Source organism: Schistocerca nitens, chromosome 6 (genome assembly GCF_023898315.1).
Source record: "Schistocerca nitens isolate TAMUIC-IGC-003100 chromosome 6, iqSchNite1.1, whole genome shotgun sequence".
Classification (NCBI taxonomy): domain Eukaryota; kingdom Metazoa; phylum Arthropoda; class Insecta; order Orthoptera; family Acrididae; genus Schistocerca; species Schistocerca nitens.
In genome coordinates, this window is record NC_064619.1 from 307,844,222 (window position 1) to 307,909,904 (window position 65,683).

At 41.5% G+C, this 65,683-nt stretch overlaps 1 long non-coding RNA gene across 1 annotated transcript; it reads right to left on the bottom strand.

The window, feature by feature from the left end:
• Positions 1–11,914: 11,914 nt before the first annotated feature.
• LOC126263660 (uncharacterized) lies at positions 11,915–25,474 on the bottom strand. The gene is made up of 3 exons (XR_007546878.1): positions 25,432–25,474; positions 15,989–16,153; positions 11,915–12,038 (listed from the first exon to the last, which is right to left on the bottom strand). It is a non-coding gene; the product is annotated as an uncharacterized LOC126263660 (long non-coding RNA).
• Between the last annotated feature and the right edge of the window lie 40,209 nt (positions 25,475–65,683).

Consider the following 65,683-nt stretch of genomic DNA (forward strand, 5'->3'; position numbering starts at 1 on the left):
ATTTCTTGGACAAATAGGGCGAGCTGAGTTTCACATGATCTCTGTTTGCGGAATCCATGTTGGTTATGATGAAGGAGATTTGTATTATCTAAGAACGTCATAATACGAGAACATAAAACATGTTCCATTATTCTACAACAGATTGACGTAAGCGAAATAGGCCTATAATTATTCGCATCTGATTTATGACCCTTCTTGAAAATGGGAACGACCTGCGCTTTCTTCCAGTCGCTAGGTACTTTACGTTCTTCCAGAGATCTACGATAAATTGCTGATAGAAAGGGGGCAAGTTCTTTAGCATAATCACTGTAGAATCTTACGGGTATCTCGTCTGGTCCGGATGCTTTTCCGCTACTAAGTGATAGCAGTTGTTTTTCAATTCCGATATCGTTTATTTCAATATTTTCCATTTTGGCGTCCGTGCGACGGCTGAAGTCAGGGACCGTGTTACGATTTTCCGCAGTGAAACAGTTTCGGAACACTGAATTCAGTATTTCTGCCTTTCTTCGGTCGTCCTCTGTTTCGGTGCCATCGTGGTCAACGAGTGACTGAATAGGGGATTTAGATCCGCTTACCGATTTTACATATGACCAAAACTTTTTAGGGTTCTTGTTTAGATTGTTTGCCAATGTTTTATGTTCGAATTCGTTGAATGCTTCTCTCATTGCTCTCTTTACGCTCTTTTTCGCTTCGTTCAGCTTTTCCTTATCAGCTATGATTCGACTACTCTTAAACCTATGATGAAGCTTTCTTTGTTTCCGTAGTACCTTTCGTACATGATTGTTATACCACGGTGGATCTTTCCCCTCGCTTTGGACCTTAGTCGGTACGAACTTATCTAAGGCGTACTGGACGATGTTTCTGAATTTTTTCCATTTTTGTTCCACATCCTCTTCCTCAGAAATGAACGTTTGATGGTGGTCACTCAGATATTCTGCGATTTGTGCCCTATCACTCTTGTTAAGCAAATATATTTTCCTTCCTTTCTTGGCATTTCTTATTACACTTGTAGTCATTGATGCAACCACTGACTTATGATCACTGATACCCTCTTCTACATTCACGGAGTCGAAAAGTTCCGGTCTATTTGTTGCTATGAGGTCTAAAACGTTAGCTTCACGAGTTGGTTCTCTAACTATCTGCTCGAAGTAATTCTCGGACAAGGCAGTCAGGATAATGTCACAAGAGTCTCTGTCCCTGGCTCCAGTTCTGATTGTGTGACTATCCCATTCTATACCTGGTAGATTGAAGTCTCCCCCTATTACAATAGTATGATCACGAAACTTCTTCACGACGTTCTGCAGGTTCTCTCTGAGGCGCTCAACTACTACGGTTGCTGATGCAGGTGGTCTATAGAAGCATCCGACTATCATATCTGACCCACCTTTGATACTTAACTTAACCCAGATTATTTCACATTCGCATTCGCTAATAACTTCACTGGATATTATTGAATTCTTTACTGCTATAAATACTCCTCCACCATTGGCGTTTATCCTATCCTTGCGGTATATATTCCATTCTGTGTCTAGGATTTCGTTACTGTTCACTTCCGGTTTTAACCAACTTTCCGTTCCTAATACTATATGCGCACTATTTCCTTCAATAAGAGATACTAATTCAGGAACCTTGCCCTGGATACTCCTGCAGTTTACCAATATTACGTTGACTTTTCCTGTTTTTGGTCTCTGAGGACGGACGTTCTTTATCAACGATGATGATGTCCTCTCTGGTAAGCCGTCAGGCATTTTATCGTTTCGCCCAAGGGGGGGTCCCTCTAACCTAAAAAACCCCCGTGTGCACGCCACACGTACTCTGCTACCCTAGTAGCTGCTTCCGGTGTGTAGTGCACGCCTGACCTGTCTAGGGGGGCCCTACAGTTCTCCACCCAATAACGGAGGTCGATGAATTTGCAACCATTATAGTCGCAGAGTCGTCTGAGCCTCTGGTTTAGACCCTCCACACGGCTCCAAACCAGAGGACCGCGATCGACTCTGGGCACTATGCTGCAGATATTAAGCTCAGCTTGCACTCCGCGTGCGATGCTGGTTGTCTTCACCAAATCAGCCAGTCGCCGAAAGGAACCAAGGATGGCCTCAGAACCCAAGCGGCAGGCGTCATTCGTTCCGACATGTGCTACTATCTGCAGCCGGTCACACCCAGTGCGTTCAATAGCTGCCGGAAGGGCCTCCTCCACATTACGGACGAGACCCCCCGGCAAGCACACCGAGTGCACACTGGCATTCTTCCCCGACCTACCCGCTATTTTCCTAAGGGGCTCCATAACCCGCCTAACGTTGGAGCTCCCTATAACTAATAGGCCCGCCCTCTGTGACTGTCGGGACCTTGCCGGAGAATCGGCCACTGGCCCAACAGGCGAGGCATCCTGTGGTGGCTCGGAAACGATGTCATCACCACTAGGAAGTACCCCGTACCTGTTGGAAAGGGGTAAGGCAGCTGCCACGCGGCCAGATCCCACCTTCGCCTTTCGGCCAGTGACGAGAACATTGATTATAAGCAATTTGCATTTATAAGAAAATCTAAGGAATTTAATAATGACAGAACACAAGTACACGCTTTGAGCTGTATACGACAATTTATTTTTGTACTTTCACCGCTGTTACCTGTATTTCAGAAACTAGCTTTGAACTCGATACGACAATTTGCCATTGTATTTTCATCAGCATTGCGTATAATGCAGAAATTGGCATTAGTATGGATACAGCAATTTATTTCTGAATTTTTACCGCCATTGCCTATAACACGAAAGCTGAAAATTATTTGCAGTGCGTAATTGACCTCAGGGGATTCATTACGCTTTAATGAATATGTGCCGTAGCGTACATAGGGCCCCGAGCTGTAGTAGTGCTGTTTCATCTTTAGTTTTCTGCACTGCTGCCTTCTCTTCTACTATCCTTTATATCTATCAAAACAGCTCTTTAACTTTTGCTCTACCTAGAATCAAGTAAAATGTAATGAATACCCGATGTGACAAATTTTTTTTACTGAAAGTGACAATTTTCATTAGGCAATCCAAAACTACCACGAGAATATTAATAACAGGTAAAAATCGTAAATATCAGTATGTGTAAAATTAACAGCAAACGCATTTTTTGGTAACAATAGACGTTTTTCACCACAACAGCATGAAAGTCAGCCGCTTAGCATACATAACCAACAATGCAGTCTACAAGGTCAACCAAGCTTTAATGTTTCGCCGCGTGCACGTATAGTCTCAGCTCCAACAAATAGTAACGCACGGCAGCAAAGAAATAACTACGTACAGACAACACACTATTTCAACTCGTATCGCAATGCGCCGTATAGAAATTACTATCATGACAGACGTAAAAATGACGAGCACAATTTTCAGCGTACATTTAATAACAGTCGATTTTTTCAGCAGCAAGAACATCAGCAACAACATATTATCATGAATGAAGCAGACAATAGGTGTCATTCATAGCGTAATACGTCAGGAAGTACAGTTCAAATTGTTGAAATGCCACAGAATCCTGCTGAAAATAATAACACGCACGATAGAATTTAAACAGATATAGCACAGATTGCATATTCCAGTAACATAAGCAATAATTTTGACACGAAGAATCTTGTTCACGAGAATGTTACTTGAAACATGCTTTGTTGAATGCACCACTTTTATCGCAACCAGATCTTACCAGAAATTTTTCCATCGCCACCGACAGTTCTAACACCGCTTTAGGCGTACATATTTTTCAGGAAATTGAAGAAGATGGTTGTACAGTAATTAAAAACATAGCATTTGCAAGTCGCATTCTATCACCTGCTGAACGAAATTATTCCGTTACAGAACTGGAAACGTTATGTGTTGTATGGGGTTTTACGAGATTTAGGCACTTTCTTTATGGCAGACATACCACCGTTTACACATATCACAGAGCGATACAATTTTTACTTTCGGCTAAATTCACACACGACAGATTAAGCAGATGGAAACTTTATTTACAGGAATTTAATTTTACAATAGTTCACATTCCCGGCACACAAAATGTTATATAGCAGACGCACTATCTCGTCCTCTCAGCAACAATCAGCATGACATCGCAACCAACTTCTGCAAAGCAAATTTCAGCGTTATGTACATTCAGAAAGTTGCATTTGAAAATTTTATTTCGTCGTCATTACAGGACATAGCAAAAGAGCAAAATAAAGACAACGTGTGGAAAGAAATTAAACACCTTTGGCAAGATAAGAATAATGTTACGATTAGAAACCATTACACTGTACGCAATGACATTCTATTTCGCCGCTCTCATCCTGACAGCAACAATTGGCTATTATGCATTCCTGACGAACTGGTTAACAAATTAATATGATATACTCATTTAAGTTATGCACATTACGGAGCCAGAAAATGTTTTCTTATACTGAGACAGAACTGTTATTTTGCCAACATGGAGAAACGTATACGACGAGTTTTAACGTCATGTAAAATTTGCCAGAAAGCTAAGTCAGACACCACTTCACATATTCCTCCATTATATCCCATTATACCTGTTAAATTAAGACATATGGCCGCAGTAGATATTTTTGGTCCAATTCCGAGAACTAACAGAGGTTTTTGCTACATCTTTGTCGCTGTTGAACTCACTTCAAAATTTGTTACTTTCACTCCGTTACGCAAAGCTACTGCTAAAACTGTTTCAAGAGCATTTGTAAAACATTTTCTATTTCATGTAGGGCATGTGTTGAAAGTAATTTCCGATAATGGATCACAATTTCGATCTGCTATATGGACACGCATGTTACGAGCTAGAAACATTTCTCCGATCTATATATCCAGGTACCACGCTTCTTCGAACCCTTGTGAACGACTAATGAAAGAAATTGGTAAACTGTGTAGAATATACTGCCACAAAAGACATATTGACTGGGACACACACATTTTCTCATTCCAAGAAAAAATGGTTCAAATGGCTCTGAGCACTATGGGACTCAACTGCTAAGATCATAAGTCCCCTAGAACTTAGAACTACTTAAACTTAACTAACCTAAGGACAACATACACATCCATGCCCGAGGCAGGATTCGAACCTGCGACCGTAGCGGTCGCGCGGGTCCAGACTGTAGCGCCAGAACCGCTCGGCCACCACCGGCCGGCTCTCATTCCAAGATGTAATTAATTCCATACCAAATGAATCCATTATGCTATCCCCGTCTGTTATACTGAATAATGCTGAACCACCTAACAAAATTAAAGAATTAGTAAACTTTCCTACATCTCGTCGATTACGACACCACGAAATAATTAACATTGCGCTGAACAACATCAAACGTGCCGCAGAGCGCCGGAGAAGACAGCAAAAACAGGTTTGTACACGCCGTGACTTTCACATTGGACAGACTGTGAAATAGTTAAGGTATAACACACAATTTATCCAGCAGAATAAAAGGTAAGTGCAGTAAATTTGAACTTCTATACGCAGGTCCATATCGGATTCCCAGCATTCCTCACCCCAATGTTGTACACGTCGAATCTTTGAGAACCAGGAAAAGTAAGGGCAACCACCATGTGTCGAACATTAAACCCTTTATTGAATGAAACCACTTTATGATTTAACATGCTATGATGCCATTTACTAATTTTTATGACCACTTATGCAATTATATTCACATAATTAATTATTGATGACTATCGTATTTTTTCTTGGCAAGTGCCCGGCAAGGTAAGGTTAGCAGGTCGCTTTTCTTGTCGTTACACATCAGACCGTGCATATTTTTCCAGACAAACTTACGTATTTTATGAATAATTATGCAATTCTATGTAGTGACGTATTAATTTTATCAAATTCTCTCTCCATTAAAGTCTTTAATTCTCGCCTCTATTAACTACACTACATACAAACTGAACACAACGAACGTCACATTTTGTCTTTCTTATGTATGTACGATTGTTTTCATGTTTTGTTTGTATGCACTGTGAAATAGTTAAGGTATAACACACACCAGTTGACTTTGACATTTTTTGCCCTATGATATCTCAACATCGTGACTGTTTTACATTTTTTTTTTTTTTTGCTGCTGCATTGTGATATTCTCTGTACATTTTTGCCTTTGAACACTGTCTATGCTTTTGACATATTACGTTTTCTGTCATGTTATGCTGTATGCTTAATTATGTTACCATAAACCAGTCATTATTTAGTAAGTATATGATGTAAATGCAAGACATTAATCTTTGTTCATCATTTTCAGAAAGAAATAACGTGTAAAGGAAATAAATTAAACAGAAATGGGAATTTTACCTACGGAATAGACGAAAGAAGATACAAAAACCTTATGAGGAAGACTAAATGGATCAGAATTAACAAGCATTAACAAGAATATACTATACATCGTAGAATAGCAGTCTTAACTAATTTTTTCTTTCAGAATACAAGGCGATTGATGCAGGCTGTCAGACAGAACTACACATCTTAGTTTTAGTGATGAAATATGCTAGAGATAAGGAATAGTTGTGTAATGAGTAATGGGGTGATTTTTTTTGCAGATGATAATGAATGCTGATGAATAATGATGAAGAATATGCTACTATGAATAATGAAGTTTTTCTTTACAGGTGATGATAATAATGAAGTTACGATAATTTGGATAATGAAGTGATGGATAATGAAGTTTTTTCTTTACAGATGAGGATGATGTTGAAGTTTCTGTATTTATGCTATGTAGTTATTTAAGTATTTGTTGCAGTTCGTTTTGACAGTATGTTTTATATCGTATGGTATGATGACTGAAGGTTTTGGAAAGGACAGCTATGGAACACATTTTTTTATACACATTTCACTACCTGTTAATTCGAAGTTCACTACTTTTCAGCACAAAATGCGTTTCTTCTTTCAGCTCAATAATCCATTTTGTATTTTTTTCCAGGAGAAGCTTTTCATGATACTTAGTAAACCTGTTACTTATTAAACCTGTACTAGTACTTGCATTTTTTTTACCCAGTTGTGTCTATCATTTATAAATGTGATCACATATACTTCCTTGTTTCATAACCTTGCTACAGCTGACTCATGACGAATGACGTTACACATTTTTCATTTACAGGAACAACCCAGAAGCAATTTTTTTTTCTTTTTCTCTTCTTGCTTTCCCTTATAATTACCCAAAGCAATGCATTGCTAACAAAAAAAAAATGTATCACCAGTTCCAAATAATGCTACCCATTTAAGAGAGTTCTGAATAATACTGAATGATGAACAATGTTTTGTACTATTCCATACTTGCTGGTCAATGAGTGCCAATAATTAGTAAAACTAAATGAATTATGTTAATACTATGCCATTCATTAGCTCCTGTTTTCAATGATGACTTTTGATGTTTTGTAACTGGCCAATGAGTGTTAATAATTAGTATAACTAAATGAATTATGTTAATACTATGCCATTCATTAGCTCCTGTTTTCAATGATGACTTTTGATGTTTTGTAACTGGCCACTGAGTGCCAATAATTAGTATAACTAAATGAATTATGTTAATACTATGCCATTCATTAGCTCCTGTTGTCAATGATGACTTTTGATGTTTTGTAACTGGCCACTGAGTGCCAATAATTAGTGTAACTAAATGAATTATGTTAATACTATGCCATTCATTAGCTCCTGTTTTCAATGATGACTTTTGATGTTTTGTAACTGGCCAATGAGTGCCAATAATTAGTTTAACTAAATGAATTATGTTAATACTATGCCATTCACTAGCTCCTGTTTTCAATGATGACTTTTGATGTTTTGTAGCTGGCCAATGAGTGCCAATAATTAGTATAACTCAATGCATTATGTTAATGCTATGCCAATAATTGACTCTCCTTTTCAATGATGACTTCTGATGGTTTATAATTGACCAATAAGTGCCAATGTTCACTATAATCAGTTAATTTTATGAACATTATTCTGTCATACTAAATATGTTTTGTAACTGGCCAAGGAATACCAATGTTTATTGTAATACGATTGCCCAGGATGCCCATAATTGCTATATTCAGTTAATTTTATGAACATTATTCTGTAATACTTCATACATGGTACAGAAATGTTCAAGTAACTGGGCGATGAGTGCCACCAATTACTTAAATCAGCTGTTAGATTAATGTAATTCTCAATGAAGACTAGTATGTGACTTAATGTCCTTCACCTTCTGGCCTAACTACCCTGAATTACTGCAATATCCATTTGTCCTGTCTATCCTCATGATCATGGAGCATTATATTTGGTTTTTGCACTAATTCCACGTTGGTGTGCCTTGTAAGAGCGTGGTGTTGACACGACATGCTCTCCACCACCGTGAGCGATGGAGACATTATTATGGTCCCACTGTTTGGTGTACCTGATGTACTGCCAAAATGATAACATGGAATATTACTACGACATTTCAGTGTCTTGGCTACGCTGATAAACACTTCTAGGAAAAGAACTTCCGTTTGTCTCACTTGATGTTGTACTTCTGTGGAAAGATATAGACTTTCAGTGCAGCTGCGTGCAACGTAAGTGCTACAACCATGACGCAATCCTTCCTATTCCTTTCCTAATCCTTGTAAAATGAAAAAGTCATATACAGTGCGTGTGCACTTCCTTTCATTTGTTAATAAGATCAGTTGTCCTGAAATTACTAAAGACTTCTATAGTGCATGTGCACCTTATTACACTGCTTGATTTGTTTGTTTGTTGTAGAAAAATACTAGAGAGTATAACAGTGCATGTGCACTCTATGCCATTTGTTAATATGATTTGTACTCATTAGGTTTATTTGTCGTAAAAATATTAGAGAGTTTTACAGTGCTTGTGCACGTTATGCCATTTGTACTCATTACGTATACATTTTGTGGTTTTCTGATATGTTCTGTACTACAGTGCGTGTGCACTTTTGTCATTTATTGTTACATTTTGTAATTTGATGATATATTCTGAACTACAGTGCATGTCCATTTTTGTCATTTTGTTAACATGATTCCTACTCATTGTATATATATTTTGTCATTCCCTGATATGTTCTGTACTACTGTGCTTGTGCACTTTTGCCAATTGTGAATATGTTTTGTATATATTTTGTCTTTGCCTGGTATGTTCTGTACTCGGTGCATGTGCACCACATTTAATTCATGTTCTAATTAATTAATTAAGAAAAAATTTGTTGCTCATGGCAAGTCCAAATGACTCACCATCGCTGCCAAATTTTTGCCCCCACAGTGGAGGGTTATGAAACGCGTATGTATTCAGTACAGCGATGGCGAGGCATGACAGAATCTCTGACCAGAGAGTTATTTATCGTTGCTAGTCTGCGCTTGACCGCGCGAGAGTTCAGTGCAGTCGCGGTCGAGTTGCGAGAGAGTTCAGTTGCATGTAGGGAGTCAGTAGTTGTAGTTGCTAGTTGCACTCAGTCAGTGCTAGCAGCGCGCGAGAGACAGTCGCAGTCGTGTGTGTGAGGAGTCGGCGGGCATCGACATGGGCCTCTGGTCAAGATTCGGGACAAAGTATATTTTTAAATAAGGTAATGAAGCAGCATTGCGCACATTAGATAATGTAATGTATATTTATTGTAATTAATTTGTCCAAGAAACGCCCCAATAATAATTTTGTTTTCAAACCGAGTATTTTTAACAAAAGAATCATCTTATTGAAAGAGTTTCCCATGCATTTCCTTAAAGAAAAGTTTCACTTAAATTCAAAGAATATTTGCGATGCATTTCCTCCAAGCTATGGCGAAAAATAAGAGCAGATGCAGTTTTACTGAGGTAAGAATTTGAGTTTAATTAGTGAACAGGGCCTAAGATCGACATTTCGGTCTATTTGCGTTTACATTGTCACTGAGATTTCGTTCTCTATTGAATTGACTTTCATTTTTGTGGGGAGCTTACACATGGCTCAGATTGCTAGTTCAGAGATTTATTGTCATTGACTAACATTTTTTGGTGGGAGGTTACACTAGGTTATATTCCTATTCACATTTGAATAAATTGTCATAAGAAATTTTGCTGGGAGGTTACAAGACAGTTAGTAGAATATGGAATCAGTGGGTTCAGGAGGGTAATACGGAACGCCGTGCTGGATCCCAATGGCCTCGTATCACTTGCAGTCGAGATGACTGGCATCTTATCCGCATGGCTGTAACGGATCGTGCAGCCACGTCTCGACCCCTGAGTCACAGGTGGGGACGTTTGCGAGACAACAACCACCTGCACGAACAGTTCGACGACGTTTGCAGCAGCATGGACTATCAGCTCGGAGACCATGGCTGCGGTTACCCTTGACGCTGCATCACAGACAGGAGAGCCCGCGATGGTGCACTCAGCGATGAACCTGGGTGCACGAATGGCAAAACGTCATTTTTTCGGACGCATCCAGGGTCTGTTTACAGCATCATGATGGTCGCATCCGTGTTTGACGACATCGCGGTGAACGCAAATTGGAAGCGTGTATTCGTCATCGCCATAGTGGCGTATCACCCGGCGTGATGGTATGGTGAGCCATTGATTACATACACGTCTCGGTCACCTCGTGTTCGCATTGACGGCACTTTGAACAGTGGACGTTACATTTCAGATGTGTTACGACCCGTGGCTCCACTCTTAATTCGATCCCTGTGAAACCCTACATTTCAGCAGGATAATGGCTGGTTCAAATAGCTCTGAGCACTATGGGACTTAACGTCTGAGGTAATCAATCCCCTAGAACTTAGAACTACTTAGACCTAACTAACCTAAGGGCATCACACACATCTATGCCCGAGGCAGGAGCCGAACCTGTGACCGGTAGCGGTCGCGCGGTTCCGGACTGTAGCGCCTAGAACCGATCGGCCACGCTGGCCGTCCCAGCAGGATAATGCACGACCGCATGTTGCAGGTCCTGTACAGGCCTTTCTGGATACAGAGAATGTTCGACTGCTGCCTTGGCCAGCACATTCTCCAGATCGCTCACCAATTGAAAACGTCTGGTCAATGGTGGCTGAACAACTGGCTCGTCGCAATACGCCAGTCACTACTCTTGGTGAACTGTGGTATCGTGTTGAAGCTGCATGGGCAGCTGTACCTGTACACGCCATCCAAGCTCTGTTTGACTAAATGCCAAAGCGTATCAAGGCCGTTATTACGGCCAGAGGTGGTTGTTGTGGGTACTGATTTCTCAGGATCTATACACCCAAATTGCATGAAAATGTAATCACATGTCAGTTCTAGTATAATATATTTGTCCAATGAATATCCGTTTATCATCTGCATTTCTTCTTGGTGTAGCAACTTTAATGGCCAGTAATGTATTATTCACAAAGAAACAAACTTATTGAAATCTGGCATAATTGTACATATTTGTAAGCTTTAAAATATTGCTGATAGACATTTCAACTTACTAGGTGATGAGTCTAATTTTGACCATTTCTTCCCCTTATCTACGTTATTACTTACTCCATACACTACGAATGCTTGCACAAAAATATGACCGAGTTTACGTGTTGACTTAGCACTTTCTCTGTAGAATTAATATTTTTGCTAACATTTTATTTGATTTTTCCGAAATTTAAAGGATGTAATTATCATCGTACACAGTCATGTGTTATTCCGGATTACTATGCAAACTTTATTCGGACATGCACTCATGTCCGAAGGAACAGGCATTGCGGCGACTACAGCCGCTATGAAATACATGAAATGTATTCGCAATTGCGAACTTGAACAACCATCAGCTGTATAATAGAATGACGACAATGAAAATTTGTTCCGAACTGGGACTCGAATCCAGATTCTCGGCGTCACCTTACCTGTTGGCTACCCAAGCTCGATCTACAGCCAGCTCCAAACTTCCACGAGAATTTCTGCTAGTAAAGGCAAAGCGGCAACGCACTCGACAGGTAACCAATATGAATACGTTTTCATTTAATATATCACACATTTATTTACAATTTGGAGCACAGTATATACACAAAAGAAAGTAATGAAAATGGAATATACAGGAGAGGCGATGGCGAATGTAGTCTACGAATGTGTTGAAACGAAGCTGATGGCGAATCTGGAACAAAAAAAGAATTGCATTAATTTTCTCTCAACGAAGACGTACGTGTAAATCTTACACTACTTTCTTGGAAAGGGGGCAGTACATAGAAAGTTATTTTACGTAATAAGAGGAACAGCTTCTTTCGATGTCAAATTTCTGTACTCTATTCGCCTTTAAGGAGAAGTTGTCACGAGGTTTCTATGCGTTTAATAGTGTAAAATGCAATACAGTAGAGTCTCGATAGTTCGAGTTTCCAGTAATCGGAGCCTCTTTTTTTTTTTTTTTAAAAAAAGAAGGATTGCAACGATCTATTTTCTTTTTTTACTGACATGATAAATGATGAAAACATCATTGCAAAAGACAAAAGATAGATAGGGAGAGTACAGCTCAGTGACAAAGCAGACAACAATGCAATCAACACCGACGATTAGCTCGCTGCCCTGTTGCAAGAACATTTCAAAATTTATCGTCGAGTTTAAAAAAATCATAACTGACGAAAATTTGTCTAATGAATAAGTATATAACTGTGAGGAAACTGGGCTAAAGTTTAAAATGTTACCAGCGAGAACACTTGCTTCTTGTAAAGAAAAAAGTGCTCCCGGGCACAAAAAAAGCAAAGAGCGGCTCACAGTTATGGGAGCTTCAAATGCAACTGGAACCCACAAACTAGTTGTGATTGGGAAGTCTGCCAAGCCAAGAGCATTCAAGAATCTATCCATCTCAGCTCTTCCGGTTGTCTATACACATCAGAATAATGCCTGGATGAAGCAGGAAATCTTCAAGAACTGGTTTCTTAACTTATTTGTACCTGACTGCAAGAATTTTTTAAAAGAAAGGCGACTGCCATGCAAAGCAGTTTTGCTCATGGATAATGCATCCTCACATCCAAGTGCAGAAGAACTGCAGTGCGACAGTATCCGCGCCTTGTTTTTCCCACCAAACGTTCCCTGTCCCATTCAGCCCATGGATCAGCGCGTTCTGGAAAGTCTAAAGAAAAGTATCGATGGCAATTGCTCAGTCAATCCTGCATTCCGAAGACAACGAAAGTATTGTAGTAGCTTTGATGAAAGTGACTTTGAAGGACGTTGTGTTGGGATAGCGAATCTTGGAGCGAAAAAAGTCAGACACGATTTCTAAGTCATGGAGGAAAATTCTGCAGGGAAGTATGCCAGACATAGAAACTGAAGATTTAGCAGATGAGGACGATCAACCATTGCGTAATTTAATCAGAAGATTGCCAAGGTGTGAAGAGGCAGGAGAGGTGGAAGTAGGCGAGTGGTTAAATTCGGACGAACAGTTGGAAGTGACAGACTCATTCTATAATTGACATGGTTAACATTCCATCGCAGTGTGAGAGTAACGAGGATGACGAGGCAGAGGCTGCACCGATGATGAATCACACCGATGGCTACGCTGCTCTCGAGGCCGCCATATGCTACGTGGAACAACAGCCTGAGGCGACGCCAACTGACCTACTGCTCCTGAGACGGGGGCGTGACATTGCCGCGAGGAAACGTTGCAGCTTCGCCAAACAAAATACACTTCACTATTACTTGTCTACACTCCTGGAAATGGAAAAAAGAACACATTGACACCGGTGTGTCAGACCCACCATACTTGCTCCGGACACTGCGAGAGGGCTGTACAAGCAATGATCACACGCACGGCACAGCGGACACACCAGGAACCGCGGTGTTGGCCGTCGAATGGCGCTAGCTGCGCAGCATTTGTGCACCGCCGCCGTCAGTGTCAGCCAGTTTGCCGTGGCATACGGAGCTCCATCGCAGTCTTTAACACTGGTAGCATGCCGCGACAGCGTGGACGTGAACCGTATGTGCAGTTGACGGACTTTGAGCGAGGGCGTATAGTGGGCATGCGGGAGGCCGGGTGGACGAACCGCCGAATTGCTCAACACGTGGGGCGTGAGGTCTCCACAGTACATCGATGTTGTCGCCAGTGGTCGGCGGAAGGTGCACGTGCCCGTCGACCTGGGACCGGACCGCAGCGACGCACGGATGCACGCCAAGACCGTAGGATCCTACGCAGTGCCGTAGGGGACCGCACCGCCACTTCCCAGCAAATTAGGGACACTGTTGCTCCTGGGGTATCGGCGAGGACCATTCGCAACCGTCTCCATGAAGCTGGGCTACGGTCCCGCACACCGTTAGGCCGTCTTCCGCTCACGCCCCAACATCGTGCAGCCCGCCTCCAGTGGTGTCGCGACAGGCGTGAATGGAGGGACGAATGGAGACGTGTCGTCTTCAGCGATGAGAGTCGCTTTTGCCTTGGTGCCAATGATGGTCGTATGCGTGTTTGGCGCCGTGCAGGTGAGCGCCACAATCAGGACTGCATACGACCGAGGCACACAGGGCCAACACCCGGCATCATGGTGTGGGGAGCGATCTCCTACACTGGCCGTACACCACTGGTGATCGTCGAGGGGACACTGAATAGTGCACGGTACATCCAAACCGTCATCGAACCCATCGTTCTACCATTCCTAGACCGGCAAGGGAACTTGCTGTTCCAACAGGACAATGCACGTCCGCATGTATCCCGTGCCACCCAACGCGCTCTAGAAGGTGTAAGTCAACTACCCTGGCCAGCAAGATCTCCGGATCTGTCCCCCATTGAGCATGTTTGGGACTGGATGAAGCGTCGTCTCACGCGGTCTGCACGTCCAGCACGAACGCTGGTCCAACTGAGGCGCCAGGTGGAAATGGCATGGCAAGCCGTTCCACAGGACTACATCCAGCATCTCTACGATCGTCTCCATGGGAGAATAGCAGCCTGCATTGCTGCGAAAGGTGGATATACACTGTACTAGTGCCGACATTGTGCATGCTCTGTTGCCTGTGTCTATGTGCCTGTGGTTCTGTCAGTGTGATCATGTGATGTATCTGACCCCAGGAATGTGTCAATAAAGTTTCCCCTTCCTGGGACAATGAATTCACGGTGTTCTTATTTCAATTTCCAGGAGTGTATATAAATAATTATTGTTATTCTGCCAATGAAATTGCATGTGTAAATAATTTTATTTTAATAAAGTTCATATTTTGACCTGTATTACTTACAGTATCATAATATTTCTTTTTCCCATTTAAATTTCGATAGTCCGAGTTTTCGATAGTTCGAGGTGGTTCCGGTCCCGTTCATCTCGACCTATCGAGCCTCTACTGTATATGAAAAATCTTTGGTACAAGTATATGCGTATTTTTTTCCAGTTCGCTTTAAATGTGCATACATATAGTTGCGCCAAGCGTATAACCGTTCTTGGACATAAATTGAATTTTCTCATTATGAGAGTATTGAAGGGCTATCTGTTTTAATTGTTAAAAATCATTCAAAAGCCAATAGGCCTATCACTCAAAATATTTTTTATTCAATACAACCCGTTTCAACAGTCTTAGCTGTCATCTTCAGGTCTTAAACACTTTTTTTTAGTAAAATATGTTCATCTTCGCTGAACCTCATGCACAAGATGTCAAGTGGACAAAAATTGTCACTTTATGAACATTTGTCATCGTAAAATACTTAAAAACACCCACCAATTTGTGCAAAAGCTCATGTCTGTTTACAATTGGACATAAAATACGTCTGTTCTTTTTTCTCTTCATTGTAGTCACCACTGGAGAGCAAACTGACTGACTTCACTATTTAGCTTTCCTCTTTCAGTCTACGAAAAGTGTTGTTATTCCGATTTGTTGTTGAGGTCGAGGATGGTCTGAAAGGGGAGGGGGGGGGGGGAGGATAAGACAATGAGCTCAGACTTGTGCTCTTTCTAGGGAAAAAGAAAACCTAAGTTGGAGCTGATGCAAGAGGAGCTTCCAAACGAATATATTGTAACTTTATATATAACCAGTCGCGTAGTGCAGGGTGTGGTTGGCGCGCAGTAATGAGAATGCTGCCGTGGTACCGTATCTGGACACATCGTATGAGAACAAAGTAGTTGTGCCGTGTGGTACCTATGGATATCAGCCGAGCAGCAGCAACTTCTTCTTTAACAGCAGTTTCTTCTTGAGCAGGAACAGGTTGGATCTGGTGTCCTCGTCGCCGTCCGTCGGGTCTGAGTCTGATCCCGCCGGCATCGCCATGACCAGAGACAACGCCAGGACGATCAGGAAAATTACCTGCAAGCAAACATTCGCTACACCTCAGCACAACTCAGATTCAACTTTAATTATCCTAGTAAATGTAAGCTCACAGTTGACAATTCCAGTATCAAATCAGCTACAAACAAAGGTGTGTTGCATCACCCAGATAAGTCTTGCTGGTGTGTTGTTATAATGACTACTCCTGTACCAATTGGAAGGTCACCCCCGACGTTGTTTTTAAACATACATAAAGTTACCACGAGCGCTACCTTCGGATAGAATGCCACACTGGAGTGGATTGCAGCATTTGAGCTGAAAATAAAGTAGCAGTACGGACGCATTAGAGACATCGTCCGCAGCTGGGGGTCTAGTGGCTAACGTTGCTGTCCTGCATCACGGGGTCCCGGGTTCTATTCCAGGTCAGGTTGAGGATTTTCTCTGCCTGGGGACTTGGTGTTTGTGGGGTCCTCATCATTTTATCATCATCATCACCCACGGCAGTGGTTAGAGTGGACTGTGTACAAAAATTGGGTTGTGTAAAAATTGGGTCTTTGCACGGGCGCTGATAACCCCGCAGTTGAGGGCCCCAGAAACCAAACGTCATCATCATCATTAGAGACGTCTGTGGAGCAATGGAGTCAACATCCACTACGCCACGAAAGACAATCGCAAGCAATGATCGGGTCCGCATCATCACGTTACGCGTAGGAAGCTTGTCAACTTGGGAAGTTGCTCCACCCGTACACCAGAGTCAAAGTGGTGTGTTGCGAACATACAGACAGCTCCGATTGACAGGTAGTATTGATGCCTTGCACCACACAGGCCGTCTACGTTTGACAGGTAAGCTTGATGGTCGATAACTACGACTTTTGAGTCAAAGGAACCGTCAGATAATTGCTCCAGAACTCAATTTGGCGTTCGTAGAGGCTACAGGACGTAACATATCGCATCAGTCAGGAGACAATTGTGTGATGCTAATGTCCATTCACGACGACCTAGGCGAACACCACGTCGTACACCAAAACAACATGGACTTCGTTACATGTGAGGAAGAAATCATGCAGAATGGACGCCTCAGGATTGGCGTAGGGTGTTGTTTATCGAGGAAACTCGGATCTGTTTGGACCCTGATAATCACTGACAACGTGTTTGGAGATAGCCCGGCAATATTGAAAGTCTCCAACGCTGTGTCCCTCATGTGCAACAACGTTGTGATTGAGTGATACCCTAGGATGGACTTACATGGGGCCACCGTACACCTCTTGTCATTGTTGAGGGAAATCTCGGTGCTCTACTGTACAGGGACGAGATTCTGCAACCAATAGTCGAACCATAGCGTCAGCATTTTGATGACAATTTCATCTTTATAGCCGATAACTCGAAAGCTCATCATGCTGTTCTAGTAAACACCTTCCTTAGCATCCTGGGATTACCAGAATGGGGCGGCCAGTCTGTTTCCCAAACATAAAGTGTATCGAAAGTGTGTGACTGAAACAAGCTATTTTTGGATGTCGACAACAAACACGTACACAGCGCGACTTTGCAGAACCGCTATTGAAGAATGGATAATTTGGGCCAGAGCCTGATGATTTCATCTGCCACGATGTATTCCAATTTGCATCTGAGCAAAAGGACGTTCCACATTGTATTGAAGTTGCCCAGAAACGCTGCGAAAAACCTCCCATGGGAAACAGATTACACAAATGTTTCTACTTTCTTTTTTATTTGGTGATCTGGTCAAATTGCAAATAAATATGCGTCAGAGCAAGTTTTTGTTTTCTTTGCTTTGAAATACGATATAAAGGATTAATGTAGGTTGATTCTTACAAAGAAAAAGACAGCAACCAGCCACTATTAATACTGCTATTTATTTAAGTAAATAGCGCTATTTACTTAAATAAATAGCAGTATTAATAGTGGCTGGTTGCTGTCTTCTTCTTTGTAAGAATCAATCTACATTAATTGTATACAGCGACGGTCTCACTGTGTCAGTTTTAGACAAAATAGCATAACGACGTAAAGGGGTCGTGAAAAACTTTTGTTGAAGTGTGTATCTATTCGTATTCACCAGAAATAACTTTTTATTGTGAATAAAGTTGACTATCAAATATTGCTCTGCCGGTGGATACATTCGTTTAGAAACAATTTTTACAAAGACTGTCTAGCAACTGGAAGTGGCAAACGATTCAAAAATGGGTCAAATGACTCTAAGCACTATGGGGCTTAACATCTGAGGTGATCAGTCCCTTAGACTTAGAACTACTTAAAACTAACTAACCTAAGGACATCACACACATCCATGCCCGAGGCAGGATTCGAACCTGCGACCGTAGTAGCAGCGCGGTTCCGGACTGAAGCGCCTAGAAACGATGGGCCACAGCGGCCGGCTGCAAACAGTGTTTATCAAGATCTATGCTACATAGTACATCGGTAGTCCAGGTTTCTTCAGTAGCTTCGATCGATTTACTCAAGGATATAAGTGAAGTAACTGCCCGGAAGAAGCGACCGACTGTATAACAACTGCATTCGCAATACACATGTATAACAAACGAAACCATGTTAAGTGTGAATTGAGTAAGTGTACAATGCAAAACACTCCACTTACGTCACAGTCTACTGCAAGAATGTGTAAGCGTTTAATATCAGAGACTGCTATCGAGTGAAGGATTAAAAGAATATCATTGGATTTATAGTTAGTTCTCTGAAGCCACAGACGTAATACGAACATAATCGTGAATAACAGATTACACGTGTTCATAAAGTTCATAAATTTTCAATAGTTCCGAATTCAATCTCTAACATGACTTTTTCTTGGTAGCTGCAGCCCAGTCGTTGCAGCTCATACCAGTAGTATGGTCACTGCAGTAACGTGAAACGTCAAACGGGAGGTTTACGGGTTAAGACAGATTCTTCTCAGTATTGATAAACAAAGAAAAGAAAGGCTTATAATTTACAAAAATGTGAATAATAAATATAAATCTTGACTAACGGAAACATGCTAATGGGTTAAGAGAAGAAGAAACCATCAGTTACGACAGATAATAATGATAATACTCCTTCGTGAAAGGGGAATAATTAGATTTTCAGTTATCAGTGGACGTGATGCGATCAGTACTAACACAATACAATTGAAGAGTCGTAGCTCAGCTCACAAATACCCGTTTCAAAGGTTATACACAATAAATATATGGGCAATTACCTCCATGTTTATATACAGTGCGTGCAACAACTGGAACTGCTATGAGGTTGAATGGCAACCAGAGTGCATTAGTGTTATTCGTGTTTGGTGTTGTTACCATGCCTGGTAGTGTATATAAGTGGCGTGAACAGCATCATATGTTGAGTGATGACTGTGAAAGACATGAAGACGCCTCGCTCTCGTCTGAGACAGCGTTATCAGCACCTGACAGAGTTTCAAAGGGCCCTCTTTGTGACCGGCTGGTCGGACCGCGCAGTATTCAGTTCTGTGGACCATTCGAATGTGACAGTGGCCCGATGTTGGACTACATGGAACGTGAGGGCAGGAATGCTCGTCGTAAAGGTTGGTCGACCACGTCTGACCACGACAAGCGACGACAGCCACACTGAGCACCAAGAACGTCGAACCCCACTGACATCTGTGCCTGGCGTCCGGGAACAGGTAACTGACTCCCTGCAACATTCTGTGACATGCCGCACTATTGGTTGGAGAAAAACAGCAGCCGCACTAGGAAATTATCATTCCATGCGTAGGCTGCCGTTAACATAACAACAAATGGTAGCGTTTGGAGTGTTGCTGGACTGGGAGGCATGGATTGCTGCTGCATGGCTTTGCAATGTGTTCAGCGATAAATTGCGGTTCTGCGCTGCACCGTATGACGATTGTCAGCGAGCACGTCACAGACCTGGGAGAGCTCCCGTTCGTCCATTGTTTTGAAGAGCCACAGCGGTATTAATCCTGGCGTTATGGTGTGGGAAGCCAATGGTTATGGCTTCAGTTCGCTGTTGTTAGTGACTGAGGGAACTCTGACGTCACAGGCGTTCCGCGGCCTCATGTGTTACATCTCATGCGACAGTACCGTGGTGCCAGTTTTGACGAGAACAATGCTCGACCACCATGTATCTCTATGAACTGTATGCGTGATTTTCAGGTGCTTCAGTGTCCAGGAAGATCCCCAGAACTATACGCGATGTAACATATGTGAGACCAGCTCTCAAATTCACTCCGTCCCGGTGCCCGTATCCAGAAGTTACAACAGTTGTGGGCCATCTTGCCTTAGGAGAGGATATAACTGCTTTGTGATGCCCTTACCAACGGAATCAGTACATACATCCAGGCCAAAGGGTCTGCCATATCCTATTGATAAGTTAGCTCATTCTGCGAAATTCTTTAAAAATTTGATTTACTTTTGTAATCACTGAAATAATATGACGTACCCTCCCAACCCATGAAGTTTGCGGCGCGGGATTAGCCGAGCGCTCTTGGGCGCTGCAGTCATGAACTGTGCAGCTGGTCCCGGCGGAGGTTCGAGTCCTCCCTCTGGCATGGATGTGTGTGTTTGTCCTTAGGACAGATTAGGTTAGGTAGTGTGTAAGCTTAGGGACTGATGACTTTAGCAGTTAAGTCCCATTAGATTTCACACACATTTGAACATTTTGAACATGAAGTTTCACTGCGTTTCTTCCTCTACTTCAGGGTATTTTACTTTTTTTGCTTGCTGTGTATTTGCATGCCCTTTAATCTGAAATGTGACGAGCTATATCACATGCGTGCTGCGTTAGGATTGATGTTTGCATTCATAGTGACGGTGAAGTTATTAAGAAAAACTGTAAGCAAATAACAAAATGAGAACCACAAAAAAATAGGGTCCAGAAATTTCTATATACCAGTTCTATTACACAAAATATAAATTTTGTTGTAAAGAAGTTTAACAGATTTTCCATAAAATGTAAGCAAATGTAATTCGTAATCTATACTAACAAGATACCTTCGCTCTATACGCCAGCGTGCAACATCATTACATTCTCTGGTTTCGACTCTGTAGGAAGAATGACCTGCTGTTACTTCACAGGTAATCAGAGACCAGAATGAAAGTGTCCCCAGCAGAGTTCAAGTTGTCCTAAAGGCCAAGGGTGGACACATCCCCTATTAATGTACACTAACAGGTGTCAGGATACTTTTGAACAGATAGCGTATGTATGGAAAGAAGCTGAATGTTGCGTGATTATTCTTGAATTACGTTTTCTCGAATTTCCAACGATATACATGTCCTAGACGTACAAAAGCTGTCTCGTGATGTCTGGCATTGGCTATCATGCTTACTAAGCAACCCCTGAGTAAACGCCTTATTTTTCTTTAGATCTACTCTATCTCCTCTATTAATCCTATCTCGAAACAAAACAGCACTTACGAGCATTACATACAAATTCCACTCTAAAATAATTTTTACTTTGCCCTAAATTATATGAGCATCATTAGTTTACGGTAATGTTCTGTACTGTGCTCTTTTCTCAGCCAGTTGTCAGACTAGTATATGTTGGCACTGGATTTCATAGTAAAATTTGTCTGCGCAAATTATGGTACAATTTGGCGCAATTCTTCTAAAGATTCGACAATAAATGCAGATATCCCAAAAACTCGGAAACAATGCAGATATTGCTATCTTCATGAACGGCAAGAAACACAAACGAAAAAAACTAGTATATTGCTTCAGGTGCAATAAATACCAAAACACATATTACTATCATTATTGATGCCATTATATGGTTCCCTAGTGGTGAAAACGTCTGTATAAACTGAAAGTTACCGCTGAAGAGGGCTAACTAGGGCGTTATAGGTGCTCTACGATAAAGCGTGATTCAGTTGCAATTGACATGTACACTGTGGTGATAAAAACTATTGGACAGCGATATGCATGTATACAGATAGCGATAGTATCGCGTGCATGAGCCATCAAAGGGCAGTGCATTGGCGGATCTGTTCGTAGTACTCATCTCATTCGTGTAAAAAGTGTAAAAAGGTTTCTGAGTTGATTATGACCGCTCGACAGAACGGTAGTTGCTGTTAGACGTATGCGACATTCAATTTGGCGAATATTTAGGGAATTCAATGTTCAGAAATTCACAGTTTTTAGAGAGCGCCAAGAATACCAGATTTCGGGCTTTATCTCTCACCACGGATAATGCAGTGGCCGACGGCCTTCACTTAACGAGCGAGAGCAGCGGCGTTTGCGTAGAATTGTTAGTGCAAAATAGACAAGCAACACTGCGTGAGATAACCACAGAAATCATTGCGGGACATACGGCGAACGCATCCGTTAGGACAGTGTATCGTATCTGGGGTTAATGGACTATGACTGCAGACGACCGACGCGAATGCCGCTGGTAACAGAACGACATCACCTGCAGCGCGTCTCCTGGACTGAAAACCATGGCCTGGTCATCCAACTGAACCGATCACTGACTGGAAACGCAGTGGTTAGCACACTGAACTCGCATTCGGGAGGACGATGTTTCAAACCCGCGTCCGGCCGATCTGATTTAGGTTTTCCGTGCTTTCCCTAAATCGCGGAATGGTTCCTTTGATAAATATGTGATGGTTCCTTTGAAAAGACATGGATGACTTCCTTTCTTATCCTTCCGATGGGAACGCTGACCTCTCTGTTTGGTCCCCTCGTCCAAATCGTTCAACCAACCAACTTCTTTGAGGATAGTGATCATTATTTCATTATATGTTAATCTTTACTGGACTCGTTCAAAGCAAAGTTTAAATAATATTTCAACGTTCTATTTTTGTGCAATTGTAACCAACAATATTATTGGTTAATCGAAGTTGTTTTTTTATACACTTTCTTTTATTCGCGAACGCCAAAAGGTCACTGACAGTTTATTCTGCCACTGGGAAAAGATTGACAGTTAATTTTATAAGTCCTGTTCCTCTTGCGGTGCGCCACGGACCTCCTTTTGTCCTGCATAGTGCAGCAACGTGACGTAGCATGGAACCAAAAAGTCGTTGGAAACCTCTGCAGAAATACTGAGCCATGCTGGCTCTATAGCCGTCCATAATTGCCAACATATACTAGTCTAACGGTGCAGGATTTTGTGCACGAACTGACCTCTCGATTATTTCCCACAAATGTTCAGCAGGATTCATGACAGGCAGTCTGGGGGAGGGGACAAATCATTCGCTTGAGTTGTCTTAAACGTTCTTCAAACCAATCGCAAGCAGTTCTGACCCGATGACATGTTTGAGAACATGAGGTCAATGAATGGCGGCAAATGGTCTCCAAGTAGCCGAACATAACAGTTACAGTCAGTTGGGTGGTTTGCCTGAAGCGATTTAGTGAAATCACAGAAACTCTAAATCAGTGTGCCCGGACGCAGGTTTGAACCGTTGTCTTCACCAGTGCGAGTCCAGAATTCTAGCCACGGCGCCACCTCACTCGGCGCATCAAAGAAGGGTGCAGTTTCTTTAACAACAATGACTGTATCTGCGAGGAGGAAAAAAATCTTATTAATATTACCTTTCGTGACTTCTATCTCCAGCAATATAATACGCGGACAACGATAAATGTTATTATACAGAGTAAAGTGAAGCTGCATTATGAATTAACACATGTCATTCGTTTTATTTGGATTTTTAAATGGCTTCTTGGTACTCTAAAAATAATATTTTTACAGAAATACCGGTGTTCGTGACTTAGCAGAAAATTAAATAGGCGTATACTTTTTGTACGATACTATATTCAGTACATACTCAGACGAGATTGTTAGATAGTGAAAATATGAAATTAAACAAGGTGTCTACAATTACTCCGGTCTATTTTGATGAGCAAATAATTATATGGAAGGCGGAAAATTACCTCAATTTTGCGACATATGGCCTAAATCAAATGTGTAACAGCTACCATCTAAAACTGTCGGTATTTAAAGTTAATTTTCCTATAAAGGGAAATTTACAGTACGCTCCAAAATAGTACTGCATGAGTAATCGCTAGATATGTCACATTTTGAGGTGTTAGGCTGCGAATGTGAAAACAACGTCTCTAATAAATTAAAGAAATTTCAAATGATATGGGACAGAACGTAGAGAACACAGGGTAAAAACTAGAATGGGTACAAAGCTAAAGTTTTAGAAAATCCGAATACGCCTATTCTAGTAAGTGAAAGAGATTATCGGACATTAATTAAGGAAGACAAAAGAAGAATAGGCGACAGCTGGCTGAAATGAAATTTTTAATGAAAGTTAAAAGATGTACCCTCAGAGGTCAGACACAAACCAGTCTTGTGAAGAAAAACTTAATTTGTTCCGTTTAAACGGAAAATTATAGCAAGGATGCATCAAATAGAAAGAACGGATCAACAAGTAATGAATTATAAACCAATATGAAAGAGAGATTCAGGGCAGATGAGGAACAGATGGTCTTAATGAAGACGGAACAGGCTGTAAGTGTACTCCATGAAGTTACGATGAAGAAGAACAAGAGGAGGAAAGACAGTCCTCTACATTTCACATTTATCACTGTTTGCCACTTTCTTCTACACCTAATAAATTATTAGCTTCTCAACGGTTTGAAAATAATGAAGTGTTGAATGCGTCACTGTTCGATTGATTGAAACAGAATATGGTGGAAATCTAAGCCGAATGTCAAGAAAGTTTATTCTGAGATTTAGCGAGAATAATGATGAGTATGCAGGAAACTGAACAATAGGTGTATAGATACAATACCTTTTTGACCTACATGTTTGATATACCGCTCTAGGCAGTTGGCCATTTATTTTGAGCATGTGTTGTAATAACAGACGAATTTTCTTAGATAAACTGCTCACGTGAGCAGGGTACACGTGGGATCTTTCTTTGTTGACCTAGTCGATGGGACTTTAAAAATCTAATATACCTTCGTTTTTTCTTCCGCCACACGGAGATGATAGGCATGGAGCCCATCTTCATTTTATCTCACCATTTTGTTTCACCCTTTTCCCTCATTTCATCCTACGCCCAACCAACACATCACTGTACTGATAATCACGCACCGCAGTTGGTAGCCTATCACAAAAAGATACTTGCAACTTTGTATTAGGTCGGAGGAAGACAAGTGCGTACTGTGTCTGCCAATACATTGCAAACTATAGCAGTGCAGAATACCCGCAGAGTTTAATGCTCAGTGAATATGGAAATATCCCAGATAACGATGAAGTACCAAATAAGACACATAGAGAGCTATCAATGAAACTTAAAATTACGCACGAATAGTGCTGTATTTTAACTTGGAATGGCAGCAGCGCAAAGAATATTCGTGGAGGCGTATGCGATGTGGAGCGACCCGGTGACTCACCGTTACGATCCTCATCTTGTCCAGTCGATGTGCTGCTCGCTACTGGTGCGGTCGGCAGCCGGCTGCCTGCTTGCTTATATACTCGCAACGCTTTCTACTGTTTGTCTGCTGTCAGCTGGTTGCGCGACCCAGTGTGGAGGCTTCGTAGGATTGTGCGTGTCAGCGTCCTTGGTGCCGCACACATCTTCGCTTCTCTGTGTAGCAGCCAATGCTCTCAACCTACGAAGCACTGTAGCACACTGAAAAATGGAATCTTTACTGAAAACAATTTCGTCTCTCTTCCTGACTTTTTCTTAATTGAGTTTCCCTTTTTTTATTCCGTACATTTGTACGACTATACAGATTAATCAAAAAATTGATGTAAAGTAGGGTCTAAATGAAAGAATCATTAAAACTAAGCACTTGGGAAATGTTGAAACAAATGATGTATAAAAATATTTAGAGTTTAAAATAACGAGGGGATTTCAACAAGTAAGCTACATTTCATTGTGACATTCCAAGTAACTTTTATTGAATACTGCTCTGTTCTTCAGAGTCTCCGTAATCGACAGTTGGAGCGTTCTACGAATCTTTCAGTTCCTCGACGATAGCAATCCACTCCTTTGTCACGAAGCATTTTGGGAAACGTCTTCGTCGTTGGAAAATCTCTTTCTCCCATATGTCCTTTCAGTTTGCCCAAAGGATAGAAATCGTATGGTGCAAGATCTGCACATCCCGATCAGCGAGCCGGCCGGAGTGGCCGTGCGGTTCTAGGCGCTACAGTCTGGAACCGAACGACCGTAACGGCCGCAGGTTCGAATCCTGCCTGGGGCATGGATGTGTGTGATGTCCTTAGGTTAGTTAGATTTAATTAGTTCAAATGGTTCAAATGGCTCTGAGCACTATGGGACTAAACTGCTGTGGTCATAAGTCCCCTAGAACTTAGAACTGCTTAAACCTAACTAACCTAAGGACATCACACACATCCATGCCCGAGGCAGGATTCGAACCTGCGACCGTAGCGGTCGTGCGGTTCCACACTGCAGTGCATTTAACCGCTCGGCCACCCCGGCCGGCATTTAATTAGTTCTAAGTTCTAGGAAATTAATGACCTCAGAAGTTAAGTCGCATAGTGCTCAGAGCCATTTGAACCATTTTTTTTAACCATTCAGCGACACCAATATCTGTGCGGCCTTGACCAAACTGTTGGCACCATTTCACTACAGACGGACGCGACAATACACTTGGTCCATGTACCAGCAGAATTTCACGGCGAATCTGTGTGCAATTTAGACGTTTTGGCCACAGGAAACGTATTGCCCCGCGTACTTTTACTTTAGAGTAGGGCTGTTGACAAATATCGATATATCGACTTTTATTCTACAATATATCGATAAATATGTATCGCCATTATTTGTTCCACCGACATAGCGATACCAAAAAAGCAAATGCTGTGACGATATTTTTATTTTATATTGTATTTTTTCACAATTTCCGGTAAATATTTGAAGTTGTTCTTTGGAAATAGTAGTAGACATAGTTTTACTTTCATTGTCTGAAGGAGTCTTACCACTTTTTGAGCTTTCAACAGGTCCAATCTTTCCCTCTGACTGTTTGAAGGAAGAAAAGAAGATGTCCGACTGCACTTGGGGTTGGCGATGTGAATGGAATAACCAGATTTCTGATGCGAAGGAATAGCACACCAGCTGCGATAAAAAACAATTTTTAACGTAACTAGTGTGCTATTTTTTCGTTCTTCAAAACAGTTGCCGAAAATGATGGACATATATCTAAATGACAAGATCGGTCTTTACGGTGGACGGAGACGTGTGAGGTAAAATGCTGACGCCATTGCCGCTCGCCGCTACCAACAGAAACTGAAACGTTTAGCTATACCACGCAGTTTCGACACTGCAAGTACTAGGTCGCTGGCGTTGGCAGAAATGAAAAAAACAGGAAGTCGACATGGCGTGTTCCAGACAAATCCGATATGGGATGGAACCGAACGACGGTCCCATCGGACACCTTTTACTGTGCCACTTAACACGTGGTTACCATTGTTAGCAAAGTGGTTCTCGCAAAGCGTGCAAGTGCATCGTTGTCCATTCAACTCGTGCTTCAGAGGACGATGGACAGGCTGCTCGTTTGTTGACGCACAGAATACCTGAATATTGGAAGTATTTTACAGTGTGCAGCCGATATTTTTATAGGCAAGTACGCCGACATTTTTTCGCCAAAATATCTATATCCATACACATTTTCGATTTATCGAGACCCGATTACGATATTCTATTAAACGTCGATGTATACGATTCCCAATATTTTTAAAAGAATCGACAGTCCTACTTGTGTGTGTGTGTGTGTGTGAATTCCTAAGTGAGCAAACTGCTTCGCTCATCGGTCCCTAGACTTACACGCTATTTACACTAACTTATCCTAAGAACAACAGACACACCCATGCCTGAGGAAGGACACGAACCTCCGGCGGGAGGGGCCTCGCACGGCGCATCAAACCGCGTGGCCAGTCCAAGCGGCGACAGTTATACTTCGAACAATGTTTCCAGTTGCCGCGCCATTCCAGTCGCTCACTGTGAAGCACCTGTTATCCACGGCTCAGCAGAAACCCGGAACACGTACTCTCTTCTGAGCGCTACTGTTGTGTTCTAGTCTTACAAGGCGACAGTACGAACTTCTCTTCACCAATTTGATTCGTGTTGACAGGCCGTGTAGGGCACGTACAGGACTTCAACATACACAGGGTGGTCCATTGACTGTGACCGGGCCAAATATCTCACGAAATAAGCGTCAAACGAAAAAGCTACAAAGAACGAAACTCGTCTAGCTTGAAGGGGGAAAGCAGATGGCGCTATGGTTGGCCCGCTATATGGCTCTGCCATAGGTCAAACGGATATCAACTGGGTTTTTTAAAATAGGAATCTCCATTTTTATTACATATTCGTGTAGTACGTAAAGAAATATGAATGTTTGAGTTGGACCACTTTACTCGCTTTGTGATAGATGGCGCTGTAATAGTCGCAAACATACGGCTCACGATTTTAAACGAACAGTTGGTAACAGGTAGGTTTTTTAAATTAAAATACAGAACGTAAGTACGTTTGAACGTTTCGATTTTTCCAATGTGATACATGTACCTTTGTGAACTTATCATTTCTGAGAACGCATGCTGTTACAGCGTGATTACCTGTAAATACCACATTAATGCAATAAATGCTCAAAATGATGTCCGTCAACCTCAATCCATTTGGCAATATGTGTAACGACATACCTCTCAACAGCGAGTAGTTCGCCTTCCGTAATTTTCGCACATGCATTGACAATGTGCTGACGTATGTTGTCAGGCGTTGTCGGTGGATCACGATAGCAAATATCCTTCAAGATTCCCCACAGAAAGAAATCCGAGGACGTCAGATCCGGTGAACGTGCGGGCCATGGTATGGTGCTTCGACGACCAATCCACCTGCCATGAAATATGCTATTCAGTACCGATTCAACCGCACGCGAGCTATGTGCCGGACATCCATCATGTTGGAAGTACATCACCATTCTGTCATGCAGTGAAACATCTTGTAGTAGCATCGGTAGAACATTATGTAGGAAATCAGCATACATTGCACCATTTGGATTGCCATCGATAAAATGGGGGCCAATTATCCTTCCTCCCATAATGCCGCACCATACATTAACCCGCCAAGGTCGCTGATGTTCTACTTGCCGCAGCCATCGTGGATTTTCCGTTGCCCAATAGTGCGTATTATGCCGGTTTACGTTACCGCTGTTGATGAATTTGTTGCAGGTCGTGGCTGACGTTTCACATGTGGCTGAACACTTCCTGTTTCCTTAAATAGCGTAACTAGTCCGTTGAATGGTGCGGACACTTGGATAACGTCGTCCAGGATAACGAGCAGCGTACATAGCACAAGCCCGTTGGGCATTCTAATCACAATATCGTCCTTTTCCGCAATTGGTAAACGGTCCATTTTAAGACGGGTAATGTATCACGAAGCAAATACCGTCCGCAATGGCGGAATGTTACGTGATACCACATACTTATACATTTGTGACTATTACAGCGCCATCTATCATAAAGCAAAAAAAGTGGTCCAACTCAAACATTCAAATTTCTTTACGTACTACACGAATATGTAATAAAAATGGGGGTTCCTATTTAAAAAACGCAGTTGATTTCCGTTTTACCTATGACAGCGCCATCTAGCGGGCCGACCATAGCGCCATCTGGATTCCCCCTTCAAGCCAGACGAGTTTAGTTCTTTGTAGTTTTTTCGTTTGATGCTTATTTCGTGAGATATTTGGCCCGGTCACTATCAATGGACCACCCTGTACACATAGCAAGACGCAGTTTTCGATCATTTTCGAGAAAATCGAATTTGAACATTTTATGCGTGCTTACATACTTCGTATTGTCGCTAGTAATCAAGGATCTCGTAGCCAAGGGGGTGAGCACTTAGCTTCGTATGCACGTCTGTGGATCGAATCTTACTTACGATAGGCTTTTTCTTGTTACATTCCCATAAAATTCTAACAAGAGATACGCGTGTCGACGCGAATTTGTTTGATGACGGAGTGCCGCTTACGAATGTAACCCAAGTTTGTTTTCCAATAGCCACATTGTAAAATCACGCACATGAAAAGATTCGGCGTTCATTACAAGTGCTGTTATGTCGCAATAATTATTGTCTCCCATGGTTCTACTCTCAGTATGAACCTGATTCGTGCAGTGCTTCGTAGGTTACACATTCTACTTGCCATAGAAGTAGGTAAAATAATATAAATAAAATGAATCTCTTGATATGATCAAAAGTTGTTGTGTACCAATCTTTTTTCCAATCTCATTACGAAAAGAAAATTTTCCTTTCTTCAGGATAAACATTATGAAAATAATAAATAAATTATTCAATAATAAAGTTCGCACAGTCATAATAATTAAGGACATATGATTCAGGGGCCTCGTGCTTCTGAAACTAACTGCTTAACATGCTCCCCTGTGGGCTTCTTGACTACTAGCGACTGTAGGTAAAATAATATAAATAAAATGAATCTCTTGATATGATCAAAAGTTATTGTGTACCCATCTTTATCCAATCTCATTACGAGAAGAAATTTTTGCTTTTTTCAGGATAAACATTGTTGTTGTTGTGGTCTTCAGTCCTGAGACTGGTTTGATGCAGCTCTCCATGCTACTCTATCCTGTGCAAGCTTCTTCATCTCCCAGTACCTACTGCAACCTACATCCTTCTGAATCTGCTTAGTGTATTGATCTCTTGGTCTCCCTCTACGATTTTTACCCTCCACGCTGCCCTCCAATGCTAAATTTGTGATCCCTTGATGCCTCAAAGCATGTCCTACCAACCGATCCCTTCTTCTAGTCAAGTTGTGCAACAAACTTCTCTTCTCCCCAATCCTATTCAACACCTCCTCATTAGTTACGTGATCTACCCACCTTATCTTCAGCATTCTTCTGTAGCACCACATTTCGAAAGCTTCTATTCTCTTTTTGTCCAAACTGGTTATCGTCCATGTTTCACTTCCATACATGGCTACACTCCATACAAATACTTTCAGAAACGACTTCCTGACACTTAAATCTATACCCGATGTTAACAAATTTCTCTTCTTCAGAAACGATTTCCTTGCCATTGCCAGTCTACATTTTATATCCTCTCTACTTCGACCATCATCAGTTATTTTACTCCCTAAATAGCAAAACACCTTTACTACTTTAAGTGTCTCATTTCCTAATCTAATCCCCTCAGCATCACCCGATTTAATTTGACCACATTCCATTATTCTCGTTTTGCTTTTGTTGATGTTCATCTTATATCCTCCTTTCAAGACACTGTCCATTCCGTTCAACTGCTCTTCCAAGTCCTTTGCCGTCTCTGACAGAATTACAATGTCATCGGCGAACCTCAAAGTTTTTACTTCTTCTCCATGAATTTTAATACCTACTCCGAATTTTTCGTTTGTTTCCTTTACTGCTTGCTCAATATACAGATTGAATAACATCGGCGAGAGGCTACAACCCTGTCTCACTCCTTTCCCAACCACTGCTTCCCTTTCATGCCCCTCGACTCTTATAACTGCCATCTGGTTTCTGTACAAATTGTAAATAGCCTTTCGCTCCCTGTATTTTACCCCTGCCACCTTCAGAATTAGAAAGAGAGTATTCCAGTTAACGTTGTCAAAAGCTTTCTCTAAGTCTACAAATGCTAGAAACGTAGGTTTGCCTTTTCTTAATCTTTCTTCTAAGATAAGTCGTAAGGTTAGTATTGCCTCACGTGTTCCAACATTTCTACGGAATCCAAACTGATCTTCCCCGAGGTCCGCTTCTACCAGTTTTTCCATTCGTCTGTAAAGAATTCGCGTTAGTATTTTGCAGCTGTGACTTATTAAACTGATAGTTCGGTAATTTTCACATCTGTCAACACCTGCTTTCTTTGGTATTGGAATTATTATATTCTTCTTGAAGTCTGTGGGTATTTCGCCTGTCTCATACATCTTGCTCACCAGATGGTAGAGTTTTGTCATGACTGGCTCTCCCAAGGCCATCAGTAGTTCTAATGGAATGTTGTCTACTCCCGGGGCCTTGTTTCGACTCAGGTCTTTCAGTGCTCTGTCAAACTCTTCACGCAGTATCTTATCTCCCATTTCATCTTCATCTACATCCTCTTCCATTTCCATAATATTGTCCTCAAGTACATCGCCCTTGTATAAACCTTCTATATACTCCTTCCACCTTTCTGCCTTCCCTTCTTTGCTTAGAACTGGGTTGCCATCTGAGCTCTTGATATTCATACAAGTGGTTCTCTTCTCTCCAAAGGTCTCTTTAATTTTCCTGTAGGCAGTATCTATCTTACCCCTAGTGAGACAAGCCTCTACATCCTTACATTTGTCCACTAGCCATCCCTGCTTAGCCATTTTGCACTTTCTGTCGATCTCATTTTTGAGACGTTTGTATTCCCTTTTGCCTGCTTCATTTACTGCATTTTTATATTTTCTCCTTTCATCAGTTAAATTCAATATTTCTTCTGTTACCCAAGGATTTCTATTAGCCCTCGTCTTTTTACCTACTTGATCCTCTGCTGCCTTCACTACTTCATCCCTCAGAGCTACCCATTCTTCTTCTACTGTATTTCTTTTCCCCATTCCTGTCAATTGTTCCCTTATGCTCTCCCTGAAACTCTCTACAACCTCTGGTTCTTTCAGTTTATCCAGGTCCCATCTCCTTAAATTCCCACCTTTTTGCAGTTTCTTCAGTTTCAATCTGCAGTTCATAACCAATAGATTGTGGTCAGAATCCACATCTGCCCCTGGAAATGTCTTACAATTTAAAACCTGGTTCCCAAATCTCTGTCTTACCATTATATAATCCATCTGATACCTATTAGTATCTCCAGGATTCTTCCAGGTATACAACCTTCTTTTATCATTCTTGAACCAAGTGTTAGCTATGATTAAGTTATGCTCTGTGCAAAATTCTACAAGGCGGCTTCCTCTTTCATTTCTTCCCCCCAATCCATATTCACCTACTATGTTTCCTTCTCTCCCTTTTCCAACACTTGAATTCCAGTTACCTATGACTATTAAATTTTCGTCTCCCTTCACTACCTGAATAATTTCTTTTATCTCGTCAAACATTTCATCAATTTCTTCATCTTCTGTAGAGCTAGTTGGCATATAAACGTGTACTACTGTAGTAGGCATGGGCTTTGTGTCTATCTTGGCCACAATAATGCGTTCACTATGCTGTTTGTAGTAGCTAACCCGCACTCCTATTTTTTTAATTCATTATTAAAGCTACTCCTGCATTACCCCTATTTGATTTTGTATTTATAACCCTGTAATCACCTGACCAAAAGTCTTGTTCCTCCTGCCACCGAACTTCACTAATTCCCACTATATCTAACTTTAACCTATCCATTTCCCTTTTTAAATTTTCTAACCTACCTGCCCGATTAAGGGATCTGACATTCAACGCTCCGATCCGTAGAATGCCAGTTTTCTTTCTCCTGATAATGACGTCCTCTTGAGTAGTCCCCGCCCGGAGATCCGAATGGGGGACTATTTTACCTCCGGAATATTTTACCCAAGAGGACGCCATCATCATTTAATCATACAGTAAAGCTGCATGTCCTCGGGAAAAATTACGGCTGTAGTTTCCCCTTGCTTTCAGCCGTTCGCAGTACCAGCACAGCAAGGCCGTTTTGGTTAATGTTACAAAGCCAGATCAGTCAATCATCCAGACTGTTGCCCCTGCAACTACTGAAAAGGCTGCTGCCCCTCTTCAGGAACCACATGTTTGTCTGGCTTCTCAACAGATACCCCTCCGTTGTGGTTGCACCTACGGTACGGCCATCTGTATCGCTGAGGCACGCAAGCCTCCCCACCAACGGCAAGGTCCATGGTTCATGGGGGAAGGGATAAACATTATGAAAATAATAAATAAATTATTCAATAATACAGTTCGCACAGTCATAATAATTAAGGACATATGATTCAGGGGCCTCGTGCTTCTGAAACTAACTGCTTAACATGCTCACCTGTGGACGTCTTGACTACTAGCGACTAAACAAAATATATATATAAGCACGTGTAAAATTTTCAAACTCTGTTTTCTCGAAAACGGTTGAGAGTTGCGTCTTCCTGTTTACGTATGTTGAAGTTGCAGTCAACAGTAAAAGCTGTTTGTTTACATTTTATTTTACTGAAAGTTGATTGTGTTTTTACTGTAATATTGTCTGTTGGATGCTAAACTTTGCGCTTCTTACTTTTGAATGATGTTCATACCAGACTTATGGCTGCTGGCTTGCTTAACGGGTAGTGTTGGTGATAAAATTCAACTGCGAGAAAGCATAGAGAAATTTGACTGCGTGAATTCTGTGCAAATCATGCCGTGTCTGAGACATTATCACAAAATCTGACTACGAACTTTCATGAAAAACTGATTATTTTGAAACTGAAGTTGGCCCCTCTGAAATATAATTGAAGAAAAAAATCTATTTTCTACCCTGTTTGGCGATCTACGCATACACAGGATGAAATGGCTGGGGACTTAACTTATCGTATTTACAACAATCCTCTCTTCAGTGAAAAAAATCACGTTTATTACAACATGACTATGCTAAGAAATGTGTCACACTAACAAAAAAATCAAAGGATTTCTCTACAAAATGTTTTACATTGGAATGTGGTGTAAACCACGGGATTATTTTGTGCACAATGTTTCGACTTCCGTCGCATTCAGGTGAGATATTGAGTTAATCGGCAGACACGGAATGGTCCATTGTAGACTGAGAAGAATTTGAAACTTATTCTTTGATTTCTTCAATAAATGGCGAACTAAAATCTGCTTTGAATTTATTGTTGCATCTCTTCCTCTGTAGCAGTTTTCTCTTCTCGGCTGTCCGTTCCATGTTTTTAAAAGCTATTTCAGTGACTTCATGATGTCTTAAGCATTGTGACTTTGGAAAAGTTACTGTTTCTCTAATTTTGTCAGGAAGACATTCCTTTTTCAGTATCAAATGCGGAGAGAGTGAAATGTCCTGAAAGATTTGCATGAAGAGTGTTTTTTGTGATAGTACAGTGTGCATAATTATCGTATTTCTTTCATGATTCCTTCAGACATGTTGAAAGAAGCAATGGTACTGGGAAATGAAAATGTACGTATTCAAAGAGCCAAACGAAACTGGGATCCTCTGCCGCGGTAACTTTGTAAACACGTCCAACTTCTCTTAAAAAATCCTTGGTAAATGTTGCAAAGTGGTGTAAAAGAGACAAATCTTAATGGAAGTTCTACTTCCTGAAAAATTTACGAAAAACCTTGACCGCTTATTGGAACGAATCCATGCAGGTACACCGCTGCTAAATGACGTAATTTAAGTTGAATAACGGGACCTGAGCAAAATGTGAAGTGGTGCATGTTTTAGCTTTTTGACAGATTTTACATTTGGTCAGAACACGCCGGAAGCGTTTTTCCATATTGTGAAAGTAAAAGGTCTGACGAAGTATGTAAAAACATTTTCTCGCTCCATAGTGTGCATAACTATGACGAATGTACCAAACTAAATCCTAGACGAAATCATGTGTAATTCAAACAAGCCACATATTGATATCAGATATCAAACGTTAGAAGAGAAAGTTGTTCCTAACCAAATAACAATGTGTAACTGTCGAGTTGTTTGTTTCTCCTCACAGCTGCTTGATGTACTTCCATACTGGATCTTTATCTTGTTCTTTCACAGTATCCTTTAAGACAGAAGAAACATAATTTTCGAAAACAACTTGTTGTATGTGTAGAAGACTGAAATTTGTCTGGGAATGCTGTGGATGAGTCAGTTTGTGAGCCACCAAGAGATCGTGAAAAGGCATCAGCAACAACATTCTCATTTCTAGGAATGTGTATAACAGTGAAATGAAATTACTGTAAATATAATGCCCATCATCCCAAGCGATCGTGAGAAAGTTTGACGGTCATTAGAAATTGTAATGCGCAGTTGTCTGTGTATACTTTAGTATGTTTGCAAAATAAAAATATATCGAAATTTTGTAAAAGCGCAAACGACAGTTAATGCCTCAAGTTCTGACTGAATAATTTCGTTCAGAAGCGGGAAGAACACAGCTGGCGAATACAGTGCTCTTAGTAACAGTATCACCATTTTCCTCTACTTCGTGAAACATTTGAACACCAAGGGCAGTCTTGGAGCTGTAGGTCATGATGCGAAAATCATGTGAAAGGTACGGGCGAGAAAGTGAAAGTGCATCTAGTAAAGCTTGTTTCAATATATCAAATTCCTTTTGTGCTTGTTAGTCACTAAAGCAGTTTCAACTTTTACCAGCTAACTAACATTTTCTCGGAGTGTCCACAGCTTTGCAGTGAATGAAACGGCGAAATAAAAAAAAAACTCTTCTAGCTTGGCGTCTAGCATTAGGAACTGCAATTTCGATAATGGCCTGTAGCTTTTCTGGATCGAGTTCAATAGCAGAAGCCGGAATGATATGACCTAACAATTTTAACAGACGATTTTTCAAATCCAGGTTTTCTTAAATTGACTGTAATTTAATGATTTCAAAATGTTTCCAATAATGAGTTCAGGACGCTATTATGTTGGTTCCAAGTGTGTCGTCGACATTAGCACTGATTCTGTCCTTTAAATGTGTTGGGAGAATGGAGTTCAAACCTCTGATGATAGCTGCAAATCAAATGTTAAGATTTAAAGGTAGTTTGCAAAGCTGATAACAAATTCCGAAACATATAAATGCTGTGTATTTCAAACAACTGAGATGTAATTTGATCTGTCAGAATCCTGATTTTAAATCGAGTGTGGAAAATATAGTGACCCTATGAAATTTCTGAAGCAACTCATCTAATGTTTCTGTTTCTGTTACTAAGATATCATTAATTAGTATCGACCCTAAAACAAGTCTCAGAGAACCACCCTTTTTTGGAAAAACGTGCAACGCACTATTTTAGGGCTAGCTGCTGTTTCAGTTAAGTCTTGTTGGAGCATAGATCCAATTTTGTGTTTTACTTTTTAATGAATGGAATGTCGTAATGTCTAGAAACGAAAGTATTGTGGGGTTTCACTTGAAATTCATAAACAAATCCGTGCATAGTTCCGCGAACATTGTCGAAAACAAGGGAATGAGTCTGTAGAACTACCTGTATTTCCTATCCACGTCTATTGCAGCTTCACACCTGTCTATTTTTGCTTGTGTTGTCGGAGAAATGTCTAAATTTGATTCTTCCTTTTAATTAATAATAGGAAATTCGGCATCAGTGAAGAATGTCTTGTACCAGTTCATAGTTTTGGTTGACATAAAAAACTGTAACCTGTTAAACTCCTGGCCCAACACTGAAAAACACTTCTCAAAATGCAATGCAATCTGCGTATCATTGTTTTGTAACGAAATACATGAATTTCGAAACAGATTTTCGTCTGTTTAAGAAATCCATGCAAAGCATAATATCTGTTACTGGTAGTGAAACGATTCAGAACTTCAGAAAGAAAGGGTCACCTTGTACAGTAAATTGGAAATATGTTTGCGATTTTACATCGACACCTTTCCTTGAAACAGCTCCTCTAATTTTTGTTCGTTTTAACGGTAAAGTAGGGCAAGTTTCATGTAAATTGCAGTTATTGAATGCTGCGTCACTAATTACTGAAATTGGAGAGTCTGGATCTAAAACTGCGTTTAAAGAATGTTTGCCTATTTGTGGGTTAAATGAACTCAATAGCAATCTCATATCATTTGACTTGATAACATCTAATGCAACTTCTATAATAGTTAAGCTTTGTCTGAAAATATGTAACTATAATCCAAGAATTACAAAAACTAAACTTCATATGTATATGTAAAATTAAATGCAGATGGCATCTCTATAGACTGTGTAACAAATGCCAAATTTCTAGGAATGAATATTGATTCTCAGTTGACGTGGGGTGAACACACAAAGGCACTTGCAAACAGAAGGTCATCAGCATGTTATGCCCTTAGAATCCTATCATCAGTGTGTAACATGCAGTGTCTTTTAGTTACGTATTATTCATATGTAGACTCAATTCTTAGCTATGAAATTCTTTTTTGGGGAACAAATGCACAAAAAATGAACACAATTTTCAAACTCCAGAAAAGAGCCATAAGAATAATAGCCAAAAATACTAGTAGAGCTCATTGTAAAGATCTGTTCAGAACACTGGGGATTTTAACTGCTCCATGTGAATACAATTACCAGTCAGTTGTACACATCAAAAATAACATTGGTAATTACTGCACAAACAGCTCTGTCCATGACCATGCAACAAGAGATAGACTCAACTTATATTTACCGAGAAAAAATATATATAAAACTGAAAACAGCATTTTCTACCAAGATATAAAACTGTACAATAAATTACCAAAAGAGAATAAAAAATTGCTAAAATACACTTATTTAAAAATGCAGCTAAAAAGTACCTGTTATGCAATACATTTTATACATTGAAGGATTACTTAGCTAAAACAGAGTAGGGTTTTGATAAAAAATGTTATACAAATAAATACTAACAATAATGATTATAAATTATCCAACATTCCACATAACACCTTCACTTTGATTTTTCCTTTCTAGAAATACTTACCATCAAGCTATGCATAGCATAATACTAACACCTCTTCCTCTTTCTGAGCTCAACATCTCACTCATTATGGAGGGATGCTGACTCAGTTTTTCAGGAGAGCAAATTGGAAGTTGCGTTACAGAAAATGGCACAGAGATCACCAGTGTGTGTGTGTGTGTGTGTGTGTGTGTGTGTGTGTGTGTGTGTAGTGAGTGAAGTGTTATGAAACAATGTGTGTATGGTGTGTGCAGTGACTGATAGTGAGATATGAGTGAACAATGTGACATTAGATTATTTAATAAGTTATTTGTAAAAAAAAGTGTTGTATACCAGGAGTAAAAGTAATGACTGTCTCTAACTAGAAGTCTGTAAATATATGTGTATACAAATTAGCTTATTTTAAATTGATCTAAATTTGTAAATACTTTGACATGTCCTATATCCTTGTAAAAAGAGATCTACGGATGAATAAAGCTACTACTACCACTACTACCACTACTACTACTACTAATATTTCTTTTTAAAAAATCCAAAATCAAATTCATAAATCTATCACTCTCACGATGATCGATAAATCACAATAAAAAGAATTTACCAAGAATGCTACATTATCAAACTGCTATCGCAAAGAAAACAAACGTAATCGATATCCTTACCTGTAATCCATTCTTCACAAAGAGTATGCAGTTGTGTTTTGGAACATATACTGTATTCGAACATTATGAAGTACCTCGAAGAAAATGATTTATTGACACATAGTCAGCACGGTTTCAGAAAATATCGTTCTTGCGAAACATAACTGGCTCTTTATACTCATGAAGTAATAAGTGCTATCGACACGGGATGTCAAATTGATTCCATATTTTTAGATTTTCAGAAGGCTTTCAACACCGTTCCTCACAAGCGTCTTCTAACTAGACTGCGTGCCTACGGAGTATCGCCTCAGTTGTGCGACTGGATTCGTGATTTCCTGTCAGAAAGTTCACAGTTCGTAGTAATAGACGGAAAGTCATCGAGTAAAACAGAAGTAATATCCGGCGTTCCCCAAGGAAGTGTTACAGGCCATCTATTGTTCCTGAACTATATTAACGACATAGGAGACAATCTGAGTAGCTGTCTTAGATTGTTTGCTGATGATGCTGTCGTTTACGGTCTTGTAAAGTCATCAGATGATCAAAACGACTTGCAAAATGATTTAGATAAGATATCTGCATGGCTCGGTAAGTGGCAATTGACCCTGAATAAGGAAAAGTGTGAAGTTATTCGCATGAGTACTAAAAGAAATCAGCTAAATTTCGATTACGCGATAAGTCACACAAATCTGAAGGCTGTAAATTCAACTGACCTGTCAGACTCTCCTGGAGCACTCTAGACGAGACCTATGTCTCCGATGAATACCCGCCGTCCAGAAAAACGTACTGAGTTCTTTTACTAGTGTTTCTTAATAGCATGCGCTTGTGTTGTTAATACGTTTGATGGTGACTAAAAGACAAGAGGGCTCGTTTTTATTTGTTGTTGTAATTTTTTGGAGCTTATAGTGTAGCTTAGAGTCGTCTGCAGCGCCACATTCGAGTGGTTTTGAATATGCTAACTTAAATACTTCCATTCGTATTTCCTTGTCTGTAGCAAGTATTTACTGAATTAATGTAGCTGTCCCACTCATCTAAGTATATGTTCACAACAATAAATTAATTGAGAAGGCTGACATCTGACATACAGTAATGCCAATGTAAAAATCCTTACATCAATGAACAATGAACAAAGGTTAGTATGGCGAAAATATCTTTAGTTCTTGAATGGAAATTCGTGAAAATATCTTTAGTTCTTGCGCGGAAATACGTGAATATAAGAGCCGTCGATATCACAAAGAAACGAAACTATGTGCGGTGAATATGGTTAAGAGTATTACACCGGCTAATTGCGGAAAATATTTTGGTGTTGAGGGTAGCTGTATTCAACTTTTCCCGAATGTCAAGTGTGTATGGCTTCAACAGAATCTCCCTATATCCTTAGTACCAAAAAGGTAAGTCCTGTTATTCAGTCAGTATGCTGTCATTGTAATAAAGTATAATGTGACGTGTGAAAGAGCCTATATTTCTAGAGATTTATTGTAATTAAAAATAAGCGTATTAGGAATGACCCGGGAGGTAACGTCCTGATGTAATACTATTTTTCGCTTCATTATTCACCTTCTGGGCTAAACTTGCAGTAATTATGTTCGTATCGGTGTCAGATAAAAAAGCTTGGGAGCACTGTATATTAATCTAACGCATTATGTATCTCCTTAGACAGTATAACAAGTAATATAAATCATAGCCCACAAAAGACACGTGATCTGACGATGGGGTAGATAGAGAATATGAATTATGTGCAGGAAAACCTGAAGATTGGAAGATACACTCTCGAAAGACATAATTATATAATGGGAAGAATATGACCAGCCTTGTGGCAGAATGTTGATAAAAACAATAGTAATAATAATGATAGTAACAACGCGTAATATATTAACAAATGCAGCCTCACGTGCTACACATCATTCAAACGTATGGAGCCTGTCTCGTACACTGTATCATTAATATATATTAGGAAGCAGATGAAGGAAATTCACTTTCTATGATGTAACGTTGTATAGCAACTTTTTACTTCCTACCAGATACATAAGGAGAAATCAAACTCAGCAGCTGTCAGAACAAATATTTTTAAAGATTTCTACTAGGACAAAGTATGTGTGAGTCGCTATCACTTCACTCGTCATATGCCTCATAATTTTATCGTTCTGTGTGAAGTGTAAGACTCAGTGATACAACTATCACAATTTAATTCTTCTAATATCTTTCGTTTCTTCCATCGAGTGGACTGGGATTGAACACTAAATCTTTCTGCCACTGAGAATGCATTGCTTTTTTAATAGAATTAGAGGAATTAAAGGTATTTTTATCGTTTCTTATTAGATAAAAATTTCATTTATGACATTAAAAGACAGAAAAGTGCACGTGTTCTACAGATATTACTTATTAGTTTATACTTGCCGCAATATACTTTGTGTTGAGGGACTGTCAGCAGTATACCATGTGAAACAGCTTCACCTGCCATGGTATGAATATTGGATTCGCTATTACAAGCCTAGAAATATTTTAAGACAGAAGTAGTTTGCTGCTCATGAGTTAACGCTAAAGTATTTTCGGCTCTCATCATTTATTACAGTTTTGACGAGCACATTAGGGAGTAGAAGAGCCGTCATTGTCCGCCTTCCTAGCTGCAACTTGTTTTCATAGAAGCAGCTTCATTACACTATTCTTCAATTTCGCCGTACCCTACTGAAGACTTAATGATTGTTTTGCTAAGACGTGTGTTTGCACGGTCGCATGCTTGCGACATCTACGACACCATGTGAGAAATACGGCGTTTATGTTTATAGACTCGCTACTTTCAGAAGAACCTCCATACCGTTATACATACCCTCCTGGAAATGGAAAAAAGAACACATTCACACCGGTGTGTCAGACCCACCATACTCGCTCCGGACACTGCGAGAGGGCTGTACAAGCAATGATCACACGCATGGCACAGCGGACACACCAGGAACCGCGGTGTTGGCCGTCGAATGGCGCTAGCTGCGCAGCATTTGTGCACCGCCGCCGTCAGTGTCAGCCAGTTTGCCGTGGCATACGGAGCTCCATCGCAGTCTTTAACACTGGTAGCATGCCGCGACAGCGTGGACGTGAACCGTATGTGCAGTTGACGGACTTTGAGCGAGGGCGTATAGTGGGCATGCTGGAGGCCGGGTGGACGTACCGCCGAATTGCTCAACACGTGGGGCGTGAGGTCTCCACAGTACATCGATGTTGTCGCCAGTGGTCGGCGGAAGGTGCACGTGCCCGTCGACCTGGGACCGGACCGCAGCGACGCACGGATGCACGCCAAGACCGTAGGATCCTACGCAGTGCCGTAGGGGACCGCACCGCCACTTCCCAGCAAATTAGGGACACTGTTGCTCCTGGGGTATCGGCGAGGACCATTCGCAACCGTCTCCATGAAGCTGGGCTACGGTCCCGCACACCGTTAGGCCGTCTTCCGCTCACGCCCCAACATCGTGCAGCCCGCCTCCAGTGGTGTCGCGACAGGCGTGAATGGAGGGACGAATGGAGACGTGTCGTCTTCAGAGATGAGAGTCGCTTCTGCCTTGGTGCCAATGATGGTCGTATGCGTGTTTGGCGCCGTGCAGGTGAGCGCCACAATCAGGACTGCATACGACCGAGGCACACAGGGCCAACACCCGGCATCATGGTGTGGGGAGCGATCTCCTACACTGGCCGTACACCACTGGTGATCGTCGAGGGGACACTGAATAGTGCACGGTACATCCAAACCGTCACCGAACCCATCGTTCTACCATTCCTAGACCGGCAAGGGAACTTGCTGTTCCAACAGGACAATGCACGTCCGCATGTATCCCGTGCCACCCAACGTGCTCTAGAAGGTGTAAGTCAACTACCCTGGCCAGCAAGATCTCCTGATCTGTCCCCCATTGAGCATGTTTGGGACTGGATGAAGCGTCGTCTCACGCGGTCTGCACGTCCAGCACGAACGCTGGTCCAACTGAGGCGCCAGGTGGAAATGGCATGGCAAGCCGTTCCACAGGACTACATCCATCATTTCTACGATCGTCTCCATGGGAGAATAGCAGCCTGCATTGCTGCGAAAGGTGGACATACACTGTACTAGTGCCGACATTGTGCATGCTCTGTTGCCTGTGTCTATGTGCCTGTGGTTCTGTCAGTGTGATCATGTGATGTATCTGACCCCAGGAATGTGTCAATAAAGTTTCCCCTTCCTGGGACAATGAATTCACGGTGTTCTTATTTCAATTTCCAGGAGTGTATTTACACCTACAGGTATGCAACATAGAGCAAACATTACTGTGGCTGCTTTTTGGTTTTTCAGGATTCTATCTTTTCGGACATCTGATAGACTAAATTTGCTTACTTGCTGTCTGTATATGTATCTTCGTGATAGACATTAGCTGCAGAACGTTAGACGCAACTGTGACATAAAAGAACACAATAGGAATCTCAAAGAACTACCAAATACGCACAGTACACATCATAAATACTAGTCGCTGCATTTTATGGAATGATGTACAACAAAATAAATATAATTAGCAATTGTTTCAATGAAAAACAAAAACATACGTACAATTGGTGCAATACTGCTGCTGCTGTTCAAATTCCATTCACGGTGTTGAGTTTACGAATTATTCCAGAGACAGCAAGAGTCCAGTAACACACAAATGGAAATGTAGTTTTAGACACGTAACACAGTGAACTATAAAACAACCAAGAGTACATAGCGAAACATTTTGTTTAAAGTAATTTTTTGTAATATACAATATACAAGGTGAGTCAAATCAAACTTACAGCCCTTTTAATTCGTGAACATATAATTTTGTCGTATTGATGATACTCGTAACTCTTGCGTTAACCGAGGTAAAATGTGTGTGAAATCTTATGGGACTTAAATGATAAGGTCACCAGTCTCTAAGCTTACACACTACATACCTAAATTATCCTAAGGACAAACACACACACCCATGCCCGAGGGAGGAGTCCAACCTACGCCGGGATCAGCAGCACAGTCCATGACTGCAGCGCCTAAGACCGCTCGGCTAATTCCGCGCGGCGTTAACCGAGGTATTGGAGCCAGTATGTTTATTTTAAATTGGTAAGTGGGACAGTAGCGAGGAGATAGATACAAACAACAGCCATCGTTCGAACATGGCAGCAATAGTTTCGAGTAGTTATTGTTGTAACCGAAAAGTGGCAGCATCTTATGGACTTAAATCTTACGTAGCTAAAACAATAAATATATATTCAGAACGAAACTTTATCTTTAGTGACTACAAGTACTTGAATTAATTACACAGGCCAACGAAAAATTTTTCTTTTAAAAACTCTTTTTTAGTTCGATAGCTGATATTTATAGATTTTTATGAGCTGAATCCATATCTAGTCTCAGGTTTGTTTTTATCACCCATAGTTTTCGAGCAATATGCTTTTTATTATATAGTATAAAAATCCTGTGCTATACGGTAAATGGGGAGATTATTGAAACGCCTTGTTATAACATAAGCATGGTTTGTATTTACAGTATGTACTTAAAACAATGATATGTGTTAATAGAGGTGTCACTTGTCAGCTGGAATTGGTTTGTATTTTCTTTCTCTTTTTTATTTGAAGCTCATTGTGTAGCTTTTTCTTTGATGAGTCGCTTGCTGAACTTCTCTGTGAAGTGACCAACAGTAGTCCCCCATCACGTTGGTGCTCCAGCGGCCTTGGTAGCGTTTTTCCATTACTTTAATGTCCTGGTGAAAACGCTCTCCTTGCTCCTCACTAACATCTCACATATTGTCTGGGAACTATTCAAGGTGACTGTTCTTTCAGGCTCATTAAACATCCTAAAGTTTTAAACTTCTTTAACATTGTAGCTATAATACAAACATATTATGGGTCTTTTTCATGTCCTAAGAACTTTGTAACGACTTGCTTGAATGATACCCATGCTTCTTTCTCATTTAACGTCATTTTGGATTCAAAGTTAACATCAAACATCAATTTTCTAATGTCAGGTCCAACAAAGACGCCTTCTTTTAGTTTATCTTCTTAAAGGTGTGTAAACTTTTGCAGAGATACTTAAAACGTGGTTCATCTTTAGGCAAAGCCTTTACAAACCGTTTTATTAGGCCTAACTTTATATGTAGAGGTGGTAGGATCTACAAGGTTTTTGGGTAGAACGTTCTGCTCACCAGGTCTTAAAGACTCCCTGACAGGCCAATTCTTGTCTCCACTAGTGTTGATCCCTAGCCCTACTGTCCCATTCACACAAGAAACATGGAAATTTGATAAAGCCACCTTGCTGGCCAACGGGCATGCACGTTACTTTTAGATCGCGATATATCATCCAACCATGAGCAGAATAACCTATTTTATTTAGCACTATTTCTAGCTTTTCATAGCTTTCTTTCATATGTACAGAATGTCCAACAGGTATAGATGCAGACATGTTACCATTTTGTAATAAAACAGCCTTTAAACTAGTTTTGCATGAATCAATAAACAGCCTCCAGTCTTCCTTTTTGTATTGCATACCAAAGTCGTTCATCATACTGGGAATGTCTGAACAGTACACTAAATCACCTTCTTGTTGAAAAACTTGGAAAATTGCTGCTTTCTCTTTCTATACATGTATATGCTGGTTCCAGCTGCCAATAAGTTCATTTCTTTTAATCTAGAGCCAAGCAATTAAGATTTTTCTTCCGTTAAGCCCAGATCAACCCAATCAGATCGTTAAGCTCGGTCTGAGTAAATAATTTGGGCTCTAGGCTTTCTGTTTGAGAATGGAATTCAGCGTCATCTGGTTCATGAAATACTTCTGTTGGAATAGAATTTAAATCATCTGGTTGTTCAGGAACTGGCAAATCTACACCATTCCCTACTGGTCAGATGGCGGACGGAAGGTTAGGGTAGCTTATTACCTTCTTGTTTTTTTCTAATTATGACCAGTAATATCAACACTGCAAAAGTAGCAATCATCGGAATGATTTTTTCTTTGCTCCCTCTATATCACAGAAACAGCAAATCTAAAGGCTTTTTCCTCCTTTTCGGACCATTTTCTCATATCTTCAACACACACATAACATACATTATGTGGCTCCCAAGATTTATCTTGATATCCAAGTTCAGATCCAAAGTATGATAGATAAACCTTTTTCGTGAAGTCTGTAATGTTTCTTTGGTGTATTTTAATTACAAATTCACAACAAATGTAACTAAAACTGTCAGGAGAGTTTTTACAACAACGATTGGTCATTGTACAGAGCACATGTACAGGAAACGAGAAAGTGTGGTTAGGTTGACAGTAAACAAAACACCATCTGTTAACACAAAAATAGAATGGACCTTTCTTTGGCAGCAAATGTTTTTCAGCAGTGCTACCAACGTCATCTACATTCATTACACCTCCTTTTTTAAAATTATTTCAACTACACTCCTGGAAATTGAAATAAGAACACCGTGAATTCATTGTCCCAGGAAGGGGAAACTTTATTGACACATTCCTGGGGTCAGATACATCACATGATCACACTGACAGAACCACAGGCACATAGACACAGGCAACAGAGCATGCACAATGTCGGCACTAGTACAGTGTATATCCACCTTTCGCAGCAATGCAGGCTGCTATTCTCCCATGGAGACGATCGTAGAGATGCTGGATGTAGTCCTGTGGAACGGCTTGCCATGCCATTTCCACCTGGCGCCTCAGTTGGACCAGCGTTCGTGCTGGACGTGCAGACCGCGTGAGACGACGCTTCATCCAGTCCCAAACATGCTCAATGGGGGACAGATCCGGGGATCTTGCTGGCCAGGGTAGTTGACTTACACCTTCTAGAGCACGTTGGGTGGCACGGGATACATGCGGACGTGCATTGTCCTGTTGGAACAGCAAGTTCCCTTGCCGGTCTAGGAATGGTAGAACGATGGGTTCGATGACAGTTTGGATGTACCGTGCACTATTCAGTGTCCCCTCGACGATCACCAGTGGTGTACGGCCAGTGTAGGAGATCGCTCCCCACACCATGATGCCGGGTGTTGGCCCTGTGTGCCTCGGTCGTATGCAATCCTGATTGTGGCGCTCACCTGCACGGCGCCAAACACGCATACGACCATCATTGGCACCAAGGCAGAAGCGACTCTCATCGCTGAAGACGACACGTCTCCATTCGTCCCTCCATTCACGCCTGTCGCGACACCACTGGAGGCGGGCTGCACGATGTTGGGGCGTGAGCGGAAGACGGCCTAACGGTGTGCGGGACCGTAGCCCAGCTTCATGGAGACGGTTGCGAATGGTCCTCGCCGATACCCCAGGAGCAACAGTGTCCCTAATTTGCTGGGAAGTGGCGGTGCGGTCCCCTACGGCACTGCGTAGGATCCTACGGTCTTGGCGTGCATCCGTGCGTCGCTGCGGTCCGGTCCCAGGTCGACGGGCACGTGCACCTTCCGCCGACCACTGGCGACAACATCGATGTACTGTGGAGATCTCACGCCCCACGTGTTGAGCAATTCGGCGGTACGTCCACCCGGCCTCCCGCATGCCCACTATACGCCCTCGCTCAAAGTCCGTCAACTGCACATACGGTTCACGTCCACGCTGTCGCGGCATGCTACCAGTGTTAAAGACTGCGATGGAGCTCCGTATGCCACGGCAAACTGGCTGACACTGACGGCGGCGGTGCACAAATGCTGCGCAGCTAGCGCCATTCGACGGCCAACACCGCGGTTCCTGGTGTGTCCGCTGTGTCGTGCGTGTGATCATTGCTTGTACTGCCCTCTCGTAGTGCCTGGAGCAAGTATGGTGGGTCTGACACACCGGCGTCAATGTGTTCTTTTTTCCATTTCCAGGAGTGTATATAAAACCTGTTAAATTCCTTAAAAATGGCTTAATTTAATAATTTAACTGTAAAATGTGAAGAAATGGTAGGTGATACAGTTTTTTAAGTATCATATTTGGATTTCCCACCCTAAAAGACATAAGAATAAGGTATTTTCAGCAAAAAAGTTTTAAGCTCGATATTATGAGTGACTGTGATTGCGTGAGACTGTCGAAACTGTAATTTAAGATTACCGTGGGTTTCGAGTGTCTTTGCAGTAAACAATCAACAATATATTGAAGTTCTCACTCAAACTATCCATTGTTAACCTGATTCCAGAAAACCTTTTCTGCAATCCTTAGAGGCGTATAGTGCGGCTAGTTTAGGCTACCGCTTCCTCTTGCCAGAGAACGTTATCCATTATCTAACAGGTCAGACGTGTGGACCGAATTGCAGCAGAAGATATCGACGAAAGGTGAGTGGGCATTATCTGTAGGACGAACAATACTAACCTCGCCGTTGGGATTTTCTTCGGGATCTTCTGAGGTCCACCGTTAACTCACAGTTCAGTTAACTGACAGTCAGTTACCGGTAGACACCACAAGATTCTGAAGAAAACCCAGCCGGGGTGTCTAAACGTCTATCATAAGGAAGAAATATGACCTGGCCTACGAAACCAGAAGATTTTACCTTCAAAATTAGTTTTAACTAAACATACGGAATATATTATGTGTTTTAGACGTTATCTGTCTGACATACTTCATTGGATCCTAATCGGAATGGAAACATGTTTGAGATGTCACTAAGTGCAATCAAATTAAGTTTACACGTATTAAAGATCTTCTCATACACAGTTACATATTTCCTGATATTTGTAATTTCCTAGTATTAATCTACATCTCTACCGATTGCCATACGGAGTAGTAGTATGGACTGCTATATTGTATTATCAAATTAGCATAGTCACCGTGGTAAGATGTAACGCATGGAAACTACGTTATACGGGTGCTTAGAATTCGCGACGGTTACTTTTCTGGTAGTTCGGATACTTTTGCACGTAGTAAATCATTGTTCGTTAATTAAAATGCACTCTGTGGATGGTATTGTAGGTACTAACGACGGTTTTGCGTGAAATGTCTAGGAAATGGACAACTGTCGGAACAGATTTATTTAGAAAATCCGCACCCGCTGGCTGTTGCAGTGCGTTACTCTTACTGAAATTTTGCCCCTTTGTCTTGGATTTGGCGTCGTCATTTCCTATCTGGTTTGTGTGAATCGCTCATGACTTGCGTGTACTGGAGGTTTTTGTGATAATAATGCAATAATTCAGATATAATGGAGAAAGGCAAAAATGGTTCATGTGGCTCTAAGCACTTAACATCTGAGGTCACCAATCCCCTAGACTTAGAACTACTTAAACCTAAACCTAAACGTAAGGACATCATACACATCCATACCCGAGGCAGGATTCGAACCTGCGACCGCAGCAACAGCGCAGTTACAGACTGAAGCGCCTAGAGGCGGGCTGGAGAAACCAGACGTGTAGTTTGATGAGGCTGCCAGAGAAATACCGAAACCCAGCAATCGTTGTTTGCAAGATATAATGAATTGTACATCTACATCTGCACTCCGCATGCCACCTTACGGTGTCTACCTTTCCCGGTTATAGTCGCAAATTCTGTGCGGGAAGCTCTGAACGATCTCGAACGTCTCTGATTTTGGCTTTACGGTCTTTTTGCGAGGTGCTCTTAGGAGGAAGCAGTACGTTGGCTGGCTCATCTAGAAATACACTGATGAGTCAAAACACTATGACCACCTACTTAGTAGCATGTTGGTCCACATTTGGAATGCAATACAGAAGAGAAATGCGCGGCGTGAATTCCACAAATGCCTCCGGACGTATGTCGCACCAGATGTCTATGAACAGGTGGCGCAATGCCCGTCAAGTATGCGCCGATGGTATCTGGGCGCGGAGCTGGCAACCAGTAGTGTCCTACATAGTTTTTATTCGGTTCAAATTAGGCGAATTTCCAAGGCAAGAATTCAACGGGAGTTCACTATTATGCTCATCAACCTACTGTAGCACAGTTTTGGTCTTGAGGCAAGGACGGTTACCCTGTTCAAAGATTCCTTCTCCGTCGGGAAAGACATCAACGATGAAAGCATGTACATCGTCCACAGTAATGTTCACGTACATAACAGCTGTCATCATGCCTTCGATTATTACTCACAGAAGCTCGGGTGAATATCCCCCATAGCATAATACTGTACCCACTGGCCTGCATCCGTGGTGCGGTTCATTTTTCGACCACCTGATCGCCTGGACGATACCATATCCTGACACGACGATCGATCTGGTGTAACAAGACACGTGATTTATCCGACTAGACGACACGTTTCCACTGATCCACGGTACAGTCTCAATCATTCCGTGCCCACCGCACTCGTAATTGACGACGTCGTTGTGTCAACATGGGAAGACGTAGGGGTCGTCCGCTACGGGGACTCAAGTACTATGAGGGTTATTTCAAACATTCTGCACACTGTAAGACAGCACTGAAGAAATAATTTATTTTACAAAATACCTTTACAGGCCTTCAGCATAATCTCCATTTTTTCCTATGATAGTTTCCCAAACTTTTAGTAACTTCTCTATTCCTGATAGGGCACCTGGGTTGTTGAGCTGTCTGATTTCTCGGGTCACCTCTCTGGAAGCTTTCTTTATAAATTATATCAAAACGTTTTCGGCGGGGTTCTTTGGTTGGTGGGGAAGTATTTCCCATCCGTATTTGTTGAGCGTTTCTCTCACTGGTAGGGCAATATGCGGTCTTGTATTAGCGAGCAGAACGAGGACACCAACTGCACACATGTGAGGCCTCGTTTGACGAATTTTTGGCGGCAAAACATTTTGCAGAAATACCTTGTTGTACGCGCCTGTTACAGACGTCCCTGTGGAACTTTGGTTGCAACTGTGGCTCGATTCATGTCATACGCAAAGATGATCACCAGTTTCACCTTTGATTGTTGGCGGCGGAATTTTTTCGGGCGTGGAGAGTCGGGACTTTTTCATTGCGACGACTGAGACATCGGTTCTGTCCTATTTAGGACTAATCAAGAGCAACAGTCGTTTTCAGATACTGTGCTCCTTCTGCTCGATTACGTTGAAGCAATTCTCCTGCTATTCTTCTGCGACCTGCTTTCTGCTGTTTACTCATATCATGTGGGACCCATCCAGCTGCAACTTTTCTCAACTTCAGCTTTTAAGTTATGATTTTGTAAACTGAAGTGATAATACATTCTGTCCTCATATTCAATTTCCTTACGTGTTTTTCGTCGATCGTCTCTCAAAATGTCATTAACAGTAACCTGAGAGATTTAGTCTGTTGCAGCTCAGCCTTTCACTTCTTTGGTTGTCGTCAGTGCTTACTCGACCTTCACTGAAACGAGCAGACCACTGCGATACTGTGCCACGATCCACTACACGATTCCCATACACACCTCTCTCAACGTCTTGTAAATTTCAGTTGAGTTCTTTCCACGCAGGGATTCGATTTCGATATAGGTACGCTGGCCACTAAGTGTAATCCGACTTGACTTGGTTTCAGCTTCCATTTTAAAACTGAGTTACTCACGATACAGCATCGCGAACCAGCAAACATATAATTACGACTGTCATGTCTAAAGTCAACTGACAGGAATTTCAAGTTGATCACGTCACCGTAAGGGTCGCGCGGTGTGCAGGACTTTTGAATTGACCCTCGTACATTTTGCACTGAACGGTGTGCTCCAAAACACTTGTGCTTGATCCAGCGTTGTACTCTGTCATCAGAACTGACACATTTCGTCGTCATCTTGCTTTTCAGAGCGGGGAAAGCCTCCGACTTCCGTTTTCTGTTACGAGGCCTGGACGTCCAACACCTTGTCGCCTCTTCGTGGTTTCACCGTCCTTTAACCACTTTTCCGTAGACGCTCACGACTAGAAGCTGGAGAACAGCCAAACGGCCCTCGCTGTTTCCGAGATAGACGTACTCGCCATCGGGTCATAGCAAACTGTCCTTTGTCAGTAGTTTGCCCAATTGGGTTTTCACATTTGCGGCCCCTGTCTACGCTAGAATAATTCCCCAATCATTTCTCATTCGCTTATATATTTTCCTTTCCGTGTGACGATCTTGTAACGCCACTAGACGAAATTCAGTCATGCGGTGGGCAGTTTTCGTCATGTTTTCGCTCAGCAGCACACGTTCCCAGAACTCTAACATTTACCGTATCTTGCTGCACAATGCATATCTTGTACTGTCTTCCACTGTAGCTAGATGAGCAATTCCGTGAAATTTTCGCTATTTGCTCTGTCGGTCCACGTGGCAAAAGTCTCAAACTAAGGAGGAATACTGCCACATCAGTAGAATGAGGGCTTTATGTGCTGTACCCTCGGCCGGCCGGTGTGGCCAAGTGGTTCTGGGCGCTTCAGTCTGGAACCGCCGGGCATGGATGTGTGTGATGTCCTTAGGTTAGTTAGGTTTAAGTAGTTCTAAGTTCTAGGGGACTGATGACCACAGATGTCCCGTAGTGCTCAGATCCATTTGATTTGCTGTATCCTCTGTGAATGTATTACACTTCCTGAGGACTTTTCCAAGGAATCTCTACCTTTCTTACTATTAGTTTTATGTGGCCATTCTACCCGAAATTGCTCTGTACACACTCTCTCCCAGACAATTAAAGGATGTGACTGCTCCCAGTGCGCTACGGTCGCAGGTTCGAATCCTGCCTCGGGCATGGATATTTGTGATGTCCTTAGGTTAGTTAGGTTTAACTAGTTCTAAGTTCTAGGGGACTAATGACCTCAGCAGTTGAGTCCCATAGTGCTCAGAGCCAGCCACTGCTCCCAGTGATTGTCGGAAATAGTGTGATTATAAAATAACATGTCTTGTAGCCTGTTTATCAGCAATAAGTTACATTTGTTTAATATTGGAGTTAACTTCCATTTACTGCATCATGCCTGATTCTCAGAATATCCTTCGGCAGTTCGCTACAATTTTGTAGCGTTGTGATTTCTCTGTATACAGCATCTGCGAACGGCTCTCTGGAGCTTCCGGCGTTATCCAGCCGGTCATTTATATTTAAGCAGCCATTATGCTATGACGCTAGCTTTGGGTACGCCCTAAGATAATTTTACATCAGTGAACTTCTCTGGTCTCATGCGCACTACGCTCGTGTTTTATTTATTAGGTGACAGTGTGAAACTGTGTCGAACGTCTACCGAAATTCAAGGAACGGGAAGCAACGTGGGCATCGGCATCTACTGTCTTCTGAGTCTGGAAGGTGAACAGAGCGAGCTAGGTTTACAATGTTGTTGTTTGCTGATTTCCACTCGATTCCTAGAGAGGAAATTCATCATCTCTAAAAAGGTACAATACGTGAGCATAAAATTTTCTTTCTTTTTTAAATTCTGCACCATAATGGTTTCAGCATATGAGACTATAGTCATATGCATCTGTTCAAATCCTTCTTGAAAACGGGAATGACCTGCGTATTTTTACAACCAACTGGAAGGCTTTTATTTCTCCAGCGAACTGATGGAAGAGGAACAAGATCTTTCGAACACTGTATGTAGACTTGCATAGGCATCCTGTCAGCTCCAGTTGCCTTTACTCTGTTGAATGATTTTGGTTTAATTTCTACACAGCGGTCACTTGTCTCGATATCTGTCATTTCGGTGCTTTTTCGATGACAGAAAGAATCGTAGTACGATCTTCCTCAGTAAAACTATTTCAGAAAAAGGCAGTTAGTATATTATACACCACACTCCGCTCTTTTGCCGGTTTGAACATCGAGCGAATGGGCAGATTGCTTTGGTTAGTTTAATGACTTATAGTAAGATCAATATTTCTCACGATTATACGTCGGATCGATTGATACAACCTTACTCGTTGAATAGTTTTCTCCTTGCGCTCATTTTGACTTCGTTCGTATTTTGTTTCTCAGAAAGACTTTGACTATGGTTGAATTTGTGCTAAAGTTTTCTCTACTTTCGGAATTACTTTATAATCCGGGTGTTGAATCGTGGAGGGCTTTTCTCATCAATCACAGTCTTGCTCGGCATGAACCTAAGGCCTGTCACACAATAATTTTGAATTTAATCCATTTACAATCTCAGAGACGAATGTTTGATGTTGAGCACACAGGTAAATATGAACTCTGTTTCTTGTCGTACTTAATAAGCAAAAATATCTTCCTACCTTTCGTAACATCCTTACTGACACCCATTGTAAGTGATGCTACAATATTATGGTCACTATTTCCCTGCTGTAAGTTAAGTTAACTGAAAAGGACGAGCCAATTTGGAGCTAGGACGTTACCCTCACGACTTACGTCTCCTATTAACTGCTAAATTTAATTTTTAGATATTACATATAGAACAATACCACACGAGTACCTAGCCATACCACTCCCCATAATCATGAGTCTCCCAGGTTAGAGCTAATAAGTTGAAATATCCCCCTGATACTATAACGTGGGTAGGAAACGTACACTTTACTTTCACCAAGGTTTCCCTGAAATGTTTGACCACTATGGACTCTAAGCCAGGTGGCCTATGAAAGTAGACTACTAGATTACTATGTTTGATCCGTCTTTAACACTTGTCTTAACCCAAGTTTCGGAACACATTCTAGCGTCGTTTGATGTTATGGCATTGTCTATATCTATGCACAAAGCTCTAAGACCGGTGTCCACATATCTTTGCGATATATATTTCAATTATAATTTAAATTTTGCTGTTATTGATTTCTGGTTTCAATCATGGTTCTGTTGTAACCTCCCCGCAAAATTGATAAATGAAAATGGAAATGGAAATGTGTCAAGCGTAGCCTCGCCACAAAAATTAAGGAATGAAAATTGACCATAAACCTACACAATAATATTAATTAAATAATGAACCATGAACGAAATGTAACCTCCTAACAGAAATAATAATATCTGGTAAATTTATAAGGACAGCAGCGCTGACCTTCGGCCCTGTATTCTGAATAAAAAAAAGAAAAAAATTCTTACCTCAATAAAAACTGCATCTATATCTGATCTTATTTATCGACACAGCTTCGTGCAATGCTGGTGTATATTTTTTTTTTGATTCTTGGAAGCAATGATAATGCATTGGAAAAATTCTTTAAATTGAAATGAATACTTTTTTTTTAAAAAAAAGGTTACTTTATATTGTAAAAATTATTATTGGGGCATTTTTTTAACAAATTAAATTACAATTAACACACATTATTAATTATGCGCAAGGCTGCTTCTTTACCTTCTACATTTTTTAGTAAGATCTGGGTGCGATAAAAGTGGTGCATTCAACAAAGCATGTTTCAAATAACATTCTCGTGAACAAGATTCTGCGTGTCAAAAGTATTGCTTGCGTTACTGGAATATGCAACCTGTACTGTATTTAATCAAATTCTTTCTGACGTGTTATTATTTTCGGGAGGATGCTGTGGCATTTCGACTATTTGAACTGTTCTGTTATTTCTTCCTGACGTCTTACATTCTCGATGATACCTACTGTCTGGTTCATTCATGATAATATGTTGTTGCTGATGTTCTTGCTGCTGATAAGATAGACTGTTATTAAATGTACGCTGAAAATTGTGCTCATTATTTTTACGTCTGTCGTGATAGTCATTTCTATACGGTGCATTGCGATAGGAATAGAAATAGTGTGTTTTCTGTATGTACTGATTTCCTTGTTGCTGTGCGTTACTATTTGTTGGAGCTGGTGCTATACGTGTACGCGGCGAAACATTAAAGCTTGGTTGACCTTGTACATTACATTGTTGGTTAGGTATGCTAACCGGTTGGTTTTGTTGTTGCTGCGGTGAAAAACCTCTATTGTTACCAAAGTATGGTTCCTGTTGCTAATAATTTTACACATACTCATGATTACTCATGATTAAAATTTTGTCTGTTATTAAAATTATCGTGGTTGTCATTTCTGGACCGTCTAATGATAACTATCACTTTCGGTAAAATTTGTCATATCAGGTTTTCTTAACTCATTTCTTAATCCTAGGTAGAGCAATAGTTGAACAGCTGTTTTGATAGATGTAAAGGATAGTAGAAGAGAAGGCAGCAGTGCAGAAAACTAAAGATGAAACAGCACTACTACGGCTCGGGGCCCTGTGCACGCTACGGCACATACTCATTAAAGCGTAATGAATCCCCTGAGGTCGAATACGCGCTGCAAATAAATTTTAGCTTTTGCGTCACAGGCAATCGCGGTGAAAATTCAAAAATAAATTGCTGTATCCATGTTAATTGTAGTTTCTGCATTACAGGTAATGCTATTGAAAATACAAAAACAAATTGTCGTATACGGTTCAAAGCGTGTACCTGTGCTCCGTCATTTTCAAATACCTTATATTTTCTCACGGACAAAAACTGCTTATAATCAACGTTATCGTCTCTGAATTTGAGAACAGGTTCACGATTACATAAGAATCTGTTTGTCTGTGTCTTTTCGGATTTTAACTCCCATAGCTTTTCAGATTTTAAGTCGCGTAGTCTCTGTAAATTGCTTAAGCCATACTGGCTGTGTAAGTGTGACAAATGTTCGGAATGTGCCGTATGTTGTGACGTGTAAGTGACTGAAACATTTTTCATTTCTGTCACTTTAATACGTTCGTCAATTTGCTTGTTCTGTTGTTCACATTTCTTATCGACTTCCGTATCCAGAGTGTGTGAAAGTTCTGGTGACTTTAAATTAAACTCGTCGAGTAACTGTGTTGCGTGTTTAGGACATTGTTCAGCGACTGCACTAATTTCATCTCTAACTGATTCTGTTGTACCTGCATGTCTATTACCTAATTCTTGTGCAACAGATCTAGTTTCTTCACTACTATTACTAGCACAAGCCTTAATTTCGTCACGTAATTGTTCCTTAGTATCATGACATTGCGCGGCAATGGCTGTAATCTGTTCACTAAGCTGTTCATTCCGTTCACTAAGTTGTTTCAAATTTTCATTAAAGTTGTCTTGTCCTTCATTCGACTGTTTGTCACTTTCATTAATTAGTTTAAGTTGTTTGAGATGGTTTTCCTGTTTTTCATTGATTGGTAGTAATATTGCCATAATTTGATCCAAGCCAATATTACCTACTCTATTCTCTGTGCTGTTTGATGACGTACCTGCAATTGTCACGTTTTGTGTAACCATTCGGTCATTTTGTAATTCTTGAAAATGTTTGCCAATCGGATGTGCACTGTTGGTCACTACACCGGAATCAAATAAATCTGTCGTACTCTGATTAAACTGTTCATTTTCGTTAAAAAAAATTGTCTGTTCATTACATAAATTTTGCAAACCGGGTGTGTCAAGCTGGGCAGCGTTCATTGTAATAGAACGTCCCGCGTCATCAATTGTCGTCAAATTAACAGAGGACACAATTGAATTCATTTGTTCATCATTAGGATAAAAATCATTATTAGTGGTCGGTACGCACTGATTGTCTATAAATGGAGGATTGTCATCATTACACTGCGTGTCGCAAGTACTATCGGTCAAATTATTCGAGTCGGTTATTTTACTCATTACACATCGCGATGTACTGTTAACAGTTTTTCGCGGCATTTTTCACAAATCAGAAAATCAAAATTATTCACAAATGAAACAAACACAATGCAAAAATGCAACAAACACAAATACAACAAAGAGCAAAAAATTGCCGATGATCTGTGGAAGAAAGAGTGACAAATTAGTAAAATGCGTTGCGCCAGATGCTAACTACGTTTAAGTAATTAAGAGCAGATATATGACTATTTCTCAGAAGATTCACAAAGAAATACGATCCTGGCCGGATGTCGCCAAGTGTAACCTCTCCACACGAAATTTTGTTAAATAAAAAATGGAAATGGAGCCAAGCGTAAACTCCCCACAGAATTAAAAGGAATGGTAATTGACCATGAGCCACACAATAATATCAATTAAATAATGAACCATGAACGAAAGGTGTAGTGGACTGACAAGGCAGCCAGTCCACAGTGACGGGTAACCGAAAGACACGCGTACACACACGCCGACTGGCGTTAAGTCTGAAACAGGATACGTGATGAAAGCTATAAAGAAAAGAACGGAGCTTCTCGTATACTTAACTTTAATTCATTGTGGTACATTTCTCTTGATAATACAAGTGAGACTCTCTCCAGATATGGTTAATGCGCCTTGCTAGGTCGTAGCCATGGACTTAGCTGAAGACTATTCTAACTGTCTCTCGGCAATTGAGAGAAAGGCTTCGTACGTGTAGTCGCTAGCAATGTCGTCCGTACAACTGGGGGCGAGTGCTAGTCCGTCTCTCTAGACCTGCCGTGTGGTGGCGCTCGGTCTACGATCACACAGTGGCGACACGCGGGTCCGACAGGTACTAATGGACCGCGGCCGATTTAAAGCTACCACCTAGCAAGTGTGATGTCTAGCGGTGACACCACAAAAGGTAACCTCCCAACAGAAATAATAATATCTGGTAAATTTTATAAGGACAGCAGCGCTGACCTTCGGCCCTGTATTCTGAATAACAAAAGCAAAAATTCTTACCTCAATAAAAACTGCAACTATTTCTGCTCTTATTTATCGACACAGCTTCATGCAATGCTGGCGTATATTTTTTTTATTCTTGGAAACAATGATAATGCATTGGAAAAATTCTTTAAATTGAAATGAATGCTTTTTCTCCAAAGAGTTACTTTATATTATAAAAATTATTATTGGGGCATTTTTTGAACAAATTAGATTACAATTGACATACATTATTAAATATGCGCAAGGCTGCTTCTTTACCTTCTACAACAATACTCATCCTCCAGAGTCCTGACCAGAGTCGCGACCAGAGCACACAGCCGACGCATGCCGACTCCCGCAGACTACAACCGTCCACTTGCTACTAAAGCCGACCGACTTCTCCTGCAGACTCGCGCAGACAAGCGCAGACTGACTTCTACTGTCGACTCGCGCAGACTAGCGCAGACTAGCGACAAGCAACAACTAACAATAAACTACTCTCTGGTCAGAGATTCTGTCATGCCTCGCCCATCGCCGGCGAAGCATACACCTTACACTGTATGTAGTACTATGTGGTTCAAATGGTTCAAATGGCTCTAAGCACTATGGACTTAACATCTGAGGTCATCAGTCCCCTAGACTTAGAACTACTCAAACCTGCTATCCTAAGGACATCACACACATCCATTCCCGAGGCAGGGTTCGAACCTGCGTACCCTGTGGGTAGTGCCGTAGAAGCGAGACTGTATCTGGCATCTCTCCCTGGATATTCCTGCAGCTAACTAATACCGTATTAATATTTTTCAAATTGCTTTATGACGTATGTTTTTGCAAATATTTTTAGGGCAGGTCACCCTGGGCAACATGTAGGTGTACAACATAAGGTTTCGTGATATAAACTTTCAATAATACTCTGCATATGGCGTAAAGCACACACTGAAACGGCCAGTGTGATGTAGTAGTCCGTAAATCAATCTTCTGTGTCTACAAGTTGAAGTGTACAGTCGATCGCCATTAGTGAAGTGGAGTTGTGACGCATATGAAATTAGCAGACGTGATTTTCGCGTACTGGGATGCAAATACAGACTCTAGGAAAACAGACACTTCGTACTAGGCTAATAAGAGGGCTTTAGAAACAGATCATTTTTGATATTCTTCGTATTTATGGGATCAGTTTCCTAACGCTTTAAATGCAGTTCTCAAAATACTCGAAAATATTAGAAGATTCCCGGCGCTCTCAATTGTAAAACAGTTTTAGCTTATTACTGAATTTGCCGACAGGTGAATGCGTAGCGTCATAGGATAGTATTTCAAAAGTTGGTAGCTCAAATTTCGTTGGTAGCAACATTTTTTCTTTTTATTTAAATTCCTTATGCAAATGAAAATGTTATTTAATAAGTAACTAGTCGCAATTTTTCAATAAAATTAGCCTCTTTTTATTTTGTACGTGGTATTCGCTTGAATGTGTGAGTATTCACAATAAATTTCAATTTGATAGAAAAATGTGAAACATCAGATGGAAAATAAAATACTTCTTCATTTCTAGAGCTTTAGTAGTGTTATTCAATAATATACCAACCTCTGCAGCCGAGGTCACTAAAGCACGACAGTGCGGTGGCATTTGAATCGGAGATAAAACGGTTTGACCCTCATGGTGGATGAAAATTCCACCGCAAGCATTTGTCCAGCAATGGTGGTAGAAGCGGTGGCTTAACTTTCTGATCACTGATCTTTTCGCGTGTGTCCTAGGGTAACCTCCAAATCTCTCCGCAGTATGTCATGAAGTGTGGGTCTGTGGCAGCGCTGATGGCGAACCGTCCGTAGGATGTGCACGTTTAGCTGGGTGGCCACCTTAGTGCTATTCGACAGGAGTAAACTCTGTGCCAGCACTTCCTTCTATCATCATTATCATCATCATCATCATACAACAAAACATAATAATGCACTATACGCGCAACCAATACCCTCCACAAATACACATTTTTAACTTCTCTCCCCATGAAACTGTAGTTAAATTATTACGATTGAATAATAACTGTACGCAGGTCGTGGGCTCGCGGTAGCGTTGTCCCAACCCGAGCACGGGGTCCCGGGTTCGATACCCGGTGGGGTCAGGGATTTTCACCTGCCTCGAGATGACTGGGTGTCTTCATCATCATTCATCAAATGGTTGAAATGGCTCTGAGCACCATGGGACTTAACTTCTGAGGTCATCAGTCCCCTAGAACGTAGAACTACTTAAACCTAACTAACCTAAGGACATCACACACATCCATGCCCGAGGCAGGATTCGAACCTGAGACCGTAGCGGTCGCGCGGTTTCAGACTGAAGCGCCTAGAACCGCTCGGCCACCCCGGCCGGCCATCATTCATCCCCATTACGGTCGGAGGAAGGCAATGTCAAACCCCCTCCACTAGACGTTGCCTAGTATGGCTATGCGGGTCTCCCGCATCGTTCCCTACGCACTGTCAAGGAGTATGGGACTTCAACATCAATAATAACTAGAAACTTGAGAGGAAACTTTTGGCTAGAGAAGACGCTTGGCCACTATTTTAACAAGATTATCTCCCACACTTAAAGGAAGAAAACTGATTCTTAATTTAATTCTTAAGTCTATGGAACAAAATAATGTGTAAATCAGCACCTGCAATAAAATTTCTGAACCTCTGCAGAATTCCGCGATCCTCGACTCTGAAAGTTCTTAAAATAGTCATAGGCATAATTGTACGCCTTGGGGAAGCCAAGTTTCGTGGCTGAGGTAAAGCTGTGAGTCGTGCTTGGGCGCCTCATTCGGCAGAGCACGTCCGAACTCAGTCGAGTGCCGACGGGTGGAGCAACGCAGAGCGCTCAGTGTGCGTGTTCAAATGGTTCAAATGGCTCTGAGCACTATGCAACTTAACTTCTGAGATCATCAGTCGCCTAGAACTTAGAACTAATTAAACCTAACCAACGTAAGGACATCACACGCATCCATGCCCGAGGCAGGATTCGAACCTGCGACCGTAGCGGTCGCTCGGTTCCAGACTGTAGCGCCTAGAACCGCACGGACACTCCGGCCGACAGTGTGCGCGTTGTCTCGGGCACTGTGTTATTGACAAGGGAAATTCCCCACCGCTCCCCCCTCAGATTTTGTGGTAAAATGGCTCAGTGGATAGCCCGACGAAAACTGAACACAGATCACACATGAAAACAGGAAAAAGGTGCACTAGTGGGAAAAAAGAAGCAAAGTAGAAACAGTGAGCGGTCCAAGCTCAAGATCTGGAACACTGAGCGAATTACACGAACGTGTGGTCACGGTTTTGGATATTGGGAGTTCCCTTGTGAGTACATTCGCGCTTGTGCTCGAATTGATCCCGACAGAGAGAAATTTAGAAAAGCGCAGGAACCGTTGTGCTAGACGTCTCCAGGCGCGAAACTGCAGCGATATTCCCGTACCGGAGAAAACTTTTAGTAACAATACCGCTGGCATTGCTAAGAGCGAACATTAAAATTTCTCTTCCCACGTAAGGCCATTGCATTGTGAAATATATGAACGGCTGTTCTACAGCTGTTTCCTCCTATTTTTAGTCACAGTCCTCTTCAGTGACAATGGGCCGTGTGGATAACTTCGATTTCTCTATCATCGATTGTGCCGTTGTGCCCGAGCGCGCCTCTGCGGCACGACAGCGCATCCTCGGCAGTTGGAAGGTGGGGTCCAAGCAGTTAGTGGTCGGAGGAAGGACAGTGGCGTGAAGGACGAGGCCGCGGTGTGCTGTTAATTGGTGAAGCCGTGAGCCTGTTTGGGCAGGCGGGTGTGTTTCGGACGGCCAGGGGAGTTGTATGCAAGGAACGCGACGGTGACTGAGCACCGTCCTCTGTTTGTGCCTGCCGGGCTATCTCTCGGGGAGTAAGCTCATGAGGGACAACATGAAACGTGGACCTGCGGCCAAAAAAGGTTAAAAAGGTTCTACATTATCGATAGTGGATGCCCTGTTGTGGATGTAATGTTCGAACCTGGCCTCAGTGAGTTAAAACTTTGACCTTTTATGTGACTCTTGCTGTCGTTAAATTATGTGCAGTTATCGTGTAATGGGACGCAAGGCATTATACCAGAATAGGACAAAGGTTGTGACAGTTTTAAATCCTACTATGCCAGAGTGAATTTTTAAGACTAAATTACTATTCTGTCTGTTTGCTTGTAGTTCGGTACAGCCTGCATCGGCCGTCTTACTGTAGCTTACTTTTAAGACTCTGTAAATTTAGAAATCTATTATTTTTAATTGTGTAAGCAGGTTCAAGTAAGCGTATTGATTAAGCTTTCTGGCCGCTTGTTATATGGTGGATTCACGGTTGTCTGTAAACTGCTGAGTATGTGCATGGTGTTAACTTAGGCTTCTAGTGGTCTACGGTGTACCCTTATGTAACGACCATTAGCTCAGGCCGAATTGTTCTAATTGCTTATCATTAGCAACAGGTGCTCCTTGGCGAAATATTTAGACGTGTTATAAAAAGATTTCTTGAATTTTTTAAATGAATACTTAGATCAGTTTTATTGTGGCTACTGTCAAATCTTAAAGGCCTTCTCTAGAATTAGATGTTGTCAGTTGAGGTCGGCCATTTTACTATCACGCCCCTGTCTGGACCTCCTTCTAACGATGTATTGGTTCAAATGGCTCTGAGGACTATGGGACTCAACTGCTGAGGTCATAAGTCCTCTAGAACTTAGAACTACTTAAACCTGACTAACCCAAGGACATCACACACATCCATACCCGAGGCAGGATTCGAACCTGCGACCGTAGCGGTCGCGTGGTTCCAGACTGTAGCGCCTAGAACCGCTCGGGCACTCCGGCCGGCTAACGATGTATTGCTTTGTGTGTTAATCGGTATGTAATTGTGTAATCTAACGCTAATTTTATTTTAAAATAATTTCGGTAGCGCCCTGTCTGTTTTGGGCGGTTGTTAATTTGCCTTGCCGCTCAGACTCGGCCATTGTTTCTCGGGCAGCGGCGTCGACGTCCTACCTGACTGCGTCACTATGGCTTTATGCGGAGTCTTGGCCAACAAAGAAATCTGATAAGACATTCTATTATTGCTGTATCTTATTTAATGTTGTTAATTCTATTTATGGACATTTTTGGCAAGCCACTTCAGTTAGTTGTTTTTTAAGAGTTAAGCTTTTCGTTTATTGATGAAACTAGCGACCAAATTTTTTAAGGTTCTGAATTTTGTTTGCTTTTACATTAGTTAAATTCATTAACATAACGGCTGTAAATAAATTCGAATTTCGAGTAGAAGCTTCTACCATTTATGATAAATAATCCAAACAATTGTAGTAAGATTTTCTCGCAATAATTCGTAACTGTCATCTCACTGACTCACCAAGCTTCAATGTTTTAATGTCTTGTTACATTCTGCTGCATCTTTTATCAAATAAAGTGTTGTATTCGTTTTAACTGTGAATGATGCTTTTGTTGCTACCCTCTTCGGTCCGCGATCTCACCCCACAGCCGAGTGTGCACAATCCTAATGCAGTTTATGAAATCAAAGCTGTGCGTTTTCAGACCGTCTGTCACGTTCGTTCACGTTGTAGCTTAGAGGATGATATTTTTTCCTCTTTCCCTCTATGCGGTATAAATTCTCGATACGATGCCTCTTGAAATATCAGTCAATTCGGCTGCCTTGTGTACGGAAGCACCAACGATACGAGCACCACGTTCGATTGCAAAGAACTCCGACATGATGCGTTCACAACAATACAGAGCACTGTTCTAGCCACGACTGAGACGTGCAACGCACAGGTGGCGTTCGTATTCACACACAACAGCGCGACCCGAAGACTTGGCTAGCATCTGCATTTACGTTCATGCGTGCATTTCTCACCGTGTTTCCATATCTTTGACCAACCGCTGCACAGTCACATATGATTGTGGCTGGTACAGAGCATTAACAATCTACGGTGGACAGCTGTGCTCTGTGTAATTCTACAAAAAAGTGTTCAAATTTGTGTGAATTCCTAAGGAACCAAACTGCTGAGGTTATCGGTCACTAGACTTACACACTACTTCAACTAACTTATGCTAAGAACAACACACACACACACACCCATGCCCGATGGAGGACTTGAACCTCTGGCGGGAGGAGCCGCGCATTCGGAGACATGGCGCCTCAAACCGCGCGGCCACTCCGCACGGCCTATGATTCTACACAACACCTCAGACGTCAAGTACAGCCCTTCTTTCAAAGTTTCAAGAACCACCTTTGCGGAATCCAGGAATACACTACTCGACTGCATATGGCACCGGGTAGGAATCGTGAAGAGAAGATTAGACTGATAACATCGCTAGCAGTGGCATTTAAGCACTCATCTTTCCCACGTTCCATACCTATACTGAAAAGGAAGAAGCCCTAAATACTGCTGAAATGGGAAATGAGCTCAGCCGTACACGTCACAGATATCTTCATAGTACATGTGTAGATGCAGAATGTATGTGAAAATGGTAGAAGCTACATGGGAAAGCCTATTCGAACAGTTTCATTGGTCTGCATCGAACACCAATCGCACATCAAGAACAAAAATCTACATAAATCTGTTGTTTATAATCTTGGTCTTACGAATGAGTACAACAATGTGTTCCAACAGACGCTTTTGAAATTAGTGGAACTTATGCGTCAAGGAGGGTAAGGATATTGTATAGGTATCAACATTTTTAACCCCTCAAGTGGATATTTCTTGTGTGCGTCCCTCTGCCTCACTGCGTAGTATTCCCTAGTGCTGGCTCACTCATTAAAAAATGTCGTAGTTGATTTTAGTTTATGATCAGAAAGTAAAGTCGATTAGGGTGGAATATAATGTATTGACAAAGATAATCAAGTCTTAATTTCACATAATTACATGTCGTTTGCAGTGGACGAACTATTTGATTGAGAAGTAGAGGCGCTGGTCACGAAAACTGATAACGGCCGGCAGAGTGGTGTGCTGACCACGTGACCTTCCGTATCCGCATCCGGTGACGCCTAAGGGCTGAGGATGACACGGCGGCCGGTCGCCACCGTTAGGCCTACAAGGTCTATTCGGACGGTGTCTGTTTGATTTTTGTTGTACAGACGCGAAATTTTCCATTCTTTATACCAATAAGATCTTTGAAAGGCCTCTACTCGTCCATATTCCATACTCCCTTCTTGGTA